Source organism: Anomaloglossus baeobatrachus, chromosome 1 (assembly GCF_048569485.1).
Source record: "Anomaloglossus baeobatrachus isolate aAnoBae1 chromosome 1, aAnoBae1.hap1, whole genome shotgun sequence".
Taxonomy (NCBI): domain Eukaryota; kingdom Metazoa; phylum Chordata; class Amphibia; order Anura; family Aromobatidae; genus Anomaloglossus; species Anomaloglossus baeobatrachus.
In genome coordinates this window covers 718,762,906-718,834,994 of record NC_134353.1, presented here as the reverse complement: position 1 = coordinate 718,834,994, position 72,089 = coordinate 718,762,906, and the positions used below count along the sequence as shown (strand labels likewise).

The 72,089-nt window shown below is 49.6% G+C and overlaps 1 protein-coding gene across 1 annotated transcript; it reads left to right on the top strand.

Annotated features, from left to right (window-relative positions):
* Positions 1-12,480: 12,480 nt before the first annotated feature.
* PUS1 (pseudouridine synthase 1) lies at positions 12,481-68,659 on the top strand. The gene is made up of 6 exons (XM_075322120.1): positions 12,481-12,567; positions 23,631-23,908; positions 27,424-27,561; positions 54,490-54,592; positions 54,958-55,643; positions 67,490-68,659. The coding sequence occupies exons 2-6, from the start codon at positions 23,690-23,692 to the stop codon at positions 67,532-67,534; spliced, it is 1,191 nt and encodes a 396-aa protein (XP_075178235.1). The 5' UTR covers positions 12,481-12,567; positions 23,631-23,689; the 3' UTR covers positions 67,535-68,659.
* The last annotated feature ends 3,430 nt before the right edge of the window (positions 68,660-72,089 follow it).

Below are 72,089 nucleotides of genomic sequence, written 5' to 3'. Positions count from 1 at the left end.
TCAAGACTACTCCCTTTTTCTGCAATTTAGGGTTGCGTCCACGTTTTGGTTCTTTTTCTTCCGCTGTGGTGGATACTCCTGAGGCTGACATAACTGTGGACAAACTGAAGGCTATCTGGTCTGAAGTGAAAGAGAACTTGCAGAAGGCAAAGGTTGGTCAAGCCTCCTCTGCTAATAAGAGACGTTCCAAGGGCCCTAGCCTTGGAGTTGGGGACAAGGTATGGTTATCAACACGGAATATTAAACTCAAAGTCCTTTCTGCTAAGCTGGGTCCAAGATTTATTGGACCTTACGAGATAATCGAGGTAATTAATCCCACAGCTTTCCGCCTGCAACTCTCTCCATCCTTTAAGATATCGAATGTGTTCCATAAGTCCCTTCTCAAGTTATATCGTGTCCCCATTCACCCAGTCAGTGCCCCCCTCCTCCTGTTTTGGTTGAAGGTAACTTGGAGTATGAGGTACAGAGAATACTTGATTCCCGTATTGTCAGAGGGGCGGTACAATATTTGGTGCATTGGAGGGGTTACGGTCCTGAGGAGAGGTCATGGGTCCCAGCGAGCGATATTCATGCTAAGGGTCTGGTCCGGCGGTTTCACCTCCAATTTCCTGGCAAGCCAGGTTTTGAGGGTCTGGAGGCCCCTCATGGAGGAAGGGGGGGTACTGTTACGTCACCACCGGAGTCCGCTCCAGCGACTTCTGCTCCGATTGCCAGGCGATGCCGTGTTCCTGCCGTGGATGGTGCTGGTGATGGGAGAGGAGTCGATGCCAGCGGCAATGGTGGGCGCAGGCTCCGATCATCCACTGGGATGGGTTATCTTGGGATCTGCAGTACCACTGGCTGACTATGGGTGGCGTGTGTCTTCCAGCTGAAATTGCCAGCGTTCAGCTACAGCCAATGGGAAGACACCACACCCTTCTTAGTTCCCCTTCTGTCTGCTGACCTCTGCCAGAGATAGTTCTGATTTCCTGGCTCCTGGTCCGCCCTATTCTGTTTTGTGATTCCTGTGTGCTGACTTCTGCATGTTTTTTGACTACCCTTCTGCCTGCTGTTTTTGTACCTCGCTGCCCGATCCGGATTTGACCTCTGCTACGTTTTCTGATTACGTCCTTGCCTGCTGATTCTGTCCCTGTTCTGCTATTCCTGGTTTAACCCTGCCTGACGACTACTCTCATCAGACTGCAGCCTTCCACAGGTAGTGATCTCCAGGGCCCTGTGTAATTCCAAATCCCTGTATAGGGGTTAAAGGGTTTCAGGGTTCTGGGGGTCCTGCTTGGTGAGTGGCTTCCCTCTAGTCTGTCCATTACATTCCACCTGAGTCTGTTGATCTAGGCAGGCGTTACACATAGCTAACGAGATGTTGATGGGGTCACGGAATTCGTGAAGCACATCCAGCTTAGTTAGCGACATTGTTGCGTGTGAAACGTACAAATGACTGGTAACGATCAAAATTGCTCACCTAATCGCTGATCTTTGACACGTTGTTGATTTTCATAATATTGTTGCTCGTGCTGGACGCAGGTTGTTCGTCGTTCCTGAGGCAGCACACATCGCTATGTGTGACACCCCAGGAAGGACTAACAACACCGTAGCAAGGAGAAAGGACGGGACTCAGCACCAATTCCAGGATAGGAAAAATATAAATCCAACGAAAAATATATAAAAGTGTAGAAACTTTATTCAACGATTAAAAATCCAAGAGAAACATCATCGGTTCCATGAAAACATCATGGCTTGACGCGTTTCGGACAGTTGGAATGTAGATAAGTCCTTAATCATAAGCATAAAAATACACAGTGGAACCAAACATATAAAGCTTACCAAGTTTTCATGGAACCGATGATGTTTTTCTTGGATTTTTAATCGTTGAATAAATTTTCTACACTTTTATATATTTTTCGTTGGATTTATATTTTTCCTATCCTGGAATTGGTGCTGAGTCCCGTCCTTTTTCCTTGCTATTGCCTCTACGGACCTGCCTGTCCGGTGGACATCCTGCATCCCATCTGAACTGAGCGGATACATATACGGGTGAGCTGAATTTTTCTTTCTTTGTTCCCCACTAACAACACCGTACCTGCGTCCTCCGGCAACGAGGTGGGCGTGTCTTTCCTTCGGCTGCTCACCGCCCCTCCGCTTCTATTGGCCGCCTGCCGTGTGACGCCACACGAACCACCCCCTTAGAAAAGAGGCAGTTCGCCGACCACAGCAACGTCGCTAGGCAGGTAAGTATGTGTGACGGGGACTAACGATATTGTGCGCCACGGGCAGCGATTTGCCCATGACGCACAAACTACGGGGGCGGGTGCGATCGGCAGCGACATCGCTAGCGATGTCGCTGTGTGTAAATGGGCCTTTAGTCCATTATTTAAAGCTGTTGTATTCAGACAGAGCTGTCTGCTTTGACCAATAATTTTTTCAAAATAAATGCTTGGTATTCCCGGGATAGACACTGAGTAGCATGGGTGAGCCGCTTGAAGTGTAAAAGCAAAGCAGTGTGAACTTCAGCAAGTCAGGCACCTGGCACTGGTTTTGAGCACTCTGGTGGATGGGGTTCATGGGTCAGCTCTGTTTTAATTGAGTACTGTGTGGTGGAACTTGGGCAATGACAGCTGTGAGGGTTAAAGGGGTGGTTCACCCATTTTTTTATTTTCTGTATGAGTTCTACTTACCATTCTAGGCGTTTTCTCCATTGGCTTCTGGTTCCATTTCTGGCATTGAGCGGCGCTATCCTGCACGCTCAGTGCCTGTCACATGACCCCCTGGAGCTGTGGCCGCCAGTATCCTCTTACCTCCCGGCAAGTTACGGGCTCTCAAACTTGACGGGTACGTCAGAGGAGGCTGGAACCACTCAGATTGAGTGACAGGGCTGTGGGCGGTGACTACCGCACGTCACAGCCCAGCATCGAGGGGAGGAGACGGAGGATGTCAGTGTGGAGCCGCCTGAGCGTCCTGAAGATGGTGAAGCACGGGGCGCCAGGGTGGAATACAGGGGGTGTTCTTCAGCTGAAATCCCCCCCTGCACGTAAGTATCTGATCACACTATCCACCCGCCCGCTCTGCTGTGATGTCAGGAGAGCGGCCAGTGTCGGGCAGTGTGATCATGTGCTCCTCCCACCAGCACTACAGGACGCAGCAACCAGCAATTCACTGACAGGCATGTCACCGCTGTGCTCTGCCACCTGTCCTGCTGCATGGGACCAACTGTCTGCACTCTGTCACCTGCACCACTAGTCACAGAGTGGAGCAAGTTGGTGACAGAGCACCTCTCCCCCCTCTCTTCTTTCCCCAATCTCTTCTCTCCCCCAACTCTTCTCCCCCTCCCCTCTTCCCCCTCTCATCCCTCTCTCCTCTCCCCCCTCTTTTCCCTCTCGCTCTCTTTTCCCTCTCGCTCTCTTTTCCCTCTCGCTCTTTTCCCTCTCGCTCTCTTTTCCCTCTCGCTCTCTTTTCCCTCTCGCTCGCTCTCTTTTCCCTCTCTTTACCCCTCTCTTTCTCCCCCTCTCTCTCTTCCCCCCCCTCGCTCGCTCTCTTTTCCCGCTTTCTTTTCCCGCTCCCTTTTCCCGCCCTCTTTTCCCGCTCTCTTCCCCCCTCGCTCTCTCCCCCCACTCGCTCTCTCCCCCCCCTCGCTCTCTTCCCCTCCTCGCTCTCTTTTCCTACACCCTTCGCTCTCTTTTCCTCCACCCCTCGCTCTCTTTTCCTCCCCCCCTCGCTCTCTTTTCCTCCCCCCCTTACTCTCTTTTCCTCCCCCCTCGCTCTCTTTTCCTCCCCCCTCGCTCTCTTTTCCTTCCCCCCTTGCTCTTTTCCTCCCCCCCTCGCTCTGCTCCCCCCCTCGCTCTCTTACCCCCCTTGCTCTCTTTTCCTCCACCCCTCGCTCTCTTTTCCTCCACCCCTCGCTCTCTTTTCCTCCCCCCCTCGCTCTCTTTTCCTCCCCCCTTGCTCTCTTTTCCTCCCCCCTCGCTCTCTTTTCCTCCCCCCTCGCTCTCTTTTCCTTCCCCCCTCGCTCTTTTCCTCCCCCCTCGCTCTCTTTTCCTCCCCCCTCGCTCTCTTTTCCTCCCCCCTCGCTCTCTTTTCCTCCCCCTTGCTCTCTTTTCCTCCCCCCTCGCTCTCTTTTCCTCCCCCCTTGCTCTCTTTTCCTCCCTCCCTCGCTCTCTTTTCCTCTTCCCCCTAGCTCTCTTACCCCCTTGCTCTCTTTTCCTCCCCCCCTCGCTCTCTTTCCCCCCCCTCACTCTCTCCTGGCATGGTCAGTACAGAAATCTCTCCATTGTGGAGGGGTGAGAGGGAGTAATAAACATGGAGTCCCTACTTGGCCTGACATTAAGAATCTCGGGCTTTATACCAGCTGGTAAAACATAGCTGGTATTAACCCCTTATTACCCAGCGTGCCACCTGCCACCAGGGCCACTGAAGAGTTGGATACAGCGCCAGAAGATGGCGCTTCTATGAAAGCGCCATTTTCTGTGGCGGCTGTGGACTGCAATTCGAAGCGGGGGCCCCAGAAAGTTTGGGCACCCTGCACTGCGGATTCCAATCCCCAGCTGCCTAGTTGTACCTGGCTGGACTCAAAAATTCGGCGAAGCCCACGTCATTTTTTTTTTTAATTATTTCATGAAATTCATGAAATAAAAAAAAAAAGGGGCTCTATATTTTTGGTTCCCAGCCGGGTACAAATAGGCAGCTGGGGGTTAGGGGCAGCCCGTAGCTGCCTGCTGTACCTGGCTAGCATACAAAAATATGGCGAAGCCCACGTCATTTTTTTTTTAATTTCATGAAATTCATGAAATAAAAAAAAAGGGCTTCCCTATATTTTTGGTTCCCAGCCGGGTGCAAATAGGCAGCTGGGGGTTGGGGGCAGCCGTACCTGCCTGCTGTACCTGGCTAGCGTACAAAAAATATGGCGAAGCCCATGTCATTTTTTTAAAAACGTTTTCAGGCAAAAACCTTTATAAAAAAAAAAATGCTTCCCTGGATTTTTATTGCCAGTGAAAGTAACACCAAGCAGCGGGCGTTAGCAGCCAGTAGCTGCTTGGGTTACCCTTAGCAATAGAAAATGCAGCGGGAGCCCACAAACAATGTGATTTTTTGGTTTTTTTTATTTTTAATGAATTTTTAAAAAAAAAAAAATCGACATGGGCTTCGCCCATCGAGCACCAGAGCATTTTACTGCTCATTCATCCCAAGTAATCAGATGACTCCAGTGTCGGACGATTACTTGTTCTGTGTCCCCCTGCATCCATCGCAGCGTGTACAGGCTGTGAGGTCACCTGAGTTCAGTCCAGCACTGGAGTCAGCTCATCTGAACTCAGCTGAACTCCCGCCCGCACACGCTGTCATGGATGCAGGGGGACACAAAACAAGTAAGGTCTAAGCCACACTACGAGAAAAACAGTGCAAGTGCAGTGCGATAAAACATCGCATTCCACTCGGGCCAATATTAGCCTGTGTGTCAGCGCACATGAGCAATTATTTTCTCAGCCCTAATTGGACCGAGAAAACAATCGCAGCATGCTGCAATTGTAATGCAAGACTCTCTCTTTTACCCATTCAAGTGTATGGGGTGAGAGAAAAATCGCACTGCACTTGCGGTACATCGGTGGACTACGGAGGAGAGAGGGAGAGAAATCCCTCCCACCCCTCCTCAGTGCTGGCCCACCCCTCGAGTGCCGGACCGCCCCCCACAGCTGAGGTCTGCTCGCACAGTCAGACCTCAGTCGCAGGGACACACGCTCATGACACTCAGCTCTGCTGTACTGAGCGTGAGCCGAGTGTAATGCGAGGGGATCGCAGTAATCCCCGTGTGGCCCCAGCCTAATCGGCCGACACTTGAGTCAGCTGATCTGAACTCCTGTACATACAGCCCGCACACACAGCCCACACACGGTAACATGTGATCGTCAGCAGGGAGTGACTGCTGTTAAGGCTACATTCACATGACCGTTTCATTTTTTGCGGGCCTCAAAAAACTGTCCTTTTTTTTCACGGATGCATCCGTGTGGCATCCGTGTGACATCTGCGTGCCTTCCGTTTTTTTTGCGGACCGCAAAAAATGGAAGCAGCAAGAAAGATAAATAGATGAGTAGATATAGAGATGGATAGATAGATATAGAGACAGAGGGATAGAGGGATGAATGAATGAATGAATGAATGGAGGGAGGGAGGGATAGATAGATGAGAAAGACATATATAATGTCCCACCTCCCTGCATATTCTAAGCTGGCACCCTTTTGTGACTTTCATGTGGCACTAAGGTGCTTAGTCTTGTATTTAGCCAAAAAATAAATAAATAATAAAAAAAGACATGCGGTCCCCCTATCTTTTGTAGCCAGCTAGGGTAAAGCAAATGGCTGCAGCCTGCAAACCACAGCTGGCAGCTTCACCTTGGCTGGTAATCCAAAACAGAGGGCACCCCACGCTGTTATTTTAAATAAATAATTTAAAGCAAAAAACACGGGGTCCCCCGAAATTGGATCAACAGACAAGGTAAAGCGGACAGCTGTGGTCTGGTATTCTCAGACTAGGGAGGTTCACCGTTATTGGACTCTCCCCAGCCTAAAAATAGCAGGCTGCAGCCGCCCCAGAAGTAGCGCATCCATTAGATGTGCCAGTCCTGGTGCTTTTCCCAGCTCATCCCGTTGCCCTGGTGCGGTGGCAAACGGGGTAATATATGGGGTTAATACCAGATGTGTAATGTCACCTGGCATCAAGCCCTGGGGTTAGTGATGTCAGGCGTGTATCAGATACCTGACATCACCAACCCAGGCAGTAATAAAAAAAAAAAAAAGACAACAAACACATTTTTATTTGGTAAAACACTCCCCAACACATTCCCTCTTTAACCAATTTATTAGAAAGAAAAACAAATCCAGGTCTGGTGTAATACAAGGGGGTCCCACGACGATCCATACCATAGTCAATGAAGAACAGAATGTTCCCTATTTGCTGGGAGAGCCGTGCAGTGACCTGAGCTAACATCAATAGGTCAGCCCAGGTCACTGCAGGGCATGACGAGTGCTGCTATCAGGAGGTGTTAGCGAGGTATATTACCTGCGATGATCGCTGAACTCCTGACAGCAGCGCTGTCACCGAGTTCAATGACCGCCACTTTCACAAACCAAGTATCGCGAGTGGCCCGTGACGTCACCACTAGTCACAGTCTCGGGTCGACAGCGAGAGGTGATGTGACAAGCGGCGGGCATAGAAGGCAGTGACGACCGCTGACGTCAGGAGGGCAGGACTTCATCACCGTAGGTAATGAACTTACTAACCTCCTGACGGTAGCGCTTGTCATCCCCGCGGCTTTTGACACTGCAGCGCGGGCCGCTGCTGACACTGCTGAGCGGGCAGCCGCAGGGCTGGGGCTGGAGCGTGACACTGACTGCACGGGCACCCGGCAGAATTCACACGGAAGTGCTTCCGTGTTGCTTCCGGGAATTTTGCGGACCCATTGACTTGTATTGATTCACGGTTCATTATTACGGAACAGAATAGGACATGTTCCATCATAACGGAGCGGACATACGGCATCCGATATGTTTATTTTTTTGTAGGATCGGATGCACATGGAAGTGCTACCGTGTGCCATCCGATCCTACACAAAAGACATTGAAAAGATGGTCCTGTCCGTGGGTCCGCAAAAAGACAGGAACTGATCAGGACAGAGGGAACGATCATGTGAATGAGCCCACCTGCAGCCATTGCAGCGTGTGCGGGCTGTGAGATCAGGAGTCAGCTGACTCCAGCGCCGGCCGATAAATTCTGTGTCCCGCTGCAGAAGGATCCGGTAAAATAACGGTTGCATGTGCTGCACATTTAATCCACAGGATCCGGTCATATGCGGTTTGCGGATGATACGGACGACACACAGACTAGGCAAGAGGGAAAAAAGCAATCTCATGACCCCTTCACTTTTTTTCCCCCCAATTATTTTTTTCACATGTTGCGCCGGCTAATAATCATAATTTCTGTACACACACACTTTCTTCCCCTGGGTGTGCAGAGCTGGGAGCTGATGCTGCTGTCTCTGTGTGATTGCTCTCAGTGCATCCACAGGGAAGAGGCAGGAGGAGACTTTGGGTGGAGAGGAGAGTGGGGGTATTAGACACAGTGGGTGTGTTAGATAAGCTAGACACCGCCCTAGAGCCACAAAGAATTCTGGGACTTGTAGGAACTGAACCCAGGAAGTCAGAAGAGAGATTAACCCCATCAGAGCTGGAGCCAGCAATAAGCATGTGCTGCTAGTGCACAATAAAAGGTAATTTTGCTGAAAAAACATAATAGATGTGTTGAGGGGCACATATTAGCAAGATTTATCAGAAAAAAAACAGTTTTGGTAACTGGACAACTTTTTTAACCGTGTAAATAGGCTGTTAATGGGCCTTTTTTTTTTTTTTTCTTTTTACAATTCGGTGGTCTGTGGTGGAACATTGTCAATCTTGGGTTTGTGGGGAGCAATACAAAACCTAATAAAAATCATTTGAACAGGAATGCAGGCTCCGTATGGCAAATTTGTTAAACGTCTTGCTCTGTGAGGAAGAACTGGCTACTTGGCTGTATGGGCCCACTGTGTAAAGAGGCTCTGTTGAGGCCTCGATTTGAAATTTACTGTTTTTGGCTAAACTGGCAGTTTTCAGTGTGGGTGACTACTTGGGAACACAGGATTTGGAATGGCCTTTTTTTAAATTGCTTGTCTGTGCAAAATCTCTGAAATCCATCTCTGTGGGGTAACTGAAAATGTTTAGGTTCTGCATTTACTTGCTATGTAACCAAAGCTACTAGGGTGACAGAAGCCCTTTAAGTCATTTACCTATCCACATTTATTTGCAGGGAAATTGTCATGCTCTTATCCCCATTCAGGTTCTTTTTGCATTTCCCTAGCCCTTACTAAAACCATTACACCCATTCAAGTTCCTTTTGCACCCCCCTACCCTTACTACAACCATATTACAGCCTCAAGCTTGGGCTCCCATTTGTCTTGTATGGAGTTTGGGGTTAAGTTTGGTGTCAAGTTTGCTCATCGATCCCAAATTGTTTATTTTCTCGTGTTTGTTTGCAGAGCACGAATATCCACAGGTCCACTCATCACTACTGATGATTCCAACACCCATGCAATGCTAAGGAGATCCTAAAAACATGCACTGTTGGTGGGATATGAGGACTGGAGTTGGGGATCACTGCTTTATAGGGACCCGCTATATAGAAGTCTGCGCTATGTGCACTATGCTGGATCTTCAGACAATAATTAAATAATTAAATAGGGGGCTCTACCCAACAGGGATCTTCGCAGGTACAGATAAACTGGTAAGTAAAAAAATAGAACAAAAGAAATGTGCCAACAAGCAGGATCACTGCAAAATAACATACCTGCACCCATCATCACCACACACACCGGCACTACCGTACCCATCATCACCGCACACACCGCCACTATTGCACCCATCATCACCGCACACACCGGCACTACCGTACCTATCATCACCGCACACACCGCCACTACTGCACCCATCTTCACCGCACACATGCAGGCATTACAGCCCCCATCATCACCGCACACACCGGCACTACCGCACCCATCATCACCGCACATACACCCACACTACTGCCCCCATCATCACCGCACACATGCAGGCACTACCCCCCATCATCACCGCACACATGCAGGCACTACCGTCCCCATCATCACCGCACACATGCAGGCACTATAGCCCCCATCATCACCGCACACACCGGCACTACCACCCCCATCATCACCGCACACACCGGCACTACCGAATCCATCATCACCGCACACACACCGGCACTACCGCACCCATCAACAACGCACATACACTGGCACTACCGCACCCATCATCACCGCACACATGCAGGCACTAGCGCCCCCATCATCACCGCACACACACCGGCACTACAGCCCCCATCATCACCGCACACACACCGGCACTACTGCCCCCATCATCACCGCACACACACCGGTACTACCTCAGTGACGTCACCACTGACAGCGCGATTCACTTCAGTTTCTGCGTGGAGCTCACAGAGAGAGGCGGTGTTTTATGGCTGCTCTTGTCAGCTTCCGATGTAGCAGAACTGAAAGCGTCATGGGACCTCTGTGGATTACGTCGGACCTGGAGGGGTATTTGGGGATTTAAAGAAAATGGTGAAAGAGGGTGTTTTTTTGTCTTTATTCCAAATAAAGGATTTTTTTCGGGTGTATGTGTTTATTTACTTTCACTTACTGGTTAATCATTGGGGGTGTCTCAGACACCTGCCATGATTAACCTAGGACTTAGTGGCAGGTATGGGCTGCCATTAACTCCTTACTAGCCTGATTGTCACCGCACGAGGGCAATTCGGGATGAGCTGGGTAGAATCCCGGGACTGTCGCATCTAATGGATGCGGCAATTCCGGGCGGCTGCTGGCTGATATTGTTAGGCTGGGGGGCTCCCCATAACGTGGGGCTTCCTATCCTGAGAATACCAGCCTTCAGCCATGTGGCTTTATCTTGGCTGGAATCAAAATGAGGGGGGACTGCACGCCATTTTTTTTTTAAATTATTTTTTAGTATTTATTAGTATTTATTGTACTGCACGATATAGACCCGCCCACCGGCAGCTGTGATTGGTTGCCGTGAGACAGCTGGCACTCAGCGTGGGTGTGCGTCTGACTGCAACCAATCATAGGCGCCGGTGGGCGGGGGAAGAAGTGAATACGAGATGGAATAATGAGCGGCTGGCATTTTCAAAAGCAGGAGAAGACGCCAGAGCAGTGTGACAGCCGTGCAGCGCCGCATCGGTGATCAATGAGTATGAGAGAAGGGTGAGAGGGAGAGACCAACGGACTGAGAGAGATAGAGATCGAGAGAGAGAGACAAACCAACAGACCGACACCGGCAGAGAGAGAGAGACCGACAGATAGAGAGAGACCAACCGACAGAGAGAGACCGAGAGAGAGACCGACTAACAGAGAAAGAGAGAGAGAGACCAGGAGTGATTTTAAACGATTTAGATCGTTCTGCTGGACATGCTGAGCATGCTCAGTAGAACACGATGGAATCCTGCACTGGAATCCGTCGCCAAATGCATTGCGGCGGAATCCGCCACCATAGACAATCATTATACTTGTTGGCGGACGGAATCCGCCAAGGTGCGTCGTTTCGACGACAGCAAAAACGTTGCATGCTGCGTTCAATCCGCCCGGAGCTCCGTCAAGATAACTCTGCGTCGGCCGGCGGATGCAACGCAGACACTATGGGGAGATAAGGTATGCACACCAGTGACTATGTAAGGGGAATACATGAAATAGCAGAAACTGCTGTGTGAATACTGACTTGAAAAATCCAATAGCTATATGTAAGAGTGAAAATGTGAAAAAATGGAATCTGCATTACTGCCATGAACATATGAATCAAGTTAGTAGTTTTTCGTTTGTGAACCCTCCCCAACCACACCTATTGCCAATCCATATCATACGCATAAATAGCCTGGGTCTCAGCTTCCCATACACGGTAAGTTTTTTAACTGCATGAGAGGACACACACAAGCTAGGGACCCCAACGTAGAGAAATACTTTGGCGTAGTGTTGGGGCTCTATTGCATTGATCAATTCAGTAGCTAAATTTCTCTTGATTCATATGTTCATGGCAGTAATGCAGGTTCCATTTTTCACATTTTCACTCTTACATATAGCTATTGGATTATTCAAGTCAGTATTCACACAGCAGTTTCTGCTATTTCATGTATTCCCCTTACATAGTCACTGGTGTGCATACCTTATCTCCATATAGTGATGCTTTTTTAGGTTTTTGCACCCAGTTCAGACTTAGAATGGAGTTCCAAACGTTATTCCTTATTTGCAACGCAGACACTGGCGTCTCAGTGCATCGTCAATACAACTCTATGGGAAATAGCGCAAGCGTTAACGGACGGCACTATTTTGGATTTGCGATGAACGCAAGTGTGAAAGTAGCCACAGCTATCGGAAGAAGGGGAGAGAAACAACGAAAATGAAAACAGAAAATCTCCCCGGGGTGAAGGGGTTAAAGTCAGACCAATTATCTCCTTTCCTTGTCAGATCAGCCGCAATTGTCTAATACACAATAAATAGGTATAAAACATTATGTGACAAATTTGTTTCACTTTTTACACTGCAGACAAATGGCTACCATATATCCAATGTATGGCCTAAAAGTGTGAGCATCTCCTTCGCCATCAATGCCCCACTTCTCAATACTTTCTCATGTAATTAATATATAGCCCCCAAAAAAGTCCTAGAGAAGTGAGTTATTGCTGAAACTGTTTAGAATATCCTTAATTGTGGCCAGGAAAAAGAAGAAATCAGTGAGTGTCACCAAGTAGCCTCCAGGGACGGAGACAGTACGAGAGCGGCGCGGTGCCCAGCAGTTTCCAGCAGAGGGAGCTCGTGCAGCCATAGATGCAGTCAGTCACGCTTTTTGCTGCTGGATTTTGTCCCTCCCTGGCTACCGTAGAGCTCAGGGCTCCAGACAAGCAGTCGTCCCCACGTGTTGAAGCCGGATACGGAGCAGAAGCTGCCGGGGCGGGCACCGTTGGCAGCAGGTTAGCACCATGTCAGGGGCTGCAGGCACAGCTGGATGAGTGTACGGTGTGTGCAGAGCCGGACACGTGTGCTGCTCTCCGAGCCCACATGCTTTATGTAGCTGCTGTGTATGAGAAAGCAGCAGGGTGTGCATGTGATGGCAGAAAGCTGCAGATCCCCCTATCTGGCACTCTATTGGGCACATTTACCCCTCCCCATCTGTCTCCTTCTGACCATCCCCATCAGACAGCCCTCAGCCATCTCCCCAACCAGGAACACTGGGATAAGCAGCTGTCAGGCTGCTCTGGAGCCCCTGATCTCTGTGGGGCTAAACATCAGACATCATGGCCAGATCTCCATATGCCGCAGCCAATTGTGTTTTTCCTCATAACATGGTAGTAAAACCCCAGAGAGAAACTTCTGTCATCGCTAGTGTCGACGAGTGAGCATTACCATGTTCGGGTACTCGTATCTAATGTAGAGTGAGCACTAACATGCTCGGGTACTCGTATCTACTGATTAGTGAGCACTACCATGCTCGGGTACTCGTATCTAGTGTAGAGTGAGCATTACCATGTTCGGGTACTCGTATCTAATGTAGAGTGAGCACTAACATGCTCTGGTACTCGTATCTACTGATTAGTGAGCACTAGTGATGAGCGAGTACTAAAAAGCTCGGGTGCTCGAGGCTCGGGCCGAGCATCCCAAGATACTCGTGTACTCGGCCCAAGCACCGAGCCCAATATTATCCTATGGGAGACCCGAGTATTTTTGTGAAATGACCACCGGCAGCATGTAGAAACCCTAAAAATGTCACAAAAGTCTCAGAAGAGTGCTCAAATGACATGGCAACAGCATGGGGAAGACCCCTTGAAGCATTTATCACTCAAAAGTCACAGCTGTGAACAATTTTGTCCGCGTTTTACGCCATTTTTACGGACTCACCAGAAAACCTTCCAAAATGACACCAAAATGAATTTTCATGGTGGAAATGTTAAGGGCACATACCAAATAGTGAGATAGAGCTAATGTATGTTACTTTTTGAGATCAATACATGAAAGATTTTACGTAAAACATTGTGTGGCACTCCGATGTCCCTGAGAAGAGACGTACATGAAGGCCTCTTGAGTCTAATGTGCCCATTTTGAGGAACTGAGTCTTTGTAGTATTTTCCTTTGCCAGGGCAGTCCAAAATTGTGAGGTTCACCAATGCCCCTGCATACAGACGTGCATGAGGGCCTGTAAACCTGAAGTGCCCATTGTAAGGAAGTGGGTCTATTGTAGTATAGCCCTTAGGCAGGGCAGCCAAAAATTGGGAGGCTCCACGTTGTCCCTGGATAGAGACGTGCATGATGGCCTGTAAACCTGAAGTGCCCATTGTAAGGAAGTGGGTCTATTGTAGTATAGCCCTTAGGCAGGGCAGCCAAAAATTGGGAGGCTCCACGTTGTCCCTGGATAGAGACGTGCATGATGGCCTGTAAACCTGAAGTGCCCATTGTAAGGAAGTGGGTCTATTGTAGTATAGCCCTTAGGCAGGGCAGCCAAAAATTGGGAGGCTCCACGTTGTCCCTGGATAGAGACCTGTTAGGTTCTTAGTGCCTCCGTGCTTGCATTTAAAAACCACACGTGTGTGCCTGTTGGTGGCAGCTTTCCGCTGCACTTGTGTGCGTTTTGCAAAAACTTGGATATAACGCACAAGTCTAGTGAATACACGTCAGCACAGCATTGCAAAATGCACAAGGGCGTTGGCAAGGAACAAGGAAGTGGACGTGATGGTGGTGCAGGCAGAGACCGAGGTCGTGTGCAAGCTCTAATTTCGCCACAACAAAGGGCCACATCTAGTCGCTCGCACGTCCTGTCCCAAATTCTTGGGGACCGCAGCAGTACACCGCTCTTGAACCAAGACCAGTGTCAACAGGTTGTTAGTTGGATAGCGGATAATGCTTCCAGTCAGATTGGCACCACCACAAACACTCTGTCTTCCACACGGTCAAGTGTCAGTAGCCGTGATACTGCACCGCACATTTCAGAACCTGATCCTCCTTCCTACCACCAGGCCGAGTACACATCCACGGACATTACTGATCCTACACTTGGACACTCGGAAGAGCTGTTCGTTCACGTTTCCATTCACACATTCTGGCCTCTCGCCAGCTCCTGTTGAAGTGGGCCATGACGAGATTGTATGTACAGATGCCCAAATATTTGAGCAGCCACGTTCTCACGAAGTTGGCAACGTGTCTCAACAAGGGGTGGACGATGATGAGACACAATTGTCAGGAAGTCAGGAGGAGCAGGGTGCGGAAGAGGAAGACGACGTGGTGGATGATCCAGTAACTGACCCAACCTGGCAGGAGGATATGCAGAGCGAGGACAGCAGTGCACAGGGGGAGGGAGGCGTAGCATCCCAACAGGCAGTAAGAAGCAGGGTGGTGGCTCCAGGCAGACGTCAGGCAACTGTTCCCCTGAACAACACGACACAAGGTGCCTGTACAAATGTTAGGTCTTCCCGAGTCTGGCAGTTTTTTAAGTTGGCTCCAGATGATTCTAAAAAGGCCATTTGCAACACCTGCCGTGCCAGCATCAGCAGGGGTACCAAAACTAGCAGCCTGACCACCACCAGCATGATCAGGCACATGTCAGCCAAGCACCCGACTTTGTGGGATGTACAACAGAGTCGAGGAGCAGTGCTTGCTGATGTCACTGCTACGTCTTCGCTTGTTGTGCATGCGAGCCAATCCCCTGTCCATGCTGCCCGCGAACAAGCCTCCTCCGGCCCTGCACCTGCAGTTGCCCACGCAGAAATAACACCATCATCAAGCACGTCCTTGTCCCAGCGCAGCGTTCAGTTATCCATTCAGCAAACCTTTGAACGCAGGCGCAAATACACTGCCAACGCCCCACATGCCACACTTCTAAATGCTAACGTTTCGCGACTGCTTGCGCTGGAAATGTTGCCTTTTAGGCTGGTTGAGACAGAAGCATTCCGCGACCTGATGATGGCAGCTGTCCCACGTTACTTGGTCCCCAGCCGCCACTATTTCTCCCGGTGTGCCGTCCCCGCATTGCATAACCAACCACGTGTCACAAAACATCACACGTGCCCTGAACAACGCTGTTTCAGCCAAAGTCCACCGAACCACAGACACGTGGACAAGTGCATGTGGGCAAGGCCGCTACATCTCGTTGACGTCACACTGGGTTAATATTGTGGAAGCTGGGACCCAGTCTGAGCGAGGGACGGAACACGTCCTTCACACACCAAGTTTTGCAGGCCCTACCTCAGTCAGGGTTTCACCCACACTCTACAGCTCCGGAATGTCATGCTCCTCAGCCTCCTCCTCCTCATCCTCATCCACTTTACCCTCCACACCAGTCCCAAGCTGGCAGTGTCGCGGGCGGAGGAGGGGACGCTGCGCTCTCCCACTGCTCGGGTCCGGCTGCCGCTGCTCTACGGCTGCTGCTGCTCGGTGGCTCGAGCGATGGCCGGATCCTGGGGACTCGAGCGGCGCTCATCGCCCGTGAGTGAAAAGGGGTCGTTTGGGTGTTGGGGATATTGTCCGTGACGCCACCCACGGTTGTGGTGATTGTGTGGACACCACCGCTGCTCTGGACGGGGATCCCGGGAGCCTGTGACAGGGAGCAGCTTTGTTGTTATTTCTCCCCTCCTTGGGTAGGGGGGTTGGTTGTCACGGGGCCCGGTGATGGAGTAGAGATGGATGACAGGCGGGTTGCGGGGCCTGATGAGGTGCAGGGTCGCAGGGGCAGTGCTGTGCCGCACGGCACGGAGGTACTCACTCAGCCCAATGATGATGACACAGTTCACGGTAAAACAAGTGGCTGGATGGACGGGTCCCTCGGACGGCTGCGGTTGTTCCTCCCTGCAGGTTAGTGATGACTGTCTCTCCCTGCACCTAAGTTCAGTGTTGGTAGTGATGGTTTCCCACCGGTAACCCGCTCCCCGACCTGGATATGGGCCGGAGGAGCCCCTTTTGCCCACAGGCGCTGGCCCTGGGAGACGGTTGCCCTTGGCGGTGGCGGTGTCTCCCCTTCGCGGTTGGACGGTTGCCTTCTATCGTGACTTGGCTGTTTGGAAACCCTGAGGTCCCCTTCACTAACGGATTTGGCAAATTCACGGCGACACCAAGCCTTGCCGGGATCCGAAAGGCCCCTGCCAATGGTGCTGGCTTCTCTTTGTATACCGGTCCGGTACGGCCGGGTCACCACCCGTCCATGGTCCTTACGGCAGACTCCAATCGGCCTCCACTGCAGACGGTCACCACATCCTGCCAACCTTGCTGTCCTGTCCGGGCCACACACCCGGACCAACTTCAGGCTCTTTGCTGTCACTTTTCTCCTCTCTACTACTTTCCTCCTTCCACTTCCTTAGCTTAACTCTCACTGCCTGTGTTTTCCCTCCTCCTTGGTGGGTGGAGACCAACCGCCTGGCTCCACCCCCTGGTGTGGACAACAGCCCCTGGGGAAGGCAACAAGGATTTTGTGTTTTGACTATGATATGCCTGCAGGGAGTGTGGGGTGTGTAAGTGTTGTGCTTTGTGGCCCCTGGCTTGTCCAGGGCGACACAGAAGCACTGCAGCACTGCCTCGGCGAAGCGGCAACAGGCTGTGCTGAAGCTAATCTGCATAGGTGACAAACCCCACAATGCAGAAGAGGTGTGGACAGCTCTGAAACAGTAGGCAGATCACTGGCTCACACCTCTGAACCTAAAGCCAGGAAAGGTCGTGTGTGACAATGGCCGTAACCTGGTGGCGGCTTTGAGGCGAGGCCAGCTGACACATGTTCCATGCGTGGCCCATGTGCTCAACCTCGTGGTTCAGCGGTTTCTAAAGTCATAACCAGAGCTGTCTGATCTGCTGGTAAAAGTTCGCCGCCTGTCTGCACATTTTCGAAAGTCACCTACTGCTTCAGCCGGCCTTGCCGGCTTTCAGCGCCGTTTGCATCTTCCGGCTCACAGACTGGTGTGTGATGTCCCCACGCGTTGGAATTCAACTCTGCACATGTTGGTCAGGATATGTGAGCAGAAGAGGGCAGTTGGTGAGTACCTGCATCACCTAAGCCGTCGGGAAATGGGTCAAACTCCACACATAACACCTGAGGAGTGGAGATGGATGTCCGACCTATGTACCATCCGCCAAAACTTTGAGGACTCCACCAAGATGGTGAGCGGCGATGACGACATTATTAGCGTCACCATACCGCTTCTCTGCCTTCTAAAATGGTCTCTGCTCAAAAAACAACCATGATGCATTGCAGGCGGAGCGCGATGAGTTTGAGCAAGAAACAGTAGTGGGTGTGGGTGATAACACACAGCCCAGCCTCGTCTCATCACAACGTGCAGTGGAGGACTATGACGAGGAGGAGGATGAAGACATGGAGCAACTCTCTGGCCAAATTGAGGATATGACATGCAGTCATATCCTCGGTTCAGCGTGGCTGGCCAGAGGACAGGGTAGATGATGAGGAGGAGGAGGAGGAGGACAGCATGTTCAGTCATCGTGTTGGTCAGGATACTGAAGTGATGGCTGTTAAGAGTCTGGCACACATGGCTGACTTTATGGTAAGCTGCCTGTCTCGTGACCCTCGCGTTAAGAACATCTTGGCCGACAATCATTACTGGTTGGTAACACTGTTAGACCCACGCTAAAAGGAGAACTTTATGTCTCTTATTCCCGAGGCGGAGAGGTCAGGAAAAATGCAGCAGTTCCAGAAGGCCATAGTGACGGAAGTAGGCAAAGCATTCCCCTCACAAAACGCTAGCGGCATAGGTCAGGAATCAGTGGACAACCAAGGCGTACAGCCGAGAGGGGCACAAGTCCAATCCGCCAGAAGTAGGGGAACAGTCTTTAAGATGTGGGACAGTTTTCTCAGCCCCTCACATACCACAGCCCCTGAGGTGCGGGGTAGTGCCACAAGAAATCCTAAGTTTGCCCAGATGCTCAAGGAGTACCTTGCAGATCAAACAACTGTACTCCGACATTCCTCTGTGCCTTACAATTAATGGGTATCCAAGCTGGACACGTGGCATGAATTGGCTCTCTACGCCTTGGAATTCCTGGCCTGCCCTGCCGCTAGCGTTTTGTCAGAGCGTGTTTTTAGTGCCGCAGGTGGAATCATTACAGATAAACGCACCCGCCTGTCAACTGTAAATGCTGACAGGCTGACTCTGATCAAGATGAACAAGGGTTGGATTGGGCCAGACTTCACCACACCACCAGCAAATGACAGCGGAATTTAAAGTTTGTAACGGGATTTTGCCATGTACCTCCACTCACCCATGTTAACACACTTCTGGACTTTGGCTAATCGCTGGACTGCTCCTCCTTCTCCTCATGCGCCATCATGATGACCGTTACAATAGTTAGGCCGTTGTTTCAGGTATACCCCCAGTGGTAAATTTTTTCGCCCATTCTTTCTGAATGGGCATTACAACGACAGGAGACCCGCTCCTTTGCAATGGGAACAATGTTTTGAGGCCCTCATGCACATCTCTATCCAGGGACAATATGGAGCAGTACGCTGCCACCGACAGGCACACACGTGCGGTTTTTAAATGCAAGCACGGACGCAATAAGAACCTAACAGGTTTTTAGGAGCGACAATTACTGAGAAGTCTGACACTATCAGACACTGCTGACTGACGTGTATTCACTAGACTTGTGCGTTATATAATAGTTTGTGAAAAACGCACACAAGTGCACCTGTACGCTGCCACCGACAGGCACACACGTGCGGTTTGTAAATGCAAGCATGGACGCAATAAGAACCTAACAGGTTTTTAGGAGCGACAATTACTGAGAAGTCTGACACTATCTGGACTGTTTTAGACTGTGTACACCAGCCCCAGATATGATGAAGGCTGGTATACGGTCACCACTAGGAATGGCTATATACCCTGCCTGCCTGTATACTGTTACAATAGTCCTGACAAGGACTCTTCTGGTCACTAGCCTGTATTCCGACCTGGCTATACCCTGCCTGTATACAGCAACAATAGTCCTGAGAAGGACTCTGCTACTGTACTCCGACCTGGCTATACCCTGCCTGCCTGTATACAACTAGAATAGTCCTGAGAAGGACTTTTGGTCACACTGTTTGCAGCCCTGCTCCGGAAATAGCTATAAAGGGCCGCAAACCTTTCCCTGAAGCAGCGACACTCTCCCTGCACTGACTGTCTGGATGGCTGTGAGCAGAGCACAGCGCGCCGGCCGGTATAAAGGCTCGGTCACGCTGTGTGGGCCGGCCAATCACTGCAATTCCACAACTAACAGGGCTGTGGCATTGCAGTGGTCTGCCAGCCAATCCCTGCATGAGGGCTGGCTCTCAAAAGAGCGCCAACATGCAGGGATGAAGACCACGAGTACAGCACGAGTATCGCGAGATTACTCGGTCCCCGACGAGTAGCCCGAGTACAGTGATACTCGTGCGAGTACCGAGTAGTAACAAGCATGCTCGCTCATCACTAGTGAGCACTACCATGCTCGGGTACTCGTATCTAGTGTAGAGTGAGCATTACCATGTTCGTGTACTCGTATCTAATGTAGAGTGAGCACTAACATGCTCTGGTACTCGTATCTACTGATTAGTGAGCACTACCATGCTCGGGTACTCGTATCTAGTGTAGAGTGAGCATTACCATGCTTGGGTACTCGTATCTAGTGTAGAGTGAGCACTAACATGCTCTGGTACTCGTATCTACTGATTAGTGAGCACTACCATGCTCGGGTACTCGTATCTAGTGTAGAGTGAGCATTACCATGCTTGGGTACTCGTATCTACTGATTAGTGAGCACTACCATGCTCGGGTACTTGTACCTAGTGTAGAGTGAGCATTACCATGCTCGGGTGCTCGTATCTACTGATTAGTGAGCACTATCATGCTCGGGTACTTGTACCTAGTGTAGAGTGAGCATTACCATGCTCGGGTGCTCGTGTCTACTGATGAGTGAACATTACCATGCTCGGGTACTCGTATCTAGTGTAGAGGGAGCACTACCATGCTTGTGTACTCGTATCTAGTGTAGAGTGAGCCTTACCATGCTCGGGTACTCGTATCTAGTGTAGAGCGAGCACTACTATGCTTGGGTACTCGTATCTAGTGTAGAGTGAGCATTACCATGCTCGGGTACTTTTATCTAGCGCAGAGCGAGCACTACCATGCTTGTGTACTCGTATCTAGCGTAGAGCGAGCACTACCATGCTCGGGTACTTGTATCTAGCGTAGAGCGAGCACTACCATGCTCGGGTACTTGTACCTAGTGCAGAGCGAGCACTACCATGCTCGTGTACTCGTATCTAGTGTAGAGTGAGCCTTACCATGCTCGGGTACTCGTATCTAGTGTAGAGAGAGCACTACCATGCTTGGGTACTCGTATCTAGTGTAGAGGGAGCATTACCATGCTCGGGTACTTGTATCTAGTGTAGAGTGAGAACTACCATGCTCGGGTACTTGTATCTAGCGTAGTGAGAGCCTTACCATGCTCGGGTGCTCATATCTAGTGTAGAGGGAGCACTACCATGCTCGGGTACTCGTATCTAGTGTAGAGGGAGCACTACCATGCTCGGGTACTCGTATCTAGTGTAGAGGGATTACTATCATGCTCGGGTACTTGTATCTAGTGTAGAGTGAGCACTACCATGCTCGATACTCGGAACTACGGTAGTAATGAGCAAACACTACCATGCTCGGGTGCTCAGAGTTGAGTGAGTACCAAACTATTCGTACTCTCTATACTCATAACGAGTACTGTTTAATGCTCATGTATTTGTTCCGAATAGCATGTGCAATGTAAGTCAATGGGGAAAAACTCTCAAAGTAACGAGTAACTCGAATTCATGTGAGTAGCGAATAGTGCTTGTTATGAGTATAACAAGTATGAATAGTTTGGTACTGGCTCAACTCTAGTGCTCGGTACTCATACTAGTAATGAGCGAGCACTACCATAGTTGGGTGCTCGATTCTCGTAACTAGTGGTGAGCGAACAAAACCATGCTCGGTACTTGTAAATATTGATTAGCGAGCACTACCGTGGTCTGGTACTCTGAACTAGTGATGAGTGCGCACTACCGTGCTCATGTGTTCTGTGCTCAGCACTAGTGGTGACCAACCATTACCATGCTTGGGTTATTGGTACTTGTATCGAGTAGGCACAACTCGAGTACCCGAATATAATGGAAGTCAATGGGGAACTTGAGCGGTTTTCCCATTGCAGATGGTAGTGTTCACTCATCACTAGAGCTGATCGGACTGGCAAAAAAACAGGACCGGCGGATCACTGCTCAATTTAAAAAACAACCTCGATCCGTTTTGGAATCCAGTGCCCATATGAGTCAATGGGGACCAGAATACGGAGATTAAAAACGTTGGTGGAAGGGATAAGGGTGTAGTAGTAGTAGCGCGCGTGCTATGTACTCACCTAAGCTGTGTCTTGGCGGCAAACTCCTTCCGGATCACACTTTTCCCTTCCTGAGCCGACAATTCAATATTCACTGTTTTGACCGCGCACCGACGCGTGTAATTAGTTGCAGTTAGAGGCGCCCCCACCCTGAGTGTCAGCGTGTTAGCTGACTGCAACCAATCACAGGCGCCAGGACGGCCGATGGGCGGGAAAAGAAGTGCAAGTGTCTGCGGGTCAGTATGGTGAGCGTGCATGTACCTAAAAACACATGCATGCTCCTGTCAGAAGTGTGCGCGGCTATGCCGGTGATGCGATGTCAGACTCGTGCGAATTTCTCGCAAGTGTGACCCAGGTGTAAGAGAAACCGCACGTGGCTTTTTTTAATTTAAACAAATAATTTAAAAAAAAAAAAACAAAACATGTGGTCCCCGCTAATTTTGATACCCAGCCAAGATAAAGCCGTTGACTGCAGGCAGACGCTATCACGGGCTGGGGGTGCATCTGACTGCAACCAATCACCGACGACAGGACCGCCGGTGGGCGGGGAAAGCACGGAAAGCTGGTCAGTACAGGAAGTGATTGCGCGACCCGGAAGCAGTTTGTCGCCTTGACACCAAGTCTCGTAAGTATGAAACTCTCACTTAATTCTTATTTTTTTAATTTTTCAATTAATTTACCTAGTTCTGGATCGTGCACCCAAAAGCTCAGATCTGGGTCCGGCACCTAGGCATCAATGAAACCGCGCGAATCTGGACTTTTGCTCACTAGTTACGAGAACCCCCGAGCATGGTAGTGTTAATATTTAGGTAGTCAGTATTTGTAAGCCAAAACCAGGAGTGGGTAATATATACAGAAGTGATGCACATGTTTCTATTATACTTTTCCTCTGATTGTCCCACTCCCGTTTTGCCTACAAATACTGAGGTGAAAACTCACCAAATACTCAGTGTGTTCATATGGGTTTACCTGCAGATTTTGAGAATTTCCCCTTATGTTTTGCAATAAATTCCACATGAAGAATTGACACGCTGCAGATTTTAAAGTCAGTGCTACAAGTCAATTAATGGCGAAAATCTCCACAAGGTGTAGATAGGATTTTTAGAATCCCATTAATTTAGCTGGTGCTGTCTTACACTGCAGAATTTCTGCACAGAAAATAGGCACCAAAGACAACATGTCCATCCTCCCTAAGGTGGCTCCAAAAAGTGGCATCACTGGCTGCAATAACCATGCAGGCCGCCTGTGTGCGAGGCCGGGCAGAGGCCGCCTGTGTGCGAGGCCGGGCAGAGGCCGCCTGTGTGCGAGGCCGGGCAGAGGCCCGCCTGTGTGCGAGGCCGGGCAGAGGCCCGCCTGTGTGCGAGGCCGGGCAGAGGCCCGCCTGTGTGCGAGGCCGGGCAGAGGCCCGCCTGTGTGCGAGGCCGGGCAGAGGCCCGCCTGTGTGCGAGGCCGGGCAGAGGCCCGCCTGTGTGCGAGGCCGGGCAGAGGCCCGCCTGTGTGCGAGGCCGGGCAGAGGCCCGCCTGTGTGCGAGGCCGGGCAGAGGCCCGCCTGTGTGCGAGGCCGGGCAGAGGCCCGCCTGTGTGCGAGGCCGGGCAGAGGCCCGCCTGTACCTCTGCACAGCAGGAATTAAACCCAAATCATTACTTCCGTTATGATTATGTCTTACAGGAAGGCTTCCTGACAGCTGGGGTACACTGTGCCTGTTACTGGGGTCCTAACTTCTCATCATGGCTGACCTGTTGTCCGAAGAGCCAAAACAACAAGCAAGCGGTGGAGGAGAAACCAGGAAATCTTCTTGTCTCCAAGAGGAATCTGAGACTTTGGAAGAAAATGGACATGATGTGAAGAGATTCAAAGTGGATCATGACGATCAGAGTAAGAAGCATCCAAAGAGGAAAGTGGTGCTGCTGTTGGCGTATTCTGGAAAAGGCTACCATGGGATGCAGGTGAATAATGAAGATTAAAGGCGCTCTCTGCTTTATGTAGAAAAACAGGCAGTTTTGGGGAAATTGGGTCTGGGCTCTAGGTTTATAGGCTGGGTTATATTGTTATGACTCTCCGCGGGCCAGGATTCAGGTTAATGGCTTGAGACAGGGCTGTCCTCTCTCTCTATTATTGTTTGCAGCAATTGAGCCATTGGCGGCTATGTTTCACACCTCCGTTGATGTTAAAAAATTTGAGTTTGGGGTTCTCGAGCAAAAGTTTTCCCTCTATGTGGACAATCTATTAGACTATGTGCCCACGTAGCGAACTTTCATGCAGTTACGCTGAGTTCTGCACCGCAGCGTAACTGCCTGCGTCCCCAGCACAATCTATGAAGATTGTGCTTAATCCGTGCCCACGCAGCGTATTAGAACGCAGCACTTCGGCTGCTGCCGAAGTGCTGCGTTCTAAAAAGCAACATGTCACTTCTTTCGTGCGCTTTGGATGCAGGTCCCGTTCTGTCTATGGGAGAGGCTGCATCCAGAGCGCATGGAATCGGCTTTTCATTACAGACTGTTTCTGCAGCGATTTGAAACGCACGTGTGCGGTTCAAATCGCTGCAGAAATCTCTGCAGGGACAGAACACAACGTGGGCACATAGCCTTACTGTATCTTAGGGAGGTGGGGACATCAGTGGGCCCAGCAATTAGTATGATTAAAAAATTTGGAAGGTGCTTGGGGCTCCTAATAAACTGGGAGAAGTCAGCTCCGCTTCCTATAGATTTGCTCCCACCTAGTTTCGCTACTCTGGGGTTGCCAATTACGACAGTGGATACATTCAAATACCATGGGATAGTGTTAGTGCCTGACCGCATGATTACTATGCTCAAAATCTGGAGCCAATGCTGCTTCAGTTTAGGAATAAAATAGATGCTGTGTGCCGACTCCCGCTGTCTCTTTCTGGCCGAGCTAACCTACTAAAAATGGTGCTGATGCCTAAATTATTGTATCTTCTCCACAATGCCCCAATATTGGAACTCTTGTGGAAGAAAACAATAGGCCAGGATTCGTCTTGAGACCCTCTAGAGAGGGAAGGAGGAGGGGGGTTTGGCAGTCCCCAACCCATGGATTTACTATATTGGGGCTCAGATGCAGCATTTTAGGGGATGGGGAAAGGACGAAGCAAATTGGTGCAGGGCCTTGCAAAATGGAGGCACACGGTGGCCTTTTGGACGCAGGATACTTTCCCAAAAATAGACAATCACATCCAACGTTGGCAGTGCTGTACAAGGTGTGGGATAGAGGTAAGGAGTTGCTGGGAATATCAGGAGTAACAGAGTACTGGCCCTTATGGCATAATCACAGACTAGTAGAGTTGCAAAAACTCTCGGGTTGGAGAATGTTGGTGGGTAGGAGTGTGCATCTGGTTTGTCAGATACTTCAAAATAACACTCTTAAAAGTTTTGACTCCAAGCTGAGTTTGGGATACCGCACAGTTCCTTCTATCAGTACTTACAACTCTGGCACGCCTATGAGACACAGACACGCCATGTGGGTATACAAGAGAGTCACACACGTGCTCACATCTGACTGCTCCTACAGTGTTATCTCTATACACAGCGATGCTACTAGACACCTTGACAAATTCCCTTTGCAAGCTAGAGAGAAGTGCGAGAGTGGCTTAGGCCCTATGACAGATGAACAATGGGACGAGGTCCTGTCTCAGACTCCAAGATTAGCTGTTTCTGGAAGTCAACGACTGTTGCAGCTATTTTTACTGCATAGCGTGTATAGGGCACCCAGTCTATTACATGAGATGGGGATCCGGACGGATGAGCTTTGTCCTAGGTGTGGGTGGGATAATGCAAATCTGTTGAATATGATGTGATCCTGTGGGAATATCGAAGAATACTGGAGGGCACTATTAGCCCTGATTGTGCAAGTTTTTAGCATACGACTACAGCCAAGACCTGTCGCATGTATCCTAGGTCTCCTGGAGGGGGATGTTGGATTTGAGTTCGCCAGTAACGGTCGGTATCACACGACTTCTATATCAAGCCAGGAAACTGTTGGCTTACCACTGGCTGGATCCGGCTCCTCCGGCCATCGGGGACCTTAGGGAAAGAGTTAACATTATACGTCGGTTGGAGAGGGGGGTATACCTCAAAAGAAATGCACTCAAGAAGTTCTATAAGATCTGGGGGTTGTGGTTGCATACTTCGGGCCTTCCCTCCTTAGCACTGCTGTAAGACAGTGTGGGAGACCAGATCCTTCTTCTCATAGCTGGTTAATAATTTACTAGAACGGGGTGAACTACATGTATCTGGGACATATTTGGTTGCTCAAATAAATGTGGGGTAGTTTATATCATGGGTAGAATACTGAAATGGAATATTTACTTCGTGACCTATACTGATGGGGTATGGACTGTTAATTGTGTAACTTAGATGTTGTGTTTGTGACTGAATACGTTTTTTTTCCTTTTCTCTGTACTGGTTTTGCAAGGGAATAGACTGTTATCTGTTTTATGTCATTTTGTTGGTTAATAGTAATGAACCTGATTTAAAAAAAAAACCAAGCAAAAAGACAAGTAAAAGTGTATTCCGATTGTAGACCTAGTGCCCCATAGTTCAGAGCACGGCTAAGTCTCCTACCGCTGCTTTGGATTCTATACACCTCAAAGACACAATGGTGAACACGGGACCTGAGATAACACAGATTTATACATATGCGCAGACTCGGGGCTAGCGCATGATCCTTACACCGATACACTGCAGCCAAGCCCAGGACAGTTGACACACTGGCTAGCACTCTGCGCTCTCCAATGCTGCAAGCAGAGACGGCACTGCCCCTTCAGCATAGGAGGAGCGCAGGGTCACCGGCTCTGAGCAGAGATTATAGGCTATGTATCAGAGTCTGTAAATGCTGCGCTCCTTGCCTAAGAAACCAGCCACTGCTGATAGATGGCAGAAGTGGAGCGTAACCTAGGCAATAAGCAAAAACACACATCGGTCAGCTGGAGCAGGGCAGCCAGTGCCCGGATCATGTTGCTGGAGTTTCGGGCACCATGAATCTGATCATGTATTCCCTTTAAGAAGATGAGACAATCCCTCTAGAGATTGCTGTTGGCAATCTTCTGCCTCTGTTTTCTAGTTTATCATCTGATCGCATTTTTTCAGAATCCATATGAAAAGGATTCTGGGTTTGTGGATACCTTACATTGATTTAAAGGGGTTCTCCAGCACTTTATTTTATTTTAATAATGGGCTTGTAGTTGTCTTAAAATAAAAAGGATATACTTGCCTACTGGCCCTCTGCAGTTGCATAGTACTGTAGCCCATGTCACCCTTTGGTCTCCTCGCTTTTGGTGGTGGATGACCATCTCTTTGCTTTGTCTTCCGGTTCAGACTCCACATCACTGCTGCTACTGCGGCCATTTTTAAAATTAAAAAATAGTGGACAACCCTTTTAAGCTACCATACATGTGGTTGGGTCATTTCTCCAAACCTTGCTGACTTCTGGCTGTCTTGTTTTGCAGAGAAATGTGGGTTCATCACAGTATAAAACAATTGAAGATGTGCTTGTGCAGGCTCTTGTCCTATCGGGCTGTATTCCTGAAAATCATGCCGACGAGATGAAAAAGATGTCCTTTCAGAGATGTGCGCGCACCGATAAGGTGGGTCTTATGCCTGTAATCATAGGCCTTAAGTTATTTTTAATACTATAACCTGTGGCATGAAAATCAACAAAAAGCAGCATCGCCATCACATCCGGGATGCTTCTAGTCTACTATGGAAAAGTCACCTTAATAAGGTGTAAAACCAATTTGGAGGTTAGTGCTTTGTGCCTTTTTCTGACGTGAAAATGTGACCAGCAGTGAATTTTTTTATTTGCGTCTTTTTTTTTTTTTTTTTTTAACGTTAAAGAAGTTGTCAACCTTAGGGACAGACTAATAAAAGATTTGCAAAGTCTTCCTTAACCCCTTCACGACCGGCTGATTTTTCGCTTTCCGTTTTTTTGTTTCGCCATTCTTTTTCGGAGACGTAACTTTTTTATTTTTCAGTCAATATGGTCATGTGAGGGCTTATTTTTTGCTGTACTTTTAAATGAAACCATCAGTTTTACCATATAGTATACTGGAAAACGGCAAAAAAATTCCAAATGCAGAAAAATTGCAAAAAAAGTGCGATAGCAGTATGGTTTTTGAGATTTTATTCACTGTGTTCACTATATGGCAAAACTGATGTGTGGGTGTGATGCCTCAGGTCAGTGCGAGTTCGTAGACACCAAACATGTATAGGTTTACTTTTATATAAGGGGTTAAAAAAAAATCGGAAGTTTGTCCGAAAAAAGTGGCGCACGTTTTACGCCATATTCCGTGACCCGTAGCGTTCTCATTTTTCGGGATCTATGGCTGTGACGGCTTATTTTTTGCGTCTCTAACTGACGTTTTTAACTGTACCATTTTTGCGCAGATGCTACGTTTTGATCGCCTCTTATTGCATTTTGCGCAAAAGTTGTGGCGACAAAAAAACGTCGTTTTGGCGTTTGGAATTTTTTTGCCGCTACGCCGTATACTGATCAGATTAATTGATTTTATATTTTGATCGGGCGTTTCTGAACGCGGCGATACCAAATGTGTGTATATTTGTTATTTTTTTAACCCTTTAATTTTCAATGGGGCGAATGGGGGGTGATTTGAACTTAGGTTTTTTTGTTTTTTTAAAACTTTTTTTTTAACTTTTTTTTTAAATTTTACTAGTCCCCCTAGGGGGCTATTGCGATCAGCATTCCGATCGCTCTGCAGTATCTGCTGATCACAGCTACAAGGCTGTAAACAGCAGATACGCTCTCTTTCTCTTTTGCTGTGCCGCTGGCACAGCGAAAGTGAAAGCAAGTCAGGTGTAGTACAGGAGTCATCACATGACCCTGTGCTACCATGACAACTATCGGAAGTCACGTGATCGCGTCACGTGACTTCCGGTATCGGGCGGTAAGTAAAACTTTACCGCGATCGCGCTTATAATGGCGCTGTCACATATTGACAGCGCCATATAAGGGGTTAATCGGCACAAGCAGATAACTATTCTGCTCGTGCCTAGCAGGCACACATCTCAGCTGTGAAAATCAGCTGAGATGTGTGCCGATCGCAGCATGCTGCTGCCGGAGGACCGCGGGCAGTAACATTATGACATTTAGGACGTAATTTTACTGCCCGCGGTCGTTAAGGGGTTAAAGGGGTCTTTTTAAATAATGAAATTGGTACAGTTAGCCACTATGAAAATTGCAATATTTTTCATTGACTTGCTTTTGTTTATCTGCTTCTCCTATGAGATTTTTTTTTTATCTTGCATAGTGTATAGCTTGTTGCTAAGGAGACAGACTACCAGGGGTGGCTTTCTCCCTTATGTTGTGGACATATATGCTTGTAAATTTAAACTATAATTTATTGTCCAAGAGGTCATTACCAGAGATTTTTCACTGAGGGCATGACTTGTCCTGTATGGCGGTGACCATTTATAGACAGACAGCAACATACTAGGAACAAAAAGTACATGCCCAAACTATGAGCTTAGAGCAGGTTTCTTAGTGTGAGAGATTCAAAGACAGTAAAGGCCGCTTTACACGTTGCGACATCGCAAGCATTTGCTGGCGATGTCGAGCGTGATAGAACCCGCCCCCGTCGTACGGCTGATATGTGGTGATCGCTGCCATAGCGAACATTATAGCTACGGCAGCGTCAAACGCACATACCTGCTCTGCGACGTCGCCGTGACCGGCGAACCACCTCCTTTCTAAGGGGGTTTGTTCAGCTTCACAGCGACGTCACAGCAGCGTCACTGAACCGCCGCCCAATAGAAAAGGAGGGGTGGAGATGAGCGGGACGTAACATCCCGCCCACCTCCTTCCTTCCTCATTGCCGGCGGCCACAGGTAAGGTGAGGTTCCTCGTTCCTGCGGTGTCACACATAGCGATGTGTGCTGCCGCAGGAACGACGAACAACATCGTACATGCAGCAGCAACAATAATTGAGAATAGGGGGGCATGTCACCGATTAGCAATTTTGAACGTTTTTGCGACGATTCAAAATCGCTCATAGGTGTCACATGCAACGACATCGCTAACGCGGCCGGATGTGCGTCACAAATTCCGTGACCCCAACGAGATCGATGTCATAGCGTGTAAAGCGGCCTTTAGTCTGCTCTCACTGCAGAGTGATTAAAGTGTTGGAAGTAGAGCAGAGATTACTTACATTTCTTTGTCGCTCCTAATTGTGAGACCCAGACAATTGTGTGTATAGCTATGCCTCCGGAGGCCACACAAAGTATTACACTAAAAGTGTAAAGCCCCTCCCCTTCAGCCTATACACCCCCCGTACTGCTACGGGCTCATCAGTTTTTATGCTTTGTGCGAAGGAGGTCAGACATCCACGCATAGCTCCACAGCTTAGTCAGCAGCAGCTGCTGACTATGTCGGATGGAAGAAAAGAGGGCCCATAACAGGGCCCCCAGCATGCTCCCTTCTCACCCCACTCTTGTCGGCGGTGTTGTTAAGGTTGAGGTATCCATTGCGGGTACGGAGGCTGGAGCCCACATGCTGCTTTCCTTCCCCATCCCTCAATTAGGGCTCTGGGTGAAGTGGGATCCCATCGGTCTCCAGGCACAGGAGACCGTGCTCCATCCACAGCTCCTGAGGACCCTGCTGGATAGGAGCCGAGTATCGTTCAGGGACATGGCCCTGCTACTTGGAGGTACTCTGTGTCCCCGTGGGGACCGCGCACAGCAACACTCCAGCATTGCTGGGTGTGCTACTGCACCGGGGACAGCAGCGCTGACTGCATTTGTGCCACTATACACTTCAGCGTCGCTGAGTGTATTTGTGTAGGGGGACTGCCGCGCTGACCGCCGCTGCCATGGTTATCCCTGCGGCGCGGCTGGGACTGTTAGTGCGCCGGGGACTTCCGCGCCGACCGCGCTTATACGGCGGCCGCGCTTATAACTATAGTCCCCGGCTTCTGCGGCCTAGTCTCATTCTTTTCCCGCCCCCAGCCCTGCCAGTCAGGGGAAGGGCGGGACGCTGTACAGGTCGGCAGCACTGAGGGCTGGAGCATGCTTTGCATACTCCACCCCCCTCACTCTGCACAGTGGGGCACCAGTTCCCGCACTTTTCTGGGTCACGCCCACGGCTCCCTCCTCTCCCCAGGACGCTGGCAGCCATTCCTCTCAGCTCTGCTAACGCTGGAGAGGAGAGACAAGCTCAAAGAGACCCAGGCAGGAATTCTGGTGCCCACACAAACGCTTTGCGCAGGCGGTAAGCAGCACCTGTGGTGCTGGCCCCACTAGTGCAGAAGTGTATTTATAGTTTATATGATTATAGTCTATACTTTACACTGTAGGGTGCACTGTTGATTTGTGGCTATTTACCCTCCTGTATTGCTCAGAGGAGACAACAGCATGTCGTCCACAAATAGCAAGGGTGCCATGGCACAGACTTACTATGCTGCCTGTGCAGCATGTACGGCTATACTGCCGGCAGGTTCCACTGACCCTCATTGTGTGCAATGCTCGGCCCCTGTGGCACTTTCTCAGCCGGAGCCTCTGCTAGGGGTGGCCCAGGGAGAACCACCTGTTAACACTGTCCAGGTGACAGGGACGGAGTTTGCAGTTTTTACTGAAAGACTTTCTGAGACTATGGCTAAGATATTAGAAGCCTTGCAGTCCAGGCCGGCATCTCAAGCCAGGGGCACTGTGGTATCATTGTCCCCTGGTTCCCCTCAGTTGGAACAGCAATGTCTTCCCGGGGTGTCTCATGGATCCCAGGGTGAGGTCTCTGACACGGACCGCAGCCCCAGACCGACTAAGCGAGCTCGCTATGAAATTCCCTCGACATCATCACAATGTTCAGGGTCTCAGCGAGAGGACTCTCTGTATCATGAAGCGGAGGTAGCTGATCAGGATTCTGATCCTGAAGCCGCTCTCAACCTTGATACTCCTGATGGGGACGCCATAGTGAATGATCTTATTGCGTCCATCAATGAAATGTTGAATATTTCTCCCTCAGCTCCTCCAGTGGAGGAGTCAGCTTCTCAGCAGGAGAAATTCCGTTTCAGGTTTCCCAAGCGTACAAAGAGTATGTTTCTGGACCACTCTGACTTCAGAGAGGCAGTCCAGAAACACCGAGCTTATCCAGATAAGCGTTTTTTCCAAGCGCCTTAAGGATACACGTTACCCTTTTCCCCCTGACGTGGTCAAGGGCTGGACTCAGTGTCCCAAGGTGGATCCTCCAATCTCCAGACTGGCGGCTAGAGCCATAGTTGCAGTGGAAGATGGAGCTTCACTCAAGGATGCCACTGACAGACAGACGGAGCTCTGGTTGAAATCCATCTATGAAGCTATCGGCGCGTCTTTTGCTCCAGCATTCGCAGCCGTATGGGCACTCCAAGCTATCTCAGCTGGTCAGGCGCAAATTGACGCACTCACGTACGTCTGCGCCGCAGGTGGCGTCCATAACCTCTCAAACGTCGGCATTTGCGTCCTACGCTATTAATGCTGTCCTGGACTCTGCGACCCGTACGGCGGTTGCAGCCGCCAATTCGGTGGTAATACGCAGGGCCTTGTGGCTTCGGGAATGGAAGGCAGATTCAGCTTCCAAAAAGTGCTTAACTGGATTGCCATTTTCTGGCGACCGTTTGTTTGGTGAGAGATTGGATGAAATCATCAAACAATCCAAGGGAAAGGAAACATCCTTGCCCCAAGCCAAACCAAAAACACCCCAACAGAGGAGGGGACAGTCGAGGTTTCGGTCCTTTCGGGGTGCGGGCAGGTCACAATTCTCCTCGCCCAAAAGGCCTCAGAAGGATCAGAGGAACGCCGACGCATGGCGGTCTAAATCACGCCCTAAAAAGACCGCCGGAGGTGCCGCTACCAAGGCAGCTTCCTCATGACTTACGGCCTCCTCACACCGCATCCTCGGTCGGTGGCAGGCTCTCCCGCTTTTGCGACACCTGGCTGCCACAAGTAAAAGACCGTTGGGTGAGAGACATTTTGTCTCACGGTTACAGGATAGAGTTCAGCTCTCGTCCTCCGACTCGATTCTTCAGAACATCTCCGCCTCCCGAGCGAGCCGAGGCTCTTCTGCAGGCGGTGGGCATTCTGAAGGCAGAAGGAGTGGTGGTCCCGGTTCCTCTTCAGCAACAGGGTCACGGTTTCTACTCCAACCTGTTTGTGGTTCCAAAGAAGGACGGGTCCTTCCGTCCTGTTTTGGACCTAAAACGGCTCAACAAACACGTAAGGACCAGGCGGTTCCGGATGGAATCCCTCCGCTCCGTCATCGCCTCAATGTCCCAAGGAGATTTCCTAACATCGATCGATATCAAGGATGCTTATCTCCACGTACCAATTTCTCCAGAGCATCAGCGCTTCTTGCGCTTCGCCATAGGAGACGAACACCTTCAGTTCGCGGCACTGCCGTTCGGCCTGGCGACAGCCCCAAGGGTTTTCACCAAGGTCATGGCTACAGTAGTTGCGGTCCTCCACTCTCAGGGTCACTCAGTGATACCTTACTTAGACGATCTGCTGGTCAAGGCACCCTCTCAAGAGGCATGCCAACACAGCCTCAACGTTACTCTGGAGATTCTCCAGAGTTTCGGGTGGATCATCAATTTTCCAAAGTCAAATCTGACACCGGTCCAATCACTGACATATCTTGGCATGGAGTTTCATACTCTTCCAGCGATAGTGAAGCTTCCGCTGGACAAACAGCGTTCACTACACACAGGGGTACAATCTCTCCTTCAAGGTCGGTCACACCCCTTGAGGCACCTCATGCACTTCCTGGGGAAGATGGTGGCAGCAATGGAAGCAGTCCCTTTCGCGCAGTTTCACCTGCGTCCTCTTCAATGGGACATCCTACGCAAGTGGGACAGGAGGCCGACGTCCCTAGACAGGAACGTCTCCCTCTCTCAAGCAACCAAAGCTTCCCTTCGGTGGTGGCTTCTTCCCACCTCATTATCGAAAGGGAAATCCTTCCTACCCCCATCCTGGGCGGTGGTCACGACGGACGCGAGCCTGTCAGGGTGGGGAGCAGTTTTTCTCCACCACAGGGCTCAGGGTACGTGGACTCAGCAAGAGTCCTCACTTCAGATCAATGTTCTGGAGATCAGGGCAGTGTATCTTGACCTAAAAGCGTTCCAGCAGTGGCTGGAAGGCAAGCAGATCCGAATTCAGTCGGACAACTCCACAGCGGTGGCTTACATCAACCACCAAGGTGGGACACGCAGTCGGCAAGCCTTCCAGGAAGTCCGGAGGATTCTGCTGTGGGTGGAAGCCACAGCATCCACCATATCCGCAGTTCACATCCCGGGCGTAGAAAACTGGGAAGCAGACTTTCTCAGTCGCCAGGGCATGGACGCAGGGGAATGGTCCCTTCACCCGGACGTGTTTCAGGAGATCTGTTGCCGCTGGGGGATGCCGGACGTCGACCTAATGGCGTCACGGCACAACAACAAGGTCCCAACATTCATGGCTCGATCTCAAGATCACAGAGCTCTGGCGGCAGACGCCTTAGTTCAGGATTCGTCGCAGTTTCAGTTTCCTTATGTGTTTCTTCCTCTGGCTCTGTGGCCCAGAGTGTTACGCAAGATAAGGGCCGACTGCCGCCGCGCCATCCTCGTCGCTCCAGACTGGCCGAGGAGGTCGTGGTACCCGGATCTGTGGCATCTCACGGTCGGCCAACCGTGGGCACTGCCAGACCGACCAGATTTGCTGTCTCAAGGGCCGTTTTTCCATCTGAATTCTGCGGCCCTCAACCTGACTGTGTGGCCATTGAGTCCTGGATCCTAGCGTCTTCAGGATTATCTCAAGAGGTCATTGCCTCTATGAGACAGGCTAGGAAACCAACGTCCGCCAAGATCTACCACAGGACGTGGAAAATATTCCTGTCGTGGTGCTCTGCTCAGGCGTTTTCTCCCTGGCCATTTGCCTTGCCCACTTTTCATCTCAATCAGGACATCTCCTTACCCTCGTTTTGTCCTCATCCAGTTCACCAGTGTGAAAAGGATTTGCACTTGTTAGATCTGGTGAGAGCACTCAGACTCTACATTTCTCGTACGGCGCCCCTGCGCCGCTCCGATGCTCTCTTGTCCTTGTCGCTGGCCAGCGTAAAGGGACACAAGCTTCCAAATCAACCCTGGCTCGGTGGATCAAGGAACCAATTCTCGAAGCTTACCGTTCCTCGGGGCTTCCGGTTCCCTCAGGACTGAAGGCCCATTCTACCAGGGCCGTGGGAGCGTCCTGGGCCTTGCGACACCAGGCTACGGCTCAGCAGATGTGTCAGGCGGCTACCTGGTCGAGCCTGCACACTTTCACGAAACACTATCAGATGCATACCTATGCTTCGGCAGATGCCAGCCTAGGTAGGCGAGTCCTTCAGGCGGCAGTTGCCCACCTGTAGGACGGAGCCGTTACGGCTCTATTATGAGGTATTATTTACCCACCCAGGGACTGCTTTTGGACGTCCCAATTGTCTGGGTCTCCCAATTAGGAGCGACAAAGAAGAAGGGAATTTTGTTTACTTACCGTAAATTCCTTTTCTTCTAGCTCCAATTGGGAGACCCAGCACCCGCCCCTGTTTTTTGTATACACATGTTGTTCATGTTAAATGGTTTCAGTTCTCCGATATTCCTTCGGATTGAATTTACTTTAAACCAGTTTATAATTTTTTCCTCCTTCTGGCTTTTGCACCAAAACTGATGAGCCCGTAGCAGTACGGGGGGTGTATAGGCTGAAGGGGAGGGGCTTTACACTTTTAGTGTAATACTTTGTGTGGCCTCCGGAGGCATAGCTATACACCCAATTGTCTGGGTCTCCCAATTGGAGCTAGAAGAAAAGGAATTTACGGTAAGTAAACAAAATTCCCTTCTTTTCACCTTTCATTTTACAGAAGCCAATATGGGGAGAGGGGTAGTACAGTAGAGCTGAGCTTTGTCTCATTATAAACACTTCTGCAGCGCTCTTCACTGTGCTGTCAGCTCAGCTAAACTCCCCACCTCCCACGCTGACTGCTGTGAGATGTGTTCGTAATATCTGGTTTGCTCACAGCAATTTGTAATCACACCCAACTCTGTAGTAAGAATAGGCTGCCTGTCATTACATGTCTCACACAGAGCGCCTGTTATAAGCTATTTTAATTTCTCCATGACGTGTTTGTTCAGTCTTATAATTGTCCAATGTCATACAGGGGAGCAGTATACATCCCCAAAGACAAATCTCTGGTAAGCGGGAACTCAAACCCCCCCCCGCCCTTAACTTGTCATAAATTACATAAATTTTAAACTAAACTTTACAAGATAATATCTCCACAGCAGTGTAATTAAATGGAAAAAAAGAAGTTATATTCAGCTCTGCACCTACTATTCCATGATGTCTGTGGTTTAACATGCATGCTCAAACTGGTGAAATGTCCTCTTTAACTCCTTAGATCCCTGCCACATCCAGCCGATTGATTTCTATACATCAGTTAGCTGCTTACCTCCTCTACCCTCTCAGCCTCAGCTGTCCTCCATTCTGCAGAATCCTCGTCCCCCCTGGCCCTCACAATCAGCATTTTCCAGAGCAGTTCTCTTCTTTGCTAACTTGGCCTTTGTGCTTGTTTTGTATCTCTGTATACAAGTATAGTGAGAATAGTTTAGATTTCAGAACCAGCCACAGACGGACCTGAAGTGTCAGTTATAGGGTAAGCTTAGCTGAAAGCTACTAAACCAGAAGTGTATTTCATGGAGGAGTCCTCATTCCCTAGCAGCAAGGAAGTGAAAGAGACTGTTGAGCGTTGTGCTGCTTAAGGCTATGTGCGCACTTACCGGATTTTGCCGCGGATTTTCCACGGATTTGCTGCATGTTTCGCTGCAGAAAATGTTCATAACATCTCTGCAGTGAATCACCAGCAAATCCTATGGAGAAAAAAAATCCTGTGCGCACTGGGCGGAATTTGACAGCTGCATGTTTTGCTGCGGGATTCCCGCAGCAAAAACAAGTGCATGTCACTTCTTTTCCGCACATCGCTGCGGGATTTCACTCCATTAACTCCAATGTTAATCATGAAATCCCGCAGGGAATAACGCAGGCAGCAAATTCTGTGCAGTTCACTGCGTTTTCCTGCGTTATTCCCTGCGGTATTTCGCGGTTTACCTCCGGTAATGTGCATCGCTTGTCTGCGGTTTGCAGGGAAGTGATGTCATTACAGGAAGAGGAAGCCGTGCAGAGAGTAAACACACACACATCACAGACACACAAACATCACAGACACACACAGACATCACACACATAGAACACATAGAAAGAAAACGGAAATATAGAAAACAAAGAACGTGGGCTCCGCTGCATATTTACCTTCCAGCCGAGGTAAGCACACAGCGGCGGCCCGGTATCCTCAGGCTGGGGAGGGAGAGGGGCAGGGGTAATGTCCCCCGCCTCACTCCCCCTCCGGCAGCCGAGAATATCAGCCGCAGCTGCCCCGGCACTGTCGCATACATTATGCGGCAGCACCGGCGTGTCCTCGGCTCTTCTTGCCGCCGTGTAGCAGTGGCAGCAAGGTAATACAAGGGGTTAATGATGGTGGGGGACCACCGCCATTAACTCCAGGCTTGATCATGGCAGCGTCTATGTGACAGCTGACATGATCAACCCGTAAGTAAAGTGAAAAAAACACAGACATCGAAAAATCCTTTATTTTAAATAAAACAAACAAGCCTCGTTCACCATTTTATTAACCCCTCCCCTACCAAAGCTCCGGCGTAATCCACCGCTCCGACGTCCTGCTCTGCTTCCATCCAGCCGCGACTGTCACAGACACAGCGCTGAATGAAAGCAGCAGAGGTAATTACCGGTCATTTCCCACGGCCGGTAATGTGAACTCACTGCCGACCGTGGGAAATGCAGCGATCTGTCATCTATCTATCCCTCTGTCTGTCTATCTATCCCTCTATCTATTCTTCTGTCTATCTACTATCTCAGAATTAAATGACTTTTTTTTTTTTTTTTTCAATGTGCTTTATTGCTTTGAATGCAATAAAGCACATCCCAACCCGCACGCGGCAAAACCGCGGCAATACCGCGAATAATACCGCGGTAAAACCGCAGCAAACCGCGGCAAACCGCATGCGGTTTTCGGGTGCGGTTTTCCGCGGTTTTTTACCGCGGGTGCGGTAATCTTTGAGAGCATGCGGAATTTTCTGAAGAAAATTCCATTTCCCAGTGCGCACATAGCCTTAGACACAAAATGAGAATAATCCTTCACGACTATCAAAACAAGCTTGCATATGGATTTTCAGATAAATGGAACCTTTCACTAAATTCATGATGTCTGAACCACACGCAGTACAATTCAGAGGCTTCAAGATTGCAGCCAGATATGTCTTCAAAGGGGTCATCTACTACTTGGAAAGCCCCCTTTCTCAATCACGGTGTTTGGCCCAAGTAAAATAATAACACCTATACTCTCCTCTGGTGATGGCACCAATCCAATGGTGTCAGCGCTGGCTCTCCAGGGGCTCGCATATTATTGACATCCGCAGCAACTGTGGCTGCTCTCTCATTTCTTCAGCATGACTGGTTAGTCTGAAGGAGAGGATAGTGAAGCGGACGCTGATTGGCCACAAAGATCACAAGACATAAAGTCATGCAAGCCATGAGTGCCAGTGCTGACAGCGCTGGAGTGGGGCCAGCAGTGGAATTGAGTATTAGGCCGGGGCCACACGGGGACTACTGCGATCCCCTTGCATGAGACTCGGCTCGTGCTGGCAGTACAGCAGAGCCGAGTCTCATGCTTGTGTCCTTGCAACTGAGGTCCGTTCGTGCGAGCAGACCTCAGCTGCGGGGGGTGGGCCGGCACTCAGGAGGGGAGGGAGGGATTTCTCTCCCTCTCGCCTGTGTAGCCGGCTATAGACATTCTCGCATTGCACTGGCAGTACACCGGTGTACCGCGAGTGCAGTGCGATTTTTCTCTCGCCCCATTCACTTGAATGGGTGCGAGAGAAAGAGTCTCGGATTACAATCGCAGCATGCTGCGATTGTTTTCTCAGTCCGATTAGGGCTGAGAAAATAATCGCCCATGTGTGCTGACACACAGGCTAGAATTGGTCCGAGGGGAATGCGATGTTTTATCGCACTCCACTCGCACCGATTTTCTCGCCGTGTGGCTTAGCCCTTAGGCTGGGGTCACACCACAGTATAAAAAATCAGCCCCATTCTCATCCAGAAAAGTTGGATGATTTTTTTTTTTTCTCACTTGTACACCATGTACTGTCGGAATGTAATCTGTTTTGTTTTGTCATGTGTGTATGTGTATGTATGTATATATGTATGTATATATATATATATATATATATATATAATAAATATATATATATATATTTATATTATATATTAAGCAGCTATTAATCTTTCTTTGTCGCTCCTAATTGGGAGACCCAGACAATTGGGTGTATAGCTACTGCCTCCGGAGGCCACACAAAGCACTACACTTAAAAGTGTAAGGCCCCTCCCCTCTCCCCTTCTGCCTATACACCCCCCATGGGATCACGGGCTCCTCAGTTTTCATGCTTTGTGCGAAGGAGGTCAGACATCCACGCATAGCTCCACTGTTTAGTCAGCAGCAGCTGCTGACTATGTCGGATGGAAGAAAAGAGGGCCCATACTAGGGCCCCCAGCATGCTCCCTTCTCACCCCACTTTTGTCGGCGGTGTTTGTTAAGGTTGAGGTACCCATTGCGGGTACGGAGGCTGGAGCCCACATGCTGCTTCCTTCCCCATCCCCCTTAGGGCTCTGGGTGAAGTGGGATTTTACCGGTCTCCAGGCACTGAGACCGTGCTCCATCCACAGCCGCTGGGGAATCTGCTGGATATGGAGCTGAGTATCGTCAGGGACATGGCCCTGCTACGTCAAGGTACTCTGTGTCCCCGTACAGACCGCGCGCAGACACACTGCAGCATTGCTGGGTGTGTTAGTGCGCCGGGGACAACAGCGCTGCGCGCTTGTGCCACTACTCACTACAGCTCTGCTGAGTGAGTTAATGTATTGGGAACTGCCGCGCCGGCCGCTGCTGTCAGTTTACGCTGCGGCGCGGCTGGGACTTGTGGTGCGCCGGGGACTTCCGCGCTGGCCGTGCATGTATGACGGCCGCGCTTATTACTCGAGTCCCCGGCTTTTGCGGCCTAGTTTTGCTTCGTTCCCGCCCCCAGGCCTGCCAGTCAGGGGAAGGGCGGGACGCTGTACAGAACATCAGCGCAGAGGGCTGGAGTCTACTTTACATACTCCAGCCCTCACACTGGACACAGTGGGACGCCAGTTTCCCGCACTTTGTCTGAGCCACGCCCACGGTCCGCCCCTCTTCACAGAACGCCGGCAGCCATTCCTGTGTGCAGTCTGAGCTGGAGAGGGGAGACAAGTTCTGGGAGACCCAGACACGGGATTCTGGCGACCACACACCCGCGTTTGAGCGGGCGGTAAGCGGCACCTCTGGTGCTGACCCCACTAGTGCCGAAGTGTACATTTGTATTTTTATGCTTGCATGCTATACATTGCACTGTACGGTCGCTGGTGATTCTTGGCTATATACCCTCCTAGATTGCTCAGAGGAGACAACAGCATGTCATCCGCAAAAAGCAAGGGTGCCAAGGCACAGGCTTTCTATGCTGCTTGTACCGCATGTGAGGCTACTCTACCGGCAGGTTCCACTGACCCCCATTGTGTGCAGTGCTCGGCCCCTGTGGCACTTGCTCGGCCGGGGCCTCTGCTAGAGGTGACCCAGGGAGAACCACCTGTGAATACTGTCCAGGTGACGGGGACGGAGTTTGCAGTTTTTGCGGATAGATTGTCTGTGACTATGACTAAAATTCTAGAAACTTTGCAGTCTAGACCAGTAACTCAGACCATGGGCACTGTTGAATCATTGCTCCCTGGTCCCCCTCAGTTGGAACAGCTCCGGGCTCCGGGGGTGTCCCATGCATCCCAGGGTGAAGGCTCTGACACGGACGACAGTCCCAGACAGCCTAAGCGAGCTCGCTATGAGCGGCCCTCGACTTCATCACACTGGTCAGGGTCCCAGCAGGAGGACTCTCTGTATGATGAGGCGGAGGTAGCTGATCAGGATTCTGATCCTGAGACCGCTCTCAATCTGGATACTCCTGATGGTGACGCCATAGTGAATGATCTTATAGCGTCCATCAATAGAATGTTGGATATTTCTCCCCCAGCTCCTCCAGTGGAGGAGTCAGCTTCACAGCAGGAGAAATTCCATTTCAGGTATCCCAAGCGTAAATTAAGTACTTTTCTGGACCACTCTGACTTTAGAGAGTCAGTCCAGAAACACCACGCTTATCCAGATAAGCGTTTCTCCAAACGGCTTAAGGATACACGTTACCCCTTTCCCCCTGACGTGGTCAAGGGCTGGACCCAGTGTCCCAAGGTGGATCCTCCAATCTCCAGGCTTGCGGCTAGATCCATAGTTGCAGTGGAAGATGGGGCTGCACTTAAAGATGCCACTGACAGACAGATGGAGCTCTGGTTGAGATCCATCTATGAAGCTATCGCCGCGTCGTTTGCTCCAGCATTCGCAGCCGTATGGGCACTCCAAGCTATTTCAGCTGGTCTTACACAGATTGACACGGTCACACGTACATCTGTTCCGCAGGTGGCATCCTTAACCTCTCAAATGTCTGCATTTGCGTCTTACGCGATTAATGCTGTCCTGGACTCTACGAGCCGTACGGCAGTGGCGTCCGCCAACTACGTGGTTTTACGCAGAGCCTTGTGGTTAAGGGAATGGAAGGCAGATTCTGCTTCCAAAAAGTGCTTAACCAGTTTGCCATTTTCTGGTGACCGACTGTTTGGTGAGCGTTTGGATGAAATCATTAAACAGTCCAAGGGTAAGGATTCATCCTTACCTCAGCCCAGACAAAACAAACCCCAACAGAGGAGGGGACAGTCGGGGTTTCGGTCCTTTCGAGGCTCGGGCAGGTCCCGATTCTCCTCGTCCAAAAGGACTCAAAAGGATCAGAGGAGCTCAGATTCTTGGCGGGCTCAGTCACGCCCAAAAAAGACAGCCGGAAGACCCGCTACCAAGGAGGCTTCCTCATGACTTTCGGCCTCCTCTCTCCGCATCCTCGGTCGGTGGCAGGCTCTCCCGCTTTGGCGACATTTGGCTGCCACAGGTCAAAGACCGTTGGGTGAGAGACATTCTGTCTCACGGGTACAGGATAGAGTTCAGTTCTCGTCCTCTAACTCGATTCTTCAGAACTTCTCCACCTCCCGACCGAGCCGATGCTCTTCTGCAAGCGGTGTGCACGCTAAAGGCAGAAGGAGTGGTGACCCCTGTTCCTCTTCAGGAGCAAGGTCACGGTTTTTACTCCAATTTGTTTGTGGTGCCAAAAAAGGACGGGTCTTTCCGTCCCGTTCTGGATTTAAAACTGCTCAACAAGCACGTGAAAACCAGGCGGTTCCGGATGGAATCCCTCCGCTCCGTCATCGCCTCAATGTCTCAAGGAGATTTCCTAGCATCAATAGACATCAAGGATGCTTATCTCCACGTGCCGATTGCTCCAGAGCATCAGCGTTTTCTACGCTTCGTTCTAGGAGACGAACACCTTCAGTTCGTAGCTCTGCCTTTCGGGCTGGCGACAGCCCCACGGGTCTTCACCAAGGTCATGGCAGCAGTAGTAGCAGTCCTGCACTCTCAAGGTCACTCTGTGATCCCGTATTTGGACGATCTGCTGGTCAAGGCACTCTCTCAAGAGGAATGCCAACACAGCCTGAACGTTGCGCTGGAGACTCTCCAGAGTTTCGGGTGGATCATCAACTTTTCAAAGTCAAATCTGACTCCGACCCAATCGCTAACATATCTTGGCATGGAGTTTCATACTCTCCCAGCGATAGTGAAGCTTCCGCTGGACAAACAGCGTTCACTACAGACAGGGGTGCAATCTCTTCTTCAAGGCCAGTCACACCCCTTGAGACGCCTCATGCACTTCCTAGGGAAGATGGTAGCAACAATGGAGGCAGTCCCTTTCGCGCAGTTTCATCTGCGTCCACTACAATGGGACATTCTCCGCCAATGGGACGGGAAGTCGACATCCCTCGACAGGAACGTCTCCCTTTCTCAGGCGGCCAAGGAATCTCTTCGGTGGTGGCTTCTTCCCACTTCATTGTCAAAAGGAAAGTCCTTTCTACCCCCATCCTGGGCGGTGGTTACGACAGACGCGAGTCTTTCAGGGTGGGGAGCAGTTTTTCTCCACCACAGGGCTCAAGGTACGTGGACTCAGCAAGAGTCCACCCTTCAGATCAATGTTCTGGAAATCAGAGCAGTGTATCTTGCCCTACAAGCCTTCCAGCAGTGGCTGGAAGGCAAGCATATCCGAATTCAGTCGGACAACTCCACAACGGTGGCATACATCAACCACCAAGGAGGAACACGCAGTCGGCAAGCCTTCCAGGAAGTCCGGCGGATTCTGACGTGGGTGGAAGACATGGCATCCACCATATCCGCAGTTCACATCCCAGGCGTGGAAAACTGGGAAGCAGACTTCCTCAGTCGCCAGGGTATGGACGCAGGGGAATGGTCTCTTCACCCGGACGTGTTTCAGGAGATCTGTCGCCGCTGGGGGATGCCGGACGTCGACCTAATGGCGTCCCGGCACAACAACAAGGTCCCGGCTTTCATGGCACGGTCTCACGATCACCGAGCTCTGGCGGCGGACGCCTTAGTTCAAGATTGGTCGCTGTTCCGGCTACCTTATGTGTTTCCACCTCTGGCACTGTTGCCCAGAGTGCTGCGCAAGATCAGGTCCGACTGCCGCCGCGCCATCCTCGTCGCTCCAGACTGGCCGAGGAGGTCGTGGTACCCGGATCTGTGGCACCTCACGGTAGGCCAACCGTGGGCACTACCAGACCGACCAGACTTGTTGTCCCAAGGGCCGTTTTTCCATCAGAATTCTGCGGCCCTGAACCTGACTGTGTGGCCATTGAGTCCTGGATCCTAGCGTCTTCAGGATTATCTCAAGAGGTCATTGCCACCATGAGACAGGCTAGAAAACCATCCTCCGCCAAGATCTACCACAGGACGTGGAAGATATTCTTATCTTGGTGCTCTGCTCAGGGAGTTTCTCCCTGGCCATTTGCATTGCCTACTCTTCTTTCTTTCCTACAATCCGGTTTGGATAAAGGTTTGTCGCTCGGCTCCCTTAAAGGACAAGTCTCAGCGCTATCTGTATTTTTTCAGAAACGCCTAGCACGACTTCCTCAGGTACGCACGTTCCTGCAAGGGGTTTGTCATATCGTCCCCCCTTACAAGCGGCCGTTAGAGCCCTGGGATCTGAACAGGGTTCTAATTGCTCTCCAGAAGCCGCCTTTCGAGCCTATGAGGGATGTTTCCCTTTCTCGCCTTTCACAGAAAGTGACCTTTCTAGTAGCGGTCACGTCTCTTCGGAGAGTGTCCGAGCTAGCAGCGCTGTCATGCAAATCTCCCTTTCTGGTGTTTCACCAGGACAAGGTGGTTCTGCGCCCGATTCCGGAGTTTCTCCCTAAGGTGGTATCCCCCTTTCATCTCAATCAGGATATCGTCTTACCTTCTTTGTGTCCTCATCCAGTTCATCAATGTGAAAAGGATTTGCATTTGTTGGATCTGGTGAGAGCACTCAGAATCTACATTTCCCGCACGGCGCCTCTGCGCCGCTCGGATGCACTCTTTATCCTTGTCGCTGGTCAGCGTAAAGGGTCGCAAGCTTCCAAATCCACCCTGGCTCGGTGGATCAAGGAACCAATTCTTGAAGCCTACCGTTCTGCTGGGATTCCGGTTCCCTCAGGGCTGAAGGCCCATTCTACCAGAGCCGTGGGTGCGTCCTGGACATTACGGCACCAGGCTACGGCTCAGCAGGTGTGCCAGGCGGCTACCTGGTCGAGTCTGCACACTTTTACCAAGCATTATCAGGTGCATACCTACGCTTCGGCGGACGCCAGCCTAGGTAGACAAGTCCTTCAGGCGGCGGTTGCCCACCTGTAGGAAAGGGCTGTTTTTTCGGCCCTATCACGAGGTGTTATTTTACCCACCCAGGGACTGCTTTTGGACGTCCCAATTGTCTGGGTCTCCCAATTAGGAGCGACAAAGAAGGGAATTTTGTTTACTTACCGTAAATTCCTTTTCTTCTAGCTCCAATTGGGAGACCCAGCACCCGCCCTGTTTTCTTAGGGATTTTTGTTTTTTCGGGTACACATGTTGTTCATGTTGAATGGTTTCAGTTCTCCGATGTTTCTTCGGATCGAATTTGTTTTTAAACCAGTTATTGGCTTTCCTCCTTCTTGCTTTTGCACTAAAACTGAGGAGCCCGTGATCCCACGGGGGGTGTATAGGCAGAAGGGGAGGGGCCTTACACTTTTAAGTGTAGTGCTTTGTGTGGCCTCCGGAGGCAGTAGCTATACACCCAATTGTCTGGGTCTCCCAATTGGAGCTAGAAGAAAAGGAATTTACGGTAAGTAAACAAAATTCCCTTCTTTACAGGACCATTTACAGTTTCTCATCTTACAGAATTGTAATGTATCCGTACACATTGGATCTCATACTGATGGTCCATATGACATCAGATTTATTTATTTTTTTCACACTGTACCAATTTCAAAGTCAAAGTCAGCATTTTTTTTTCTTATGCCCAATACAGCTGGGGAAAAACCCCCACAAATCTTATCAGTTTGCACTCGATTTATCCGCTTGTGTGAGTGAGCCCATAGTGTTACTTTTAACTTGGAAGGGGAGAGGGGGAATTTAGTGATTAAGATTAAGAAGCAGTTATCCAAATAGTGGACAGCCCTTGTAATATAGTATAGTATAGTATATAGTATAATAAAAAACACCAGCTATGAAGCATAGGGAGAGACATGATTAGTTAGGCATCCCTCTTCTCTCCAGTCCAGGTGACTGACACATGCTCACTGTAGTCTCTGGCTGGCTTTTCAGAATATGTTTTCTCTGATATGCCACAGGTCTTGTTGGATATACTATTTGGCTGCAGTCACACAGTCAGACTCAGATTACCAGCAGCCTACAGTTCAGACAATAAGAATCTAGCTATAGTTTCCCATTAGGCTATGTGCCCACGGGACAACGTACCCGCAGATTGTGCCGCGGAAAACCTACGGATTTATCTGGATTTTCTAGATAAATCCGCAGGTTTTAGCAAGTACAGACACTCCTCATGTTATCCTATGGGACATGGGGAGTGTCTGTGTGCATGCTGCGGAATGTGCTGTTGTGGAATATGCTGCGGATGTCCCACAGCCGCACGTAATTGCATGTCAATTATTTCTGCGGAAATACCTGCGGATGTCCTGCCTCTCCACTATGGAGATAGAGGCCGGGAATTCCGCAGGTAAGTCGCATGAGTGTCCGCAGGTTTTCCGCAGCCATTTTGCTGGAATCCCACAGCTATTTATAGCTGCGGATTCCGGGGAGCTGCTGCGGGAAACCTGTGGACATACCTGTGGATATATCCGCAGGTACATTGTCCCGTGGGCACATAGCCTAACTCTTTCTGCAGCGATCAACAGTAAGGCTATGGAAAGAAGAGAGTGCACATTTTTAATAAAGGCCATTTGTAAAAAAAATATTTTTAGCCCCATGTATTTGTTTTTTTTTATTATTTTAAAAAGCGATCATTACGTCTTTGATTTTGCATGACATCAATTTCAAGAACGGACTCTACTTGCTACTGAATAGATGTCGACCCCAGACAGGTTCCATTGCAACTAGATCAACCGCGCTCAGGGAGCATTGATTATGTTCCAGCTGATCGATGAATGAAAACCTCAGGGTGAACGCACACAAAAAATAATCTGTGACATAAGGCCGAGTTCACACCACGCTTTACCCTCACGTCAGTGGCTCTGTCAGCGTTTGCATCTGAAGCCCTGGAAAACGGATTTTGGGCATATGCGCTGATTGGGCCATTGACTAATGATGCGGATGGAGTCATTATGTGCTCTCAGACATTATTTTCGCCTATTTGAGGCTCCGAGACTTGGTCAATCAGAATGGCTTCTAGGACTATTAACTCTTTGCTTGGTTTATAAGTTTCCCTATATGATGGACTCCTCAAAGGGAAACCTTACACCCTAACAATCCACACATAATTTTACTGTGAAACTGTGGTGGAGAAATGTACCTTGCGCAGCTACCTTAAGGGGTTGTCCATGGTCTGGTATGTATTTTGCACAGACAATTGGTAATTATATTGCTAGAAATTAGAAAATGGAAACTATTATTACAAATAATTTAGAATGTTTTTCTAGTAGCATCACTATTTAGAGCCAGTGTGACAATGCTTACCAAGGTCAGACTCTCACAAATGGCTTTTTATTGCTTTTTTTTTTTCTTTGTCAGACACAGTACGGGCCTATGATAAACAAGACGTTAAAGGGAATCGGTCACCGAGTTTTTGCTCCCCAATCTGAGAGCACCATGATGTAGAGAGAGACCCTGATTCCAGCGATGTGTCACTTAGGCTGCTTTCACACATCCGGTTTTTCTTTGTCGCTCCATTGGGAGACCCAGCCAATTGGGGTGTATAGCTTCTGCCTCCGGAGGCCACACAAAGTATTACACTCAAAAGTGTAACCCCTCCCCTCTGCCTATACACCCTCCCGTGCATCACGGGCTCCTCAGTTTTATGCTTTGTGTGGAAGGAGGCACACATCCACTCATGCATTCTCATTTTAGTTATATCGGTTGGAAGAAAAGTGGGCCCCCACGGGGCCCCCGGCATGTTCCCTTCTCACCCCACTACGTCGGCGGTGCTGTTAAGGTTGAGGTACCCATTGTGGGTACAAAGGCCGGAGCCTCATGCCGTCTCCTTCACCATCCCTTAGCGGCTCTGGGAGAAGTGGAATCCTGAGCGGTCATCCATTCACTGGGACCGTGCTCCCTCCGCAGCCCCTGTGGGAATCTGTCGGACAGGAGTTGATTTATCCTCAGGGACCGGGCCCTGCATCACTAAGGTACTCTGTATCCCCATGGGGGATGTGCATGGAGCGCCGTCATCCCGGACGCTGCAGCAGCTGCTTATTTGTGATGGCCGGCGGACTTCCGCGCCGACCGCGCCTGTTTGTCGGCCGCGGTCTTAAATTTAGTCCCCGGCTTCAATTGCGGCCTAGTAGGAAAACTCCCGCCCCCGAGCCTGTCTATCAGGGGTAAGGGCGGGACTGCCGACCTGACGTCGGTTGTGAGGGCAGAAGCATCCTGTATGTTTCCTCCCCCCTCACTGATCACTGTGGGGACTCCAGATTCCCGCACTTTTCTAACGCCGCCCACGGCCCCACTCCTCCCCAGAGAGCTCCAGCAGCCATTTTTTTGGCATTCTGCCTATGGAGGATTTCCAGGAAAGAGCTCTGCAACGCTGGGAGACCTAAGGCAGGGAATCTGGAGGACACACACTCCGCTTTTTAGCGGTCGGTAAGCCACACCGGTCACCCGGTGCTGGTCCCCTTAGGGTGCCGGAATAGATACTATATATATATTTATATATTTCTGTTTGGTCGGGCTGTATACCCTTTCCCATATACCCTCAGTGATCACTCTCCTAGGAGACAACAGCATGTCATCCACAAGGAGCAAGGGTGCCAAGGCACAGGGTTATTTTGCGACCTGTACCTCTTGTGCGGCTAAGTTACCTGCGTGTTCCACCTACCCTCACTGTGAGCAATGCTCAACCCCTGTTTTGCTTGCTCAGCCGGAGCCTCGGTCACTAGTGGGCCCCTCGGCTCAGGTAGAACCCCTTGCTCCCCCTGTCCAGGCGGCAGGGACAGAGTTTGCAGTTTTTGCTGAAAAACTCTCTGAGTCACTCTCACAATCCATGGCTCAGTCTATGGACAAATGGTCTGCCAAGCTGCTTGAAGCTTTGCAGTCCAGACCGGTCCTTCCACAGGCCCCGGGCCCTGTTGGATCTTCGCCTCCAGGCCCCTCTCTGTCCGCGCCGCAGCACGTTCCCAGGGGGGGCCCTAGGTCTCATGTGGAGGACTCCGGCCCGGACCACAGTCCCAGACCGGCTAAGCGGGCTCGCTGACTTCTTCACGCTGCTCGGGTTCCCAGCTTGAGGACTCTCTGGAGGACGAGGCGGACGTCGCAGCTCAGGGCTCTGACCCTGACGTTGCTCTCAATCTTGATACACCTGAAGGGGACGCCATAGTAAATGACCTTATCTCGTCCATCAACCAGGTGTTAGATATATCTCCCCCGCCGCCACCTGTAGAGGAGTCGACTTCTCAGCAGGAGAAACACCAGTTTCGGTTCCCTAAACGTACACGGAGTGCGTTTTTCGATCACTCTAACTTCAGAGATGCTGTCCAGAAGCCCAGAGCGGTTCCGGACAAGCGCTTTACTAAGCGCCTTACTGACACACGTTACCCCTTCCCCTCTGACGTTGTTAAGGGTTGGGCTCAATGTCCCAAGGTGGATCCCCCAGTCTCTAGATTGGCGGCTAGATCTGTGGTATCGGTTGCAGATGGCTCATCGCTAAAGGATGCCACTGACAGGCAGATAGAGCTCCTGGTGAAATCCATCTATGAAGCCACGGGCGCGTCTTTTGCCCCGGCTTTTGCAGCCGTGTGGGCACTCCAAGCTATCTCAGCTTGTCTGGCTGAGATTACTGCGGTCACACGTAATTCTGCTCCGCAGGTTGCGTCTTTGACTTCTCAGGCGTCAGCCTTTTCTTCCTACGCCATGAACGCAGTTCTAGACTCTGCTAGCCGTACAGCGGTGGCATCCGCTAACTCTGTGGCAGTCCGCAGGGCCATGTGGCTGCGCGAATGGAAGGCAGACTCTGCTTCCAAGAGGTTCTTAACCGGTTTGCCGTTTTCTGGCGACCGATTGTTTGGCGAACGATTGGATGAGATTATTAAGGAATCCAAGGGAAAGGACTCCTCCTTACCCCAGTCCAAACCGAAGAGACCTCAGCAACGGAAAATACAATCGAGGTTTCGGTCCTTTCGTCCCTCCGCCAAGCCCCAATCCTCTTCGTCCAGCAGGCCGGAGAAAGGCCAGAGGAACTCCTATGCGTGGCGGTCCAAGTCACGCCCCCAAAAGGCCGCAGGAGGCACTGCTTCCAAGGCGGCCTCCTCATGACTCTCGGCATCCCCGAACCGCATCCTCGGTCGGTGGCAGGCTCTCCCGCTTTTGCGACGCCTGGTGGCCACATGTTCAAGACCGATGGGTGAGAGACATTCTGTCTCACGGTTACAGGATAGAGTTCAGCTCTCGTCCCCCCGACTCGTTTCTTCAGAACTTCTCCGCCCCCCGAGCGAGCCGATGCACTTTTTCAGGCGGTGAACGCTCTGAAGACAGAAGGAGTTGTGATCCCTGTTCCCCCCCAGGAACATGGTCGCGGCTTTTACTCCAACTTGTTTGTGGTGCCAAAGAAGGACGGCTCGTTCCGTCCCGTTCTGGACCTCAAACTGCTCAACAGACATGTGAGCACCAGACGGTTTCGGATGGAATCTCTCCGCTCGGTCATCGCTTCGATGTCACATGGAGACTTCCTAGCATCGATCGACATCAAGGATGCTTATCTCCATGTGCCGATCGCACCCGAACATCAACGCTTTTTGCGTTTCGCCATCGGGGACGAACACCTTCAGTTCGTGGCTTTGCCTTTCGGCCTGGCGACAGCCCCAAGGGTGTTCACCAAGGTCATGGCATCTGTTGTGGCGGTCCTACACTCTCAGGGACACTCGGTGATTCCCTACTTAGACGATCTTCTGGTCAGGGCACCCTCTCAGATGGCGTGTCAAAACAGCCTTTCCGTCGCTCTGGCGACTCTCCAGCAGTTCGGGTGGATCATCAACTTCCCAAAATCCAAGTTGACACCGACCCAATCACTGACGTACCTTGGGATGGAGTTTCATACTCAGTCAGCCGTAGTCATGCTACCGCTGGACAAACAGCTTTCGCTGCAGGCAGGGGTGCAATCTCTTCTTCGGGGTCAGTCACACCCCTTGAGGCGCCTCATGCACTTCCTGGGGAAGATGGTGGCAGCGATGGAGGCAGTGCCCTTCGCGCAATTCCATCTGCGGCCACTCCAGTGGGACATTCTCCGCAAATGGGACAGGAGGTCGACTTCCCTCGACAGGAACGTCTCTCTTTCCCTTGCAACCAAGATGTCACTTCAGTGGTGGCTCCTTCCCAACTCTCTGTCGCAGGGAAAATCCTTCCTACCCCCCACCTGGGCTGTGGTCACCACGGACGCGAGCCTGTCAGGGTGGGGGGCGGTTTTTCTCCACCACAGGGCTCAGGGAACCTGGACTCCGATAGAGTCATCCCTTCAGATCAATATTCTGGAGATAAGGGCAGTGTATCTAGCCCTATTGGCCTTTCATCGGTGGCTGGAGGGCAGGCAGATCCGGATCCAGTCGGACAACGCCACTGCCGTCGCATACATCAACCACCAAGGCGGCACTCGCAGTCGTCAAGCCTTCCAGGAAGTCCGACGGATTCTGCAGTGGGTGGAAGCCACAGCTTCCACCATCTCCGCAGTTCACATCCCGGGCGTAGAAAACTGGGAAGCAGATTTTCTCAGTCGACAGGGCATGGACGCGGGGGAATGGTCTCTTCACCCAGACGTGTTTCGAGAGATCTGTCGCCGCTGGGGAACGCCGGACGTCGATCTCATGGCGTCACGGCACAACAACAAAGTCCCGGCATTCATGGCCCGGTCTCAAGATCACAGAGCTCTGGCGGCGGACGCATTAGTTCAGGATTGGTCGCAGTTTCGACTGCCCTATGTATTTCCTCCTCTGGCGATGCTGCCCAGAGTGCTGCGCAAAATCAGGTCCGACTGTCGTCGCGCCATTCTCGTCGCCCCAGATTGGCCGAGGCGGTCGTGGTACCCGGATCTGTGGCATCTCACGGTGTGTCAACCGTGGGCGCTCCCAGACCGCCCAGACTTGCTGTCACAAGGGCCGTTTTTCCATCTGAATTCTGCGGCCCTCAACCTGACTGTGTGGCCATTGAGTCCTGGCTCCTAGCGTCCTCAGGGTTATCTCAAGATGTCATTGCCACTATGAGACAGGCCAGGAAACCAACGTCCGCCAAGATCTATCACAGGTCTTGGAGGATCTTCTTATCCTGGTGCTCTGATAATGGTTTTACTCCCTGGCCCTTTGCCTTACCCACTTTTCTGTCATTCCTTCAATCCGGAATGGACAAGGGTTTGTCTCTCGGCTCTCTCAAGGGACAAGTATCGGCGCTATCCGTATTTTTTCAAAGGCGTCTAGCCAGGCTTCCGCAGGTCCGCACGTTCCTGCAGGGAGTTTGCCACATAGTCCCACCTTACAAGCGTCCGCTGGAACCCTGGGACCTTAACAGGGTGCTAACGGCTCTTCAGAAACCACCTTTTGAGCCGCTGCGGGATGTCTCTTTATCACGTCTTTCGCAGAAGGTGGCATTTCTAGTGGCAGTTACATCGCTCCGTATAGTGTCGGAGCTGGCAGCGCTGTCATGCAAAGCCCCCTTCCTGGTTTTTCACCAGGATAAGGTGGTTCTGCGTCCGGTCCTGGAATTTCTCCCTAAGGTGGTATCCCCTTTTCATCTCAATCAGGCTATCTCCTTACCTTCATTTTGCCCTCATCCAATTCACCAATGTGAAAAGGATTTGCACTCATTAGATCTGGTGAGAGCACTCCGGCTCTACGTGTCTCGCACGGCGCCCCTGCGCCGTTCAGATGCCCTCTTTGTCCTTGTCGCTGGTCAGCGTAAGGGTTCGCAGGCTTCCAAGTCAACCTTGGCTCGGTGGATCAAGGAACCGATTCTTGAAGCCTACCGTTCTTCTGGGCTTCCGCTTCCTTTGGGGCTGAAAGCCCATTCTACCAGAGCCGTGGGTGCGTCCTGGGCATTGCGGCACCGGGCTACGGCTCAGCAGGTGTGTCAGGTAGCTACCTGGTCTAGTCTGCACACTTTCACGAAACACTATCAGGTGCATACCTATGCTTCGGCAGACGCCAGTCTAGGTAGGCGAGTCCTTCAGGCGGCGGTTGCCCACCTGTAAGAGGGGGTCGTTTTCGGCTCTTTTTTATCGAGGTATTCTTTTACCCACCCAGGGACTGCTTTTGGACGTCCCAATTGTCTGGGTCTCCCAATGGAGCGACAAAGAAGAAGGGAATTTTGTTTACTTACCGTAAATTCCTTTTCTTCTAGCTCCTATTGGGAGACCCAGCACCCGCCCCTGTTCCCTTCGGGCTGTTTGTTCTTTTGTGTACACATGTTGTTCATGTTGAATTGTTCTTTTGGTTCATGCTTTTCAGTTCTCCGAACATCCTTCGGATTGAATTTACCTTAGACCAATTTATAAGTTTCCTCCTTCCTGCTTTTGCACCAAAACTGAGGAGCCCGTGATGCACGGTAGGGTGTATAGGCAGAGGGGAGGGGTTACACTTTTTAAAGTGTAATACTTTGTGTGGCCTCCGGAGGCAGAAGCTATACACCCCAATTGGCTGGGTCTCCCAATAGGAGCTAGAAGAAAAGGAATTTACGGTAAGTAAACAAAATTCCCTTCTTCCTGTGCGGCACAATCCAGCTCTTTGCAGAAAAAACACAACAGTTTTTTTTGCCGACGATTTGCGTTTTTTTTTTTGCATAGACTTACATTAGTGCCGTATTGTGTCGCATGGGCTTGCGTTCCGTCCGTTTTTTGCCGCATGTGGCACATTTAGCCGATGCGGCGGCCGGATGGAACGTTGCCTGGCACGTTTCTTTTGTCCGGCAAAAAAAGCCACATCCGGTCGATGCGGCGCGATTTGCAATGCATGCCTATGGACGCCGCATGCGTTTTTTTCCACTGCGCATGCTCAGTATCCTGCCGCAAGCGGAAAAAAACGGACGGGCTGCATGTAAAAAACTTATGCAAAGGATGCGGTTTTGTCGCCGCATCCGGTGTATAGGTTTTAGAGCCGGATTGTCCAGCTCTGCTAAAACCGGAGGTGTGAAAGCAGCCTTACTGAGTTGTTTGCTGTCATTTTATAAAAAATCAATGTTTTCTCTGCTGCACATCTAGCAGTTATACAAAGCTCAGGAGTATGCTGACTACCTGCAGCACGCCAAGCAGTCCTCTAATGATAAAATCACTGATTAGTCAGCAGTAGATTATCAAAACTACTCTAAGCAAGACAGTAAGTGACACATTGCTGGAATCAAAATCTCTGCCTGTACGTTATGCTGCTGTCAGATTAGGTGGCAAAAACCTGGTGGCAGATTTGCTTTAAATATCTGCACCAAAAATTCTGCACTTTACATCCCCAGCAAAACCAATGTGATTCCTGAAATCTCGTGCACATACTGGTTACTTTTTCCTTGCAGATGTGACGCAGTTTCGTATCTGCAGCATGGCAATTCCATCAGTGTTTGTCAACCATTCAAATGAGTGGTGAAAAAAAAGTCAAAAAATCTTAGACAAATTAAAAAAATTGTCAAAAAAGCATCTATTTTACCCAACAAACACATTTTTGGTGCAGAAATTTCTGCGGCAAATACTCAAGGTGTGCGCATGCCCTAAAGGTATATATTGCTTCTATTTTCATTTTAGGGAGTCTCTGCTGCGGGGCAAGTTGTGTCTCTGAAGGTTTGGCTGATCGATGACATAGTGGAAAAAGTTAACAGTCACCTGCCTTCCCAAATAAGAATAATAGGTAAGGACGCTCTGTCGGAAGGGCCTTGCGATTATTCTTTTCTTAAAGTGACTTTGACTTAAAGGGACAATCCAATTTTCGTGGAGCCTTCTCACCCCCTGTACGAGGCATAACACAGTGGCTCCATTTTTCTATTTTGTGCCACTGTTATAGAGGATATATGTAATAATGAAATGTCTGGAGTCAGAGCGGAGTGTAACCCTCGGATATACACCTTGTGTTGCCTTGCGTTGATACTTATGCATAGATAAAATATAATTTGTATTTTTGGGAGGGGTGGGGGGCTTTCAAGACCATTTATGCAACATAAACAATTGACTGGCACATTATTTATTCTCACATTTCATTTGATTTTCGCATCAAAGGACTTAAACGAGTAACGGGACGGTTTAACTCCAAGAACTCCTGTGATGCCCGTACCTATTCCTACACCCTACCTACTTTTGCGTTTGCTCATAAAGACCACGATCTGCAGGAGGAAAGCTTCCGGCTTGGCCAAGAAACGTTGGCTAAAGCGAACGAACTGCTTGCTCTGTACAAAGGCACACACAATTTCCACAATTTCACATCACAGAAAGGACCACGGGACCCCAGTGCGAAACGTTATATCATGGAGATGCATTGTGAGCCGCCTTTCCTGCAGGGAGGCATGGAGCTGGCCGTGGTTAAGGTGAAAGGTCAGAGTTTCATGATGCATCAGATACGCAAGATGATCGGACTGGTTATTGCGGTGGTGAAAGGATATGCTCCACCATCCATAATGCAGCGGAGCTGGGGAGAGGAAAAAGTGGACATACCCAAAGCTCCTGGCCTGGGGCTGGTACTGGAGAGGGTTCACTTTGAGAAGTACAATAGGCGTTTTGGGAATGATGGCCTTCATGAGTCATTGGACTGGGCAGAAGAGGAGGAAAAAATTGAGGCATTTAAGAAAGCACATATCTATCCCACAATTATTCAGACTGAAATTGAAGAGAAGTCTATGGCGAGCTGGCTAGCCACTTTACCCATTCATGACTATGATGCAACGTCTCAGAATATGGTCAATCATAAGGTAAAATATATATTTTTTCATATGTTCATAAGGGTCAATGTGCGTACAGAAATAGCTGTCAATCACAGATTAGCAAGACAAAATGCCTAGTAGACCAACAAGACAAAACAATCACTGATCTCGGGGAGACCAGCCAGAGAAAACACTGCCGGCTGCCAACGAGGGCGTTCAACACAGTGAAATACTAGGTGCATTGCCCCCTGGGAAATATGCAAATCAAAAAAGTCCATGGAGCCTCTGTTAGGACTCTCGACACAGAAACTAGCCAGATATCCCTCTGGGAAGGACCTAGCCAAGGAGTGGCTCTTTTTAGGAAAACCACAATAACCGTAAAAAGGGCCACTTCATATGGTGGTTACGGTGGTTTCCTAAAAAGAGCCACTCCTTGGCTAGGTCCTTCCCGGAGGGATATTTGGCTAGTTTCTGTGTCAAGACTCCTAACAGAGGCTCCACAGACTTTTTTGATTTGCATATTTCCCAGGGGGCAATGCACCTAGGATTTCACTGTGGTGAGCGCCCTCGTTGGCTGCCGGCAGTGTTTTCTCTGGCTGGTCTCCCCGAGATCAGTGATTTTCTCCCACCTGGTCAGAATCCTACTCCACACTGATGAGGAGCAATACCCCGAAACAGCTGTCTGTGGATGGATACCTGGCCTTAGTATTTTCGTTGTCATATCTTTAAACTTGTCAAAGAGTTGGATATTGACTAAAAGGGCCACTTAATACGGTGGTACGGTGGTTTCCTAAAAAGAGCCACTCCTTGGCTAGGTCCTTCCCGGAGGGATATCTGGCTAGTTTCTGTGTCGAGACTCCTAACAGAGGCTCAACAGACTTTTTTAATCACAGATTAGGACTGTACACCGGATGGCCCGTATAAATGAGCCAATAATCAGGAAATGAGCAGTTGTCGGTTCCCCTGCTATATCAGGCCCTCTGAAGAAGCCGGCAATCATCCAACCAACGAGCAAAATACTTGTTCCTCTGGCACAATGAGTTTTAAGTCAACTGAAAAGTTATTATTAGCAGCACATAGTCTTGTGCAAATGGGTGATGTGCTGCCGATAACAATATCTTCTATGTGCGCTATATTAACCATCAGTCTCTGCACCTAGAATGCTTGTCAGCCTATCCTCACAAGCCAGTAATGACCGCTGATTGGCTCGCAAATGGGTAATAATGTTCATTTAATGGGACCGAATCCTTCATAGAAATCTATAATCTATCCGTCTGTTTTGCTCTTCCAGATCTAGAACAGATGTATGGCGAATCAGATATACAGTGGAACCTTGCTTAACGAGAACAATCCGTTCTGGGAGTTTGCTTGTTAACCAAGTTACTCGTTCAGCAAAGCAAGATTTCCCTTAGGAAATCATTGCAATGCAGACAATTCGTTCCACCACTTGTTAAATGTCCCATCCTGGTCCCCTATTCTGTCATTCCACACATGCACAAACGCACACAAACACGCACAAACACGTACAAACTCACACAAACACGCACATATTATGTGCTCACCTTACCTTCCGTTCCATCGCCGATCTCCTGGGACTTGCTGTTCTCCGGTACGGGCTGTGTATCTGGTTACCATAACGACGAGGGAGAAACTTCCGCTCCCAGCGCACAGACGTCAATGGCAGAGCCGCTTGCTTCTGATTGGCCAGCGCGCTGCCTTTGAGTAGCGGTGACAGGAAGTTCCTGCTTCGTCGCTATGGATGCCGATGCACAGCCTGGAGTGGAGCGGCGAACTACAGGACCCAGGAGGCCGGCGATGAAACGGAAGGTACACACATTATATGTTACTTGTAGTTCGCCGCAAGGACGTCGCGATGTACCCGGGAACAACAAGAACCATGAGGCCGGCGGTGGAACGGAAGGTAAGGTGAGCATAATACTATATGTGCGTGCGTGTGTGTTTGTGTGTGTTTGTGCGTACATGTGTTTTTGTGTGGACTGCAAGTGCGGGTCAGAGCACGGTGGATGTACGGAACCGGAAGTGTGTGCGGTGAGAATTTTGCTCATACAGCAAAGCTTTCTCGTAAACTGGGTTACAAATTTAAAGAAAGCTTTGCTTGTTAAGCGAAATTCTCATTAAGTGGGTTACTCGTTAAGCGAGGTACCACTGTATGGCAAATATCGTCATATGACCGGTGTCTTACAAGATGTTGGTTCCAGTTGTTTCTGCTGCTTTTTAGGGAATTTATGCAGCTACAAATGTCATTTTCATTTCTATATTATTTCACATCATTTATTTTGTTCCTCTAATTCAAAGGAGCACAGCCTTTTTTTAGTCTGAGGGTCGTATTATTTACTTTTTCTACTTTAAGAGGCCGTGATAAAACTTCAGCTGCTTTGGGTCATACTAATAAGGGATTGGTACTCAAGCAGTGACAAAATAATGAAATTCTCAAATATACTCCCTTTTTAGAATTGCTCATCATTCCCTGGCCACTGCTAATAAAGTCTTAGGCTCCTTTCACATTGCGTTTTACCTTCCGCTCACAGGTCCCGTCGGAGCATCCGTCCGAACCGCCCCTCCCCCACTCTGCAAAGCGTGTTCTGGACGCATGGTCCCGACAGAGCCATTCACTGTTATGGAGCACACTGCGTTAGCGTGTGCTCTGTTTTGTGCCATTTTTTGCATATATACGTTTCTGCTGACAGACACCCGAACGTAGTCCACTACATTCGGTTGTCAGTCTGCAGAAACGTATATATGTAAAAAAAAATGGCACAAAACCGAGCACACACTAACGCAGTGCGCTCAAAAACAGTGAATGGCCCTGTTGGGCGCATGCGTCCGGAACACGCTTTGCAGAGTGGGGGAGGGGCGGTTTGGACGGATGCTCCGACGGGACCTGTGAGCGGAAGGTAAAACGCAATGTGAAAGGAGCCTTATTCTATGTAGTGCCCCGCACATCACTCACATATCAGACATGCAGCACACACACCCCTCGCATATCAAAGACATGTAGCATATATACGCCACTCATATTCGACATTTACAGGGCGGACACGGTCGGCACGCGCATGCCGCTCAGAGGGCGGACACGGTCGGCACGCGCATGCCGCTCACAGGGCGGACACGGTCGGCACGCGCATGCCGCTCACAGGGTGGACACGGTCGGCACGCGCATGCCGCTCACAGGGTGGACACGGTCGGCACGCGCATGCCGCTCACAGGGCGGACACGGTCGGCACGCGCATGCCGCTCACAGGGCGGACACTGTCGGCACGAGCATGCCGCTCACAGGGCGGACTCGGTCGGCACGCGCATGCCGCTCAGAGGGCGGACACAAAACACATAGAACTTAGAACTTGTAAGACTCACAAGGCTGCGGATGTGAAGCGATACCTCATGGAGACCTTCCTATAAGTCATTGGGTATGGTGGCTGCATGGAGTGACCTCCATTCTCACCTGACCTTACCCCATTGGACTTCTTTCTGTGAGGTCCCATCAAACAGCAGGTGTATGCGACCCCTCCACCAACATTGCAGGACCTACGACGACGTATCACAGATGCTTGTGCAAACGTGTCACCTACCATATTGCACAACATGCAGCAAGATACAGTATGCTGTCCAGATGTGCATTGCAGCTGATGGTGGCCACTTTGAGCATCAAAGTTAAATGAGCGCCATATGCGTGACCAGCATTCAATCTTTTGGGGGGTCATGGTTTTCATATCATAGCATTTCTGTACAGTATGCAAGGTGTCAATTCGTATTGAATTGATGATGCCCTACAACTTTGTAATTCACTTTTTTATCTACCTCGTTCCGTTTTTGAGATAAAAATGCTAACTCCGTTGTTATCCACCAGGTGGCGCTATAGGTGGTTTCATAGCGTAGCGCATGGCTACTTTACTATACCTAGACACCACTTCTATGCCTATAACTGCCGCCATTCTCAAGTTAATGGCGGTGGACACACTGTATAACACAAGCAATCAGAATATTGCAGCTTACAGTCCCCTAAGGGGACTGTAAAGAATAGTAAAAAAACAAAATGGGAAAAAAACAAAGGATCAAATCACCCCTTTTGACCCATTAAGAAAAAAAATTCAAAACTACACGGGTGGTATCAACAACATTCAGAAAAATCTGATTGATCAAAATCTAAAAATTAACTCAATTGCACTCAAGTGAACACTGTATAAAATAAAAATTCATGAACACCAAAATTATTTTTTTTTTTATTCGCTGCAATACCACAAAAAATACTGTAGCAAGCGAATAAACCATCATATCTATCCCAAAATGCGATCAATAAAAACTTTGTCTTACCCCGCAAGAAATGAGCCATCACAAAGCTAAATTGACCAAAAATTAAAATCGTTATGCTTTTTCGAAAATGGGGACACAATGTCCAAATTATTATTTCTTTTTCGCTCCTAATTGGGAGACCCAGACAGTGGGTGTATAGCTACTGCCTCTGGAGGCCGCACAAAGAACTACACTTAAAAGTGTAAGGCCCCTCCCCTTCTGGCTATACACCCTCCCGTAGGAGTACGGATTCCTCAGTTTTAGCTTTGTGCGCAGGAGGTCAGACACGCACGCATAGCTCCATTGTTTTTAGTCAGCAGCAGCTGCTGACTATGTCGGATGGAAGAAAAGAGGGCCCATACAGGGCTCCCAGCATGCTCCCTTCTCACCCCACTGTATGTCGGAGGTGTTTGTAAGGTTGAGGTACCCATTGCGGGTACGGCGGCTGGAGCCCACATGCTGATTCCTTCCCCATCCCTTTTTACAGGGCTCTGGGTGAAGTGGGATTACTGGTCTCCAGGCACTGAGACCGTGCTCCATCTACAGCCCCTGGAGAAGATGCTGGATGGAGCGGAGTACATCAGGGACATGGCCCTGCTTCCTCAAGGTACTCTGTGTCCCCGTGCATTTGGCGCTCACACCGCAGCATGCTGGGTGTTGTAGTGCGCCGGGGACATCAGCGCTGCGGCGCTTGTGCCATAGCCTCATTCAGCTTCGCTGAAGCAGGCACACTTTTGGGAAAAGGTCGCGCCGGCCGCTGGGACTGCGGCGCGGCTGGCACTTGTGGTGCGCCGGGGACTTCAGCGCGGGCCGCGCTTTTACGGCGGCCGCGCTGATAACTCGAGTCCCCGGCTTTTGCGGCCTATTTCCGTTCGTTCCCGCCCCCGGACCTGCCAGTCAGGAGAGGGGCGGGACGCTGGTCAGTGCATCAGCGCTGAGGGCTGGAGTCGTTTTTACATACTCCAGCCCTCACAATAGGCACAGAGGGGACACTGTTTCCCGCACTTTTGTTTGGGAACTCCCACGGACCGCCCCTCTCCACAGACGCCGGCAGCCATTCCTGCTGACACGCTGAGCTGCAGAGGGGAGCCGGGGAGACCCAGACAAGGAATTCTGCGCCTCTTACCCGCTATTCAGCGGGCGGTAAGCAGCCCTTTGGGCTCACCCCCTCTTGTGCCAGTAGTAATCTTAGTATTTTGTTCCTGCAAATACTTTGTACTGCATAGCGCTTGTCGCCCTTTGGCTATAGACTCTCTCACATTGCAGAGAGCCAACAGCATGTCGTCCGCAAAACGCAAGGGTGCCAAGGCACAGACATTATATGCTTCCTGTACCGCATGTGGGACTTTTCTACCGGCAGGCTCCACTGACCCCCATTGTGTGCAGTGCTCGGCCCCTGCGGCGCTTGCACAGTCGGGACCTCTGCTGGACGTGACCCAGGGTGTACCACCTGTGAATGCTGTCCAGGTGACAGGAACTGAGTTTACAGCTTTTGCTGACAGAATGTCTCTCACTATGTCACAAATTCTTGACGCATTGCGAGCTAGGCCTGTACTTCAGGCCACGGACACTGTGCAATCATTGCCCCCTGGTCCCCCTCAGCTGAATTACCTCCAAGCTCCGGGACGGGCACATACACCTCAGGGTGAAGACTCTGACTCGGACGATGGCCCCAGGCAACCTAAGCGGGCTCGCTATGAGGGGCCTTCACATTCATCTCAATGGTCAGGATCCCAGCGAGATGAATCTATGGGTGATGAAGCGGACGTCACTGATCAGGATTCTGATCCTGGGACCGCTCTCAATCTAGATAAACCAGATGGTGACGCCATAGTTAATGATCTTATAGCGTCCATCAATAAAATGTTAAATATTTCCCCACCAGCTCCTCCTGTAGAGGAGTCAGCTTCGCAGCACGAGAAAATCCATTTCAGATATCCTAAGCGTACATTAAGCACTTTTCTGGACCACGCTGACTTTAGAGACGCAATCCAGAAACCCCACGCTTATCCGGACAGGCGTTTTTCTAAACGGCTTAAAGATACACGCTATCCTTTTCCCCCTGAGGTGGTCAAGGGTTGGACCCAGTGTCCAAAAGTGGATCCTCCAATTTTCAGGCTTGCAGCTAGATCCTTGGTTGCAGTTGAAGATGGAGCGGCACTTAAAGATGCCACTGACAGGCAGATGGAGCTCTGGCTGAAATCCATCTATGAAGCGATTGGAGCGTCGTTAGCGCCATCTTTTGCTGCCGTATGGGCACTCCAAGCTATCTCAGCCGGGCTTGTGCAAGTCGACTCAGTCACACGTGCATTTGCCCCGCAGGTAGCACCATTGACCTCGCAAATGTCGGCATTCGCGTCGTACGCGATTAATGCTGTTCTTGACGCTACAAGCCGCACGGCAGTGGCGTCAGCCAACTCCGTTGTTTTGCGTAGGGCCCTGTGGTTGAGACATTGGAAAGCAGATTCTCATTCCAAGAAGTGCTTAACCAATTTGCCTTTTTCTCGTGACCGATTGTTTGGAGAGCGTTTGGATGAAATCATCAAACACTCCAAGGGTAAGGACTCATCCTTACCGCAACACAGACAAAACAAACCCCAACAGAGGAAGGGTCAGTCTGGTTATCGGTCCTTTCGAGGACCGGGCAGGTCTCAATTCGCCTCGTCAAAAAAGACTCAAAAAGACCAGAGACGCTCAGATTCTTGGAGGTCTCAGTCACGCCCAAAAAGGACAGCCGGAGGAACCGTTGCCAAGACGGCGTCCTCCTGACTTGCAGTCTCCGATTCCCACACCCTCGGTCGGTGGGAGGCTTTCCCACTTTGGCGACATTTGGCTGTCACGCGTCAAAGACCGTTGGGTGAGGGATATTCTGTCTCACGGGTACAGGATAGAGTTCAGTTCTCGTCCGCCAACTCGTTTCTTCACAACTTCTCCACCACCAGACCGAGCCGATGCTCTGTTGCAGGCGGTGGCCGCTCTAAAGGCGGAAGGAGTGGTGATCTCCGTCCCTCTTCAGGAACAAGGTCACGGTTTTTACTCCAATCTGTTTGTAGTCCCAAAAAAGGACGGATCGTATCGACCCGTCCTGGATCTAAAGTTGCTCAACAGACACGTAAAAGTCAGGAGGTTCCGGATGGAATCCCTACGCTCCGTCATAGCCTCAATGTCTCAAGGAGATTTTCTAGCATCAATAGATATCAAAGATGCGTATCTCCACGTGCCGATTGCGCCAGAGCATCAGCGTTTCCTACGCTTCGTCATACACGACGAACACCTGCAGTTCGTAGCGTTACCTTTCGGTCTGGCAACAGCCCCCCGGGTCTTCACCAAGGTCATGGCAGCAGTAGTAGCTGTTCTGCACTCGCAGGGCCACTCGGTCATCCCGTATCTAGACGACCTGCTTATAAAGGCACCCTCTCAAGAGGCATGCCAACACAGTCTGAAGGTGGCACTAGACACTCTCCAGAGTTTCGGGTGGATTATCAACTTTCCAAAGTCGCATCTCATCCCGACCCAATCTCTGACTTATCTTGGCATGGAGTTTCATACTCTCTCAGCGATAGTGAAGCTTCCACTGGACAAGCAGTGTTCGCTAAGGACAGGAGTGCAATCTCTCCTTCAGAGCCAGTCGCACTCACTGAGGCGCCTCATGCATTTCCTAGGAAAGATGGTAGCAGCAATGGAGGCGGTCCCGTTCGCGCAGTTTCATCTGCGTCCTCTACAATGGGACATTCTCCGCCAATGGGACGGGAAGTCGACGTCCCTCGACAGGACTGTCTCCCTCTCTCAGACTGCCAAGGACTCTCTGCGTTGGTGGCTTCTCCCCACCTCATTGTCACAGGGAAAGTCGTTCCTTCCTCCGTCCTGGGCAGTGGTCACGACGGATGCGAGCCTATCAGGGTGGGGAGCGGTGTTTCTCCACCACAGGGCTCAGGGGACGTGGACTCAGGAAGAGTCCACCCTGCAGATCAATGTTCTGGAAATCAGAGCAATCTACCTTGCTCTGCGAGCCTTCCAACAATGGCTGGAAGGCAAGCAGATTCGGATTCAGTCGGACAATTCCACGGCGGTGGCGTACATCAACCACCAAGGGGGAACACGCAGTCGCCAAGCCTTTCAGGAAGTCCGGCGGATTTTGACGTGGGTGGAAAGCAAAGCGTCCACCATATCCGCAGTTCACATCCCAGGCGTGGAAAACTGGGAAGCAGACTTTCTCAGTCGCCAGGGCATGGACGCAGGAGAATGGTCCCTTCACCCGGACGTGTTTCAGCAGATCTGTTGCCGCTGGGGGACGCCGGACGTCGATCTGATGGCGTCACGGCACAACAACATGGTCCCAGTTTTCATGGCACGGTCTCACGATCACCGAGCGCTGGCGGCAGACGCCTTGGTTCAGGATTGGTCGCAATTCCGACTCCCCTATGTGTTCCCACCTCTAGCATTGTTACCCAGAGTTCTCCGGAAAATCAGGTCCGACTGCCATCGAGCCATTCTCGTCGCTCCAGACTGGCCAAGAAGGTCGTGGTACCCGGATCTGTGGCATCTCACGGTAGGCCAACCGTGGGCACTACCAGACCGTCCAGATTTGCTGTCTCAAGGGCCGTTTTTCCATCTGAATTCTGCGGCCCTGAACCTGACTGTGTGGCCATTGAGTCCTGGATCCTAGCGGCCTCCGGTTTATCTCATGAAGTTGTTGCCACAATGAGACAGGCTAGAAAACCATCCTCAGCTAAGATCTATCACAGGACGTGGAAGATATTCTTAGCTTGGTGCTTGGCTCAAGGGTTTTCTCCCTGGCCATTTGCATTGCCAATTTTTCTTTCCTTCCTGCAGTCTGGGTTGGAAAAAGGTTTGTCGCTTAGCTCTCTTAAGGGTCAAGTCTCCGCGCTATCCGTATTCTTTCAGAAGCGCTTGGCACGACTTTCTAAAGTACGCACGTTTCTCCAAGGAGTTTGTCATATCGTTCCTCCTTACAGACGGCCATTGGAACCCTGGGATCTGAACAAGGTTCTCATTGCTCTCCAGAAGCCGCCTTTCGAGCCTTTGAAAGAGGTTTCCCTTTCTCGGCTTTCACAAAAAGTAGTTTTTCTTGTGGCGGTCACGTCTCTTCGAAGAGTGTCCGAGCTAGCGGCGTTATCTTGCAAATCTCCCTTCCTGGTGTTTCACCAAGACAAGGTAGTACTGCGTCCAATTCCAGAGTTTTCTCCCAAGGTGGTTTCTTCCTTTCATCTCAATCAGGATATCACTTTGCCATCTTTGTGTCCGCATCCAGTTCACCAATTTGAAAAAGGTTTACATCTGTTGGACCTGGTGAGAGCACTCAGGATTTACATTTCTCGCACGGCGTCTCTACGCCGTTCTGATGCGCTCTTTGTCCTAGTCGCTGGTCAGCATAAGGGATCGCAAGCTTCCAAATCCACCCTGGCGCGGTGGATCAAGGAACCAATTCTTCACACATACCGTTCTGCTGGGCTTCCGATTCCATCTGGACTGAAGGCCCATTCTACCAGAGCCGTTGGTGCGTCCTGGGCATTGCGGCATCAGGCTACGGCTCAGCAGGTGTGCCAGGCGGCTACCTGGTCGAGTCTGCACACGTTTACCAAACACTATCAAGTGCATACCTACGCTTCGGCAGATGCCAGCCTAGGTAGACAGGTCCTTCAGGCGGCGGTGGCCCACCTGTAGGAAAGGGCTGTCTGACAGCCCGTTCATGTGGTATCTTTTTACCCACCCAGGGACTGCTTTTGGACGTCCCACTGTCTGGGTCTCCCAATTAGGAGCGAAAAAGAAGAAGGGAATTTTGTTTACTTACCGTAAATTCCTTTTCTTCTAGCTCCAATTGGGAGACCCAGCACCCGCCCTATTTGTTCTTAGGGTTTCGTTTTTCGGGTGCACATGTTGTTCATGTTGTTTCTTAAGTTCTCCGATCTTGTTATCGGATTGAATTTGTTTTTGAAACTGTTATTGGCTTTCCTCCTCCTTGCTTTGGTACTAAAACTGAGGAATCCGTACTCCTACGGGAGGGTGTATAGCCAGAAGGGGAGGGGCCTTACACTTTTAAGTGTAGTTCTTTGTGCGGCCTCCAGAGGCAGTAGCTATACACCCACTGTCTGGGTCTCCCAATTGGAGCTAGAAGAAAAGGAATTTACGGTAAGTAAACAAAATTCCCTTCTTTTTGCAAGCTTTTACCGGTTATGCTCCAAAAATAATAATAATAATAATTAAAAAAAAAAGCCGCCGTGCTTATGAGAAGAATCTTATTGCGAGGTGATTTTTACCACAATGTACACCATAAAAACAATTCCCAAAAAAACATGTTAAAATTGTCGTTTTTTTGTTTTTTTTTTCACAATTTCTCCCCATTTGGAATTTTTTCCCCATTTTTCAGTACACTATATGGTAAAATGAATGGTCATTCAAAGCACAACTCGACTCACAAAAAAACAAGAAGTTATATGTTTATGTGGACAGAAAAATAAGAAAGTAATTGCTCTGGGATGAATGGGAGGAAAAACAAAAGCGCAAAAGTGGAAGTTAGCTGTCGTGAAGTGTCTGCCTGCAGTCATCGCGGCTGTCATTGTCTGCATAGCCAGCGGTCATGCTCTATGGCCGCTGGCTGTGGTAGGTAGCAGAGCTGAAGCAGCGTGGGACCTCGTGTGGATTACGCCGGACCTGCAGGGTGTTGGGGGTTAATAAAGGGGTGAAGGAGGGTGCGTTTTATACTTCATTCAAAATAAAGTATTTTTTCGGTGTCTGTGTTCATTTACATTCACTTACAGGTTAGTGTGATGCAGGTGTCTCATAGACGCCTGTGCCATCACTAACCTAGGGCTTAGTAAAAAAAAAAGTCGCATGCGGTTTCTTCCAGAATCACACTTGTGAGGGACTCGCTCGAGCCTGCTATGGCATCACCTGGGAAAGCCTCGCACGTGTGACTCTGGGCACTGGATACACAGCACAGATACAGCCTGACAGCTGGGGCCTGAAGCTGCGAGCTTCATCTGTGCTGGTATCAGAGTAACTGGGACCCTGCGCCGATTGTTTTTATTTTTTTACACCATACTGACCCGCAGACTCATGCACTGCTTTCCCCGCCCACCGGCCGTCCTGGCACCTGTGATTTGGTTGCAGTCAGCTGACAAGCTGCCACTCAAGGTAGGGGCACGTCTAACTGCAACCAATTACATGCTACCCCCTATTCTGTCCACCAATGTTTTTATCTCCGGATTCTGGTCCCCTTGACTTATATGGGCACCGGATTCCGGAGCGGATCAGACTTTTTTTTAATCCACCGGTTCCGGTTTTTGGCCGGTTTGAACAGCCCTACTGATAAAAACAAATGTTGATGAGAAATGAGGTGAAAATAGTGTGTTTTTTCTAGATGAAACTCAGACTATTTTTTTTTTTTTTCTTGTGTGAATTAAGCCTTAGTGTCAGGCTGTATAGGTGACACATCCTAGGTGAATTACAATACTGAGGAATGGCGCGTGCAGAGGAATGGCACAATGCTTATATTTAGATGTCAGATTGATCCTTTGTGTAATTTTCCTGCTATTTGCTAATTCTGTGACGTTTTCCTATAGGTGGATGTGACGGTGCAGAGTGATGAAGGTGGAGACTCGGACTGATGGTTCTCCATATTCCACGATTCAGATACATCTTACAGGAGTTGCATTATGTAATACTGTGCACAATAATGACCAGCAATTTAATTGGGGCACGCGGTATATAAACCATGCTCCTATTTCAGGATGCTGCTGTGATTTTTTTTTTTTTCTTTTTATTTCTTCACCATGAAAGGTTTATGCTTGTGGGTAGGCAGAAGGAATGTCTTATACCACAATCCATACCAGTCTGGTCAGTTAGGTAAGAGTTGGCCTTTAAGAATATCAGAAGCATAACAGCCAGTAAGAACTGAGCAGGGCATGATTGATTCGTAGTCTCAGCCAAGTCATAGCCTTACAGAGGTTAACGGATTTTTCTATGACGTGCCAAGAAGATGAGTGGTCTCATAATAAAATAATGTATAATATTTTCTATTCTAGACTATGTGGACAGCCCCTTTTTAAATTAAGTAGTCCCTCTTGTAAAATAAAAATAACATCCGCTCCTCTCCTGTATTGATGCCGCTTCGGTGTCGTCCAAGTCGGGATGTCATCCACTATGGGGCTGTTACACTTCCACTGCAGCTTGTCCAAGGTTCATCCTTCTACGATACGTCCCTCGTCCATGGAAGTAAAAGTGTGGCAGCTCACTAGTGACCATTGATTGGCAGCTGGGCTCATGAGGAATAAAAAAGCCACACAATCACTGGCAGACCCGACATCATTGGAATGGCTCTGGTGTGGGAGGTAAGTATATGTTCATTTTGTTTATTAACACTAGAAGTCCCAGAGAGGGGTCATTTGACATTTCTACCATTGGAACCTTATGGAGCTCGAAATTCCTGGGACTTCTAGTGTTAAGGGGGACTACTTAATTTAAAAAATGGTGGTGGTCAGGATAAAAGACTTAATTTAAAGAGCCATTTCTATTCTGGATCTAAACTTCAGAAAAATCAACCATTATTCTAAGATCCCATACCATCTGATTGTACATCCATGTGCCTAGTTCAGCTGCTATCTGTAATTTATGTACTAAAGGACAACCTTACTGTACTTTTACACACGGGGCACCACTCATATAATAATGGAACCTGCATCAGATTGAATCTATCCTTTTTTTAGGTTTTCCTTTTTAATAAATTCATCATTTTACCACTTTGGATTTGTGTTTTCTTCACCGCTCTGCACTACCTTGGCTCAGAAGCTTGAATGCACCTAATTCTCAGACCCCTCTTCTTTTTTCATATGTAATGTTTTGCTTGAGGACTTGGAAATGATTCATAATTTCACATCATGAATTCCCCTTCATGAAAGTTGGAGGGGTCTCTCACCTTGTACTTGGGCTCATGTCAAAGAAAATACTGGCAGAGATGGAAAGTAGTGGATTAACTGCACTGATGATAATATCCAATAAGGGAAGTCATGATACAAAGGTCAATTCAATGCGGTTTATTTGGCAACGTGTTTCAAGGTTGTCTGACTTCTTTTTCAGGACAAACCGCAGGTACAAGAAACAGCCAAAAATCCCACTTAAATAGACAATCAGCTTGAATTAGGGCACTGAAAAATGGAGGGTAAGGAATGACTTATCAGCCATCATTTTGTCTAGGCAAGAAATCACTAGTAATGAATCGTATAATTAATAAAAATAGACAATTTATAAACTGATAATAAGTGAATAGAAACCTATAATACAATAGAAAATATATAAGGTACATAAAATTATGTGAAAGGGAAAAAAATGAAAATGAACCGACCGTGATTATGATCAAAAAATAGAGGTGACTGCCTCAGAATGAAGGTTAGCGTATTTTTGCACCCTATACCACTTCACCCACCACGGATAAGACCGTATTGCTCTTTGTTTATCCACCAGTTTTTCACTTGCGTCGTAAAATAAAGTGTTACGCACTGATTCATTAGGGTATGTACACACATCAGGTTTTTGCTGTGCGGCACAATCCGGCGCTTTGCGGGAAATCCGCATCCGGGTATTTTTTCTGCCGGGTGCGTTTTTTCCTCATAGACTTTTATTAGCGCCGTATTGTGCCGCATCTACTCGCGTTTGATCCGGTTTTTGCCGGATGTGGCAAAAATCATCACTCCGGCGGCCGCATAGGACACAGAGAGGAAAGTTTTTTGCCAGTGGCAAAAAACTGCATAGCGCCGGATGCGGCGCTGTGCGGCATGGTGCACAATGAAAGTCTATGCGCCCCGGATTCGGTGGCATGCGTCAAACGCCGGAAGCATGTACCGGATCCGGTTTTTACTTCTGAGCATGCCCAGAAGTGATATAAATTCATTGCGTGTCAGAAAATCAATCATTCACTGACTCATTCACTCACTCTCACCAATCACCTGTGCGGCGCTGCACAGCTGTCACAACGCTCTGGCGGCTTCTCCTGATTTGAAAATGCCGGCCGTCCATTATTCAATCTCGTATTCACTGCTTCCTCCGCACACCGGTGCCTATGATTGGTTGCAGGCAGACACGCCCGCATGCTGAGTGACAGCTGTCTTACTGCAACCAATCACAGCCACCGGTGGGCGGGTCTATATCTTGCAGTAAAATAAATAATTTAGAAAAAAAAAAAAAAAAAAAAAAACGGCGTGCGGTCCCCCCCAATTTTGATACCAGCCAACATAAAGCCACATGGCTGAAGGCTGGTATTCTCAGGATGGGGAGCTCCATGTTATGGAGAGCCCCCCAGCCTAAAAATATCAGCCAGCAACGGCCCTGAATTGCCGCATCCATTAGATGCGACAGTCCCGGGACTCTACCCAGCTCATCCCAAATTGCCCTGGTGCGGTGGCAATATGGGTAGTAAGGGGTTAATCATGGCAGGCGTCTATCAGACACCCCCAATGATTAACCTGTAAGTGAAAGTAAATAAACACATACACCTAAAAAAATACTTTATTTGGAATAAAATACCAAAAAACATCCCCTTTCACCATTTTATTAAAAAACCCAAATACCCCTCCAGGTCCGACGTAATCCACAGAGGTCCCACGACGATTTCAGCTCTGCTACATGAAGCTGACGGGAGCGGCATTAGAACACCGCCGCTCTCTATCAGCTCCACGCAGAAACTGAAGTGAATTGCGCTGTCAGCGGAGACGTCACTGAGGTAATTTAAGCCAAAATAGGAAATAGAACTCCATATCAAACCACCATAAATTATGGCAACCTCACCATATCAAAACTTAAGAGCCAAAAATTTGAGTTTGCACAACCATCATATAAATCACAGAAATTCTGCATATATTAGATATCTTTATTACATCATAAATACAAAAATAAAGTGCTGGTACCCACAGACATTAAAAATCCCTACCCCATAAAAACATCCATAAAACAAAAACTGGTGCAGTGTGGAATAATACTTGTAATTATTCAGTGAAAGAGTTAATTATTGCACATTTGAACTCTGGGTATAACCATAATCAAACATATAGCGTATCTGCTGGTCCAAATCACTCCATAAATAGTATAAAGTGCATAGTGCAAGGGAGATATAGGATGGCTGACTCGGTATAGTTAGAAACACAAGGGGAACAGTATCATCACCTGTCCTGAACACACATAATATGCATATATACCTCTTCAATGAAGTTTATGAAGAGAACACCGAGATCAGTATTGACAATCAGCCACCTATGATCCAGCAGGATCAGGACGAAGCGGAAGCGAAACGCGTCGAGGTGCTGGGCAGTGTGGTCTGATCTCTGGGCTTTGTTTCTACTTTCACCTGCTGGATCATAGGTGGCTGATTGTCAATACTGATCTCGGTGTTCTCTTCATAAACTTCATTGAAGAGGTATATATGCATATTATGTGTGTTCAGGACAGGTGATGATACTGTTCCCCTTGTGTTTCTAACTATACCGAGTCAGCCATCCTATATCTCCCTTGCACTATGCACTTTATACTATTTATGGAGTGATTTGGACCAGCAGATACGCTATATGTTTGATTATGGTTATACCCAGAGTTCAAATGTGCAATAATTAACTCTTTCACTGAATAATTACAAGTATTATTCCACACTGCACCAGTTTTTGTTTTATGGATGTTTTTATGGGGTAGGGATTTTTAATGTCTGTGGGTACCAGCACTTTATTTTTGTATTTATGATGTAATAAAGATATCTAATATATGCAGAATTTCTGTGATTTATATGATGGTTGTGCAAACTCAAATTTTTGGCTCTTTAGTCACTGAGGTAATGCCTGTGTGTGCGGTGATGATGGGGGCTGTAGTGCCTGTGTGAGCGGTGGTGATGGGGGCGATGGTGCCGGTATTTGTGCGGTGATGGTGGGATCTCCCTCGGTTTTTTTTTACCAGATCCGTTGCATCAGGCACAAACCGGATTGTGCCTGATTGGAAAAAAACGGATGTGTGAACTTAGCCTTAGCTGTGCAAATTTGCCATCATAAAAAAATCTTCACTCACAAGTTATTATTACACATGTTAGAAACCAGCCAAGAGTCAAATTTCTAGGTCCATTTTAGGGGCCACAACATACAAACCCTAAAATGTGTGCACATAAAACAGTGGTCTCATCACATTTAGTTG

What these genes read in the sequence shown, in the direction of transcription:
- PUS1 (XM_075322120.1), top strand. Translation starts at nt 23,690, where the DNA reads ATGGCTGACCTGTTGTCCGAAGAGCCAAAACAACAAGCAAGCGGTGGA. An exon ending in AAGGCTACCATGGGATGCAG is followed by an intron (nt 23,909 to 27,423) that starts GTGAATAATGAA and finishes CTTGTTTTGCAG; the next exon opens with AGAAATGTGGGTTCATCACA. An exon ending in AGAATATGGTCAATCATAAG is followed by an intron (nt 55,644 to 67,489) that starts GTAAAATATATA and finishes GTTTTCCTATAG; the next exon opens with GTGGATGTGACGGTGCAGAG.